The sequence below is a fragment of the Cyprinodon tularosa genome, unplaced genomic scaffold, assembly GCF_016077235.1.
Source record: "Cyprinodon tularosa strain WSP-4 unplaced genomic scaffold, ASM1607723v1 ctg97, whole genome shotgun sequence".
In the NCBI taxonomy this organism is placed as follows: domain Eukaryota; kingdom Metazoa; phylum Chordata; class Actinopteri; order Cyprinodontiformes; family Cyprinodontidae; genus Cyprinodon; species Cyprinodon tularosa.
The window spans coordinates 1,440,526-1,512,614 of NW_024039751.1; the positions used below are offsets into that span (position 1 = coordinate 1,440,526).

The 72,089-nt window shown below is 38.5% G+C and overlaps 2 protein-coding genes and 1 long non-coding RNA gene across 6 annotated transcripts; 1 reads left to right on the forward strand and 2 right to left on the reverse strand.

Annotated features, from left to right (window-relative positions):
* Window positions 1-1,641: 1,641 nt before the first annotated feature.
* On the reverse strand, window positions 1,642-7,109 carry LOC119776934. Of its 3 annotated transcripts, none has more exons than XM_038275590.1 (4): window positions 6,966-7,109; window positions 6,689-6,748; window positions 5,630-5,687; window positions 1,642-4,170 (listed from the first exon to the last, which is right to left on the reverse strand). In XM_038275590.1, the coding sequence occupies exon 4, from the start codon at window positions 3,498-3,500 to the stop codon at window positions 1,905-1,907; it is 1,596 nt and encodes a 531-aa protein (XP_038131518.1). In that variant the 5' UTR covers window positions 3,501-4,170; window positions 5,630-5,687; window positions 6,689-6,748; window positions 6,966-7,109; the 3' UTR covers window positions 1,642-1,904. The 3 variants fall into 3 exon arrangements, with proteins under 3 accessions (XP_038131518.1, XP_038131519.1, XP_038131520.1); XM_038275592.1 differs by having other exon boundaries at window positions 1,649-4,170; XM_038275591.1 differs by lacking the exon at window positions 6,689-6,748.
* Window positions 7,110-16,032: 8,923 nt separating this feature from the next.
* On the forward strand, window positions 16,033-17,340 carry LOC119776959. Of its 2 annotated transcripts, XR_005279853.1 has the most exons (4): window positions 16,033-16,090; window positions 16,259-16,330; window positions 16,428-16,449; window positions 17,205-17,340. It is a non-coding gene; the product is annotated as an uncharacterized LOC119776959 (long non-coding RNA). The 2 variants fall into 2 exon arrangements; XR_005279852.1 differs by lacking the exon at window positions 17,205-17,340 and having other exon boundaries at window positions 16,428-16,718.
* Window positions 17,341-26,567: 9,227 nt separating this feature from the next.
* LOC119776958 lies at window positions 26,568-29,516 on the reverse strand. Its single transcript, XM_038275624.1, has one exon. The coding sequence runs from the start codon at window positions 29,502-29,504 to the stop codon at window positions 26,568-26,570; it is 2,937 nt and encodes a 978-aa protein (XP_038131552.1). The 5' UTR covers window positions 29,505-29,516.
* Window positions 29,517-72,089: the final 42,573 nt, after the last annotated feature.

A 72,089-nucleotide genomic window follows, 5' to 3' on the forward strand; every position in this document is an offset into this window, starting at 1 on the left:
TCTTAAATAATTGTTGTTGATTGCAGATGTGTCTAGTAGTTTCCATTAATTTTCCTTGTAAAGTGGGAAGAATGGCGCTAGGCTTACCGCACCGTGACATCACTGCCGGAAGATGTCAGGAGTAAACAGGAGATGTGTGGGATTGGCAAAAACGGCCACTCCCACAGTGATTGCGATGAAAATTATTCTCTATGTTTTTTACTGATTAACGCTAAATTCATTAAATAACCGCAAACATATTAGTTTTAGGTATAAATAATGATCCATTGAACATTCCTGCGGACCGGACTTCTCCTTTAATTTAATTCATGAAAATTTGGTAATGATCCAGATCATGTGTGAGTTTTATCTATAGATGTAAGACACAATATGAGACAAAATTTGCAGCTTGGTTGAGTCCTTTACTAATTTGGATTTAGTAATAGTATGAAAAGAAAAACCCTAACAAAACCCTATCAAAATTTTAAATGGTAGCAGATAGGAAGTGACCTTGCATGTCCTCAATACAAATTCATTTAAGAAACCTAAACAAGCAGCGTTAATGTTAATATACAATATATATATATTAGTGCTGTCAAAATTATCGCGTTATTAACGCGTTAACGCGAGGCCATTTTAACGGCGATAATTTTTTTAACGTGAGATTAACGCTATGTGGTTTTATGGTACAATTTTCCAAGTACATCCCTCTGCAGCCTGCGGGAAGGCGGGGCTATTTTCCCCCAGTCTATGCATTTCTCATAGGCTTCGAGAACGGAGCTCCTCAAGGAAAAAAGACGTTGATACACTGGGTGACGCTAGTGCCTTTTCTTTAAGCCCCACCACCAACAAACAAGTTGAGTGTCTGGTAACTAGTAGCAACCTGAAATACGCTGAGAAAACAGCCCACATGGAAAGAACCTATATGAGGATATATGCGCATATATGAAACCTATATGCGTCATATATGTGCATATATATTATCATGTATGCACATATATGCTGTATATATGCGCATATATGACGCATATAGGTTTCATATATGCGCATATATACAGCATATATGTGCATACATGATAATATATATGCACATATATGCTGCATATAGGCTAGATTGAGGTGCATATATGTGCATATATTTGCATATATATGTACATATATGCTGCATATAGGCTAGATTGAGGTGCATATATGCAAATATGATTATATATATATGCATATATGCTGCATATAGGCTAACTTGAGGGGCATATATCCACATATATGATAATATATATGCATTTATATGCTGGATATGCAAAATTGAGGTGCATATACAGGCCATAGGTCTCCGGTATTGCCTCTTTATATTCACATATAAGCCCTATACAGTATGTGTATGCAAGATGTTGACAGGATCTGGTCATTTTGTAGCTCATATCTCACTTTGGCAACTGTCATACATGATGACTAGCTAATTTACTATAATCAAGGCAAAAATTATGCAAGGACTTATGTATGTGCGAACACATGAAATTGGTATCTCTTGTAATTGGCATGTTATGGAATTTAACAATTGTGAGAAAAGTGAGAGGAAATGGAAAGCTATGATGTCTACATGTTTTCCTGAAACATTTACTAGGTCAATTCTTCTGTAAAGATAGTGGAAAAGAAGAGAATGTATAGCAAAACGGTTTGTCATTTTTTTATTTTGTAAATCAAGGGCCCGCCCCCCCATTTCAAGTCACTTCCAGATTCACATTACAGCTCACACATATCCACAAATTCACCATTACATCCACCAAATGCAATGCAAAATGAAATGTTTTCTGTATTGTTTTGATGCATTTTATAGATGAATTTTGCAGAAAGGTCATTAGAGTCTAAATGTATGACAAAAAAAGAAAGTACATAGAACATACATTCAAGTAATCATCATCCCACATCTATCTGAGCATTTCACTGTGGTTAATGAATTTGAAGACAATGTCAACATTTCTGTTCACAGTTTTAATGAACAGACACTTTTCTTTTATCTGAGATGCTTGTACAGCAACTAAAGGCCCAATACTTTTTCTTACAGGGATGAAATAACAAGGATTCTTAAATTGACTGCAGATGTCTTGTTTCACTTTTTGGTAGTACTTCCCCACTGCATAACATGTCTCCCCCTGCCCCAGATCACAGACAATAAATGTCTTCACAGAGAAAATACTTTCCTCTCGATCAGAAAGAATGACAGTGTATGAGTTTCTCCGAAAAGTCCGCGAGTAGTTTTGTGAATGAACTATTTCAGCATTAACAACTACTCTGCTAAAATACTTCACAGTGACTCTATTTTCAAGGTTGCTGATGCTATTCAATGCCAGAAAATCATCATTTCTGATCATACAAATCTTAGGCCTACCCAGAGATGTAACACCATGAGAGCGACTTACTTCCCGCACCATTTTTTTCTCAACTGAAAAAGACTCTAAGAGAGCTAAGTAATCATCAGAAGCTGCCACCATGTTTTTTTGGGAAAATGATGGAAATGCAACCTGTAGCCAAACTGTTTTCATTATCTGCAGAGAAACTCCCTGGCTGCTCTTTATCATATCTAAAAGGATCCCATTGTATGACTCAAACACAAATGCAGACTGTGCCCAGAGGGGACCCCAGTTTCTCACAGTATTGGGCAGATGAAGGCACAAATGTACATTGAAAGTGACATTATTGATCCCATAAAGGGTCTCCATTTCCTGAACAAACTCTGTTAGCAACCCCTCAGATTCTGATAAGTGCAGTGTTGATATATTCTCACCAAGTAGAAGAGAAACCCCCTTTACCAACTTAAACCAGTGCTTCAGATATTTTTCAGGCAAGACCTCTTTCAATGTTGGTATGCTGTAATAAAACAACCACATGCTCCACTCGTGTGCCTTCCAGAACTTTTTCTCTTTCACTGAGCGGGGAACACGGGAAACATTACAGGGGGGTTTAATAGAAGTTAAAATGTCATCAATCTGTTCTGTTGAGCGTCCGATATACCATGGTGATTGGTGGTTTTCAGAATTAAACCACAGAGTGGTGATGCTTCTTGCTACACCCAGCAGCACACTGTGCATATAATCTGGAACACAGCCATCAATGATATTAAAATCAGGTAGGCAAGACAAAATGCTAGGCCCTTTCACTCCCTTAGTGGGGTTTCCAGCAATCGCTTCTTCCACCAGATCATCAGTCTGGGAGGGATTCCTCAAATCTGTTTTTTCATAGGGATATGCCCTTACACGTCCCCTGCGTTTTAACACACTTGTTCCTTTCTGCATACAAAAAGAACATCCAAACTCGCCATTAAACTGTTTAAAGTTCTGAATCAGTGGCCGAGCAACTGAATCTGCCACCATGGTAGTAACAACTACTTTACTTGTTACAACTTCCCCACTTTCCCTTTGCCATATAAGACCATCAGAGTACAACTCTATGGATTCATCGACAAATGGCTTCATGTACGTGTTCATATTTGGTTTGTTTTGACCAAACCACAGGCCACAAAGCATAACATGTTTTGCACGTAGTTGTATTGGCAGTTCATTAATAGTACACAAAATTGGCCACAAACTTTTTGTGTTTGATTTGTGCACTGGCACTCCGTCACAGTTGAATGTCAGAGATATGTTGTCTGGGGATGCAAGGTGTGATTGTTTTTTGTATAAATGTCCATCGTATATATCTTTGATGGAAGCATCCTTCTTCTCAAAACGGTGTTCCAGGTGTTTCCCTAATTGGTGGTCCTCAAGCAGTTTTTTTAATTTGGTATTTTAGTGGCAAGTACAAAAAACACTGGTCTTTTTGTGCATGCACTTTTGGTGTGTCCTGGTCACAGACAGGGCACGTGACATTAAAGGGACCTTCCTGCACGCTTACATTGCAAATCTTGCATACATAATGTACTTCTAATATGTCTTTCACTGAATCAAATGCTTTATAGAAAAGGTACTTTGAGCCACTAACCACTTCCCCACCAGGACCAGCACTAAAGTTGATAAGATGCATGATGTCCTCCAAGGCTCTATTTGTCAATCCGTGTTTGAGTTTTAAAGCAAGCAGCAGGAGTTCCACCTGTTCTTTTGTTGGTTCCTGGTCTAAAGTTTGACTTGTGGGGTCTTCTAGATGTTCCTCTACTGGCTCCCCGGGTAAAGAGCTAGGTCCAGGTATGGGTTGGTTCATCTGTGAATTTAAAACATTGGATTAGCAATACCAAATTTGCACGGACTCATAAAAACATACCATTTCATGTGGTTGGTAACCACCTGCATTTGAAGTTTTGTATATGGCCAATTGAGAGTGATAATGCAGAACAAAGACAAAAACATGGGTATCGCTGCAATATGGAAAGGACAAAGTAATATGGTATTTTCAATAGGGATGCACGATATTGGATTTTGGCCGATAGTCGATATGTTCAAACTCTTTTTGGCCGATGTCGATATTTACACCTCTTTTTATTTCATTCAAGAGGAAGCCCAGTCTCTCATTTTCTGCTTGTATACTATTACTCATTTGTTGTAGATACATATTAAACAAGCATTCGATTCTAAAAAAATAAATCAATTATTTCAGAAATGTAAATATAGCCATTCACCTCTGCAAAATAAGTAAATTATTTATCAGTGTTACATTTAATTTTTATGTAAAACATTTACAACTAAGTTCTACTGTATATATATTTTTTGAGCTGCAAACTGTAACAACAGTGAGTTGTATAATGTAGTCCAGACCGCAGTCCTTAGGATGTGCTTAAAGCATAGACAGGCTGAAAAACCCCAGCTGGTTTGTTTTGTTGTATAATGGTAAAGTAGGTGGCGGTAATGCAACATTTTTAATGCAACAAACTCACAAAGAAGAAGAAGAGGAAGAAGAAAAAGAAGTGCCGTGCACGGCCAGCTGCGGTGTGAAAGCCGCTTAGATTTAGCCATGTTACGGGCATTTTCGCGTAAAACGACAAGCACTCGCTCCCATTATTTTCCATCTTCCAAAAAAACTGTGAAACACGGATACAAATGCAGTTGCTGTGTGAGAGCTGTAGCATTCGTGTGAGCGTAGAGCAGCTTTTTTAAGAGGGAGGTCTTGACAGGCAAAACAAGACATGACTAATATGAATCTAATATGACTAGCGTCGGAGAGGAGCTTCTCAATGTGATTGGCAACAACACTGGAGTTCAGAAAAGTAGCGCCGGATAGTTAACATTATATCAATAACATACCGTAGCTATAGATACATCATTAGCCTGTGGAAGCTAACGCCTTCCACCTCGCTAAACGGCTAGTTGCCAATAGCAATTCATTCAATGATTTTGTCATTAAGCTCTTTAATTTGTAATACATTTCGGTCATCATGTGCGTACAGTCAACACGTGACCTTATCGGCCAGACTTATCGGGAGAAATGTTCATATCTGCCGATGCCGATGATGGTCATTTTAAGCTTTTATCGGCCGAAACCGATGTCGTTCCGATACTGTCGTGCATCCCTAATTTTCAATTTGTACTCCACTTTAAGCAAAGTGGAAGTTTGTGTTGTGGAATTATCTTATGATGATTTACAGTAACTAGTGTGCATACACAAAAACAAAAACAAACAAAAAAAATACCTAATTTGAATATTTTTGCTATTTTTTGTAACTTACTATGTCATCAGAAGCTGTAGACACCAGGTCATCCTGACTGTCCTCTTGGGTGAGATTCCTAAAATAAAAATACATAAAAATGAAATATGTAAAGTTATGGCTACATGTGTTAGGGGTTGGGGAAAAAAAAGATTATTAGATGCATCGCAATTCGGACATGCAAGATTCTGAATCGATTAAACATCAAGCATCGATTATATAATTTTCTTTCTAACGTAATGCTGACGGAACGCAAAAGACGGAACTCGTAAGTGCGCGACTGCAGAACACGGACGGTCTGCATGCACACACTCACCACACGAGAGATGGCTCAGCAGGAAGTTCGACCTGCTCCCTCAGGATTAAAAGCAACTGTATGGAAGCACTTTGGATTCTATGAAAACCAAGCGAAGCGTTAGTTGGACAAGAGCTATGCTGTACGCAAGTTGTGTCAAACTACCTCCCGGAAGAAGAAAAAAGCTGCCGGTTGTAACGTTAGCTGCGAACCAGACGACAATGAAGCAAGCGATGTCAAAGCTTCCACCCGGAGGAAGAAAAGGCTAAGAGAATTACACATTCGATTGCAATATTTAGTGCCAGGGATTTGCGTCCTTACTCGGTTGTTGAAAACCAGGGTTTTTATCTGAGCAATTCATATGTTATATATTCTAAAATCAGACGTTGTAGACTCTTATTTATTATTGCATATGTGCAATTTATATTATTTATTTAATTTAAGTGCAATTAATAAGTTATTCAGAATGTCACATGCTTGTATGAAAGCAGTACAAAAGCTTTGTATGATTTTTGGCTCAACAAAATTTTATTTTTTATCTGATTTGACTTGCTAAAATGCTTCTAATTGTTGTATAAATAAATATTATTGGGAGTAAATTAATCGTGAATCATTACAAATATTTTGCTTTAAAAGTACAACGCAGTCGCTGATAAAATTCTGTATTGGAAAAAATGTATTCATCAAGATGCATTGATAATCATCTTATAATCGAATCGCAGTCGTCAGAATCGTAAATGCCCAGAGATTCCCACCCCTAATGTGTGTGCGTGTTTTCTACTTACGGAGTTGTAGAAGAAGAGGCCACAGCTTCTTCATCATCACCAATATCTTCAGAAAAGTGCCTAACAAAAAAGTTGTGTTAATGTTAAAACACTTCATGCATCACTCAATATAATAGGATAAAAATGGCTGATTGATGAAAACTATAAATGTTTTACAATTAATTTGGAAATTATGCCACATACGTTTAAATAGTATAAGAAATGATCTGTAACTTTAGCTGGTAATTAGCTCTTTAACTTAGCAAGCTAGCTTCTAGCACGTTTTGTTAATACTTACTTTCGTTTACGTCTTCTCTCTGTTCTTTCTGGAACAGGTGCTTCGTCGTCAACGAGGTACCTTTTGTAACGTAATGGATCCATATGTACTACTTTTCTTTAAAGGCGTCTTATTTCCTTTACGTTATTTACCGTTATACTTGCAGGCTTTTGTCTCCGCGGTACTTGCTGCTAGAAACCAATAGTCTTCTTCATTATCTGTTGTTTGTAATGGCGGATTGGCAGGCCAACGTAAAAAACGCATTTCCGCCACCTACTGATCCTGTCGTGTGGAGTGCACAATTTTGGAAGACTGCGCAATCACCCAAAAGAAAACAAGAAAAAAAAAGAATCCAATAAACTAAATCCTATTAATTGTTCCTGTATCTTTTAGATATTTGAATAATATTAATTTAACTCTTCGTTGTCTTATCTCGTTTCCTAACAATGCTTTTTATTGAAATTCCATTAATGCCCTATTATCTCAACTCTTAGTTGAACTTCACTTCTCCCTTACATACGCAAACACCTCTAAAATAAAATGTAGTCACTGTTTCTTGGATCACCACATTTATCACAATTACCTGTATTCATGTTTCCCTATTTTAAAAAGACTGTATTTAATGCTGTGTGACCTATTCTTAGCCTGATATATATATCTTTTTTTCCTATTTTCCATATCTTTATCCTCTCCTTTCCAACTTTTGAATCTGATATAAAATATCTTCATTTATGACGGTCATTATTCCATATCGTTTAGCCATACTTTCCGAGTTATCAATTGTTATCAATATTTTAATTTCTGATTTTACTTAAAAATACATTCATTTCTGATTTTGCTGATGATTAATGCTTTCTTTGCAAGCTTTTCCGCTTTCCCTCATTTCCATACTAACACACAACCCACATGTGCTGGCCACCCAGGAAAGTAGAACTCTAGTATTATTTAAACTGCCTCTTCTTTCTAAATAAACTTTTGCAATACATCTCAAGAATATTCAAATCAATGCTAGTTTTCAGATTTCCCACTTAGAAAGCTATTTAGCGTAGCCATTGAGTCCTGTAACATATTATACAGTTTCTTAGTGGTTGAGGGCATCTTTACGATCCACTGTAGGCTAATATGATAGCTAAATACTTTCAGTTGAAAATACGTAGACACATGAGATTAGATATTCTTTTTGCAATTTTAGTATTTTGAATGCCTATTTTGTATAACATCTATCTATTAAGTAAGGTGTTTATATTTCGCATCTAGCTATACAAACTATACTGGATCCTTAAGTCTTGTTTGACCTAATCACTGGCATAATAACATCTCTTCAAAAGACTGACAGCTTGCTGCTACCTTCCTTGTGCTTCTACCTTCATTCTGAAGCTACCTTCTATCTTCTTCTTTCTTCTTTCTTCTTCTTCTTTACGTTTTAAGGGCAGTGATTGCAGCATAGACTTTTTGAAGGTGCCATACCTATAGCCTATGAATCTATCCCTATATTTTTCCCAGGGACTGTTACAAACTGCTGTCTGCGGTATCCTTAAGCCCAGGCTGGTCAAACTCATTTTAAGCTCAGGGGCACGGACTATCTTCGACGACTGGCATGGGAGCTGGTTGGTGTGGGCTTGGGAAAGAGAAGTTTACGGTCCCCTGCTTGGACCAGCTGCCGCGCCCTGCGATTATGGATAAAATGGATGAGACTGATAGGGAATGGAAATACAAAATGGTTAATTGTTTATTAAATTAAAAACATTAAGAACAAATAATGTGATCTCTTACATTTTAACAGGTAAAAAAATACTAATCCAAAACAATATATGATAATATGATTCATTTACATCACCCTAGTTTAGTCATGTTTCACAACCCTGTTCTGCCGCGGTTCATCCCTGGTAATTTGATAGATTTTAAATAATAAATTTTTGTATATAAAAAGACAAATAAAGATCAATGTTTGTTTAGCTGTGTGTTAGAAGTTACGGACCGTTGGAAAAAACCTGAAAGCCCTGAGAATTAAATCCTAATGCATATTTTTAATTCATATTTTTTGAAAATATATGAAAACCAAGATACCTGTGTTCCATGACCAGAATTGGTATTCAAATGGTGTGGTATTTAAAAATACAATTCTACATGCAATAAAAATTTATATCAAACAAGGTACATGTCATTAAAAACCTATCTACATTAAAGTACTTGAAAATCTTTTAAATTCATAACCACTCACGGAAAAACAGGGTCCAAACGTTTGTCTAGTGACGAGGGTCTATGAACTCAAAAAACACAATTGATTCACATAATAAAAACAACATAAAAATACCACGATTAGAAATTCAACTGCCATGAGGCTAAGGCACAAAACATATACTTTCAAAAAAAGGTTTAGACCTAATACCGAAGTATCACATGAAAAAGATCAGAAATAGAACTATTATGATTAAAAGAAAAAAAAGAAAAAAAAAAAAATAGAATGAGGCCAAGGGGCCCAATTCAGAGAATCACTCCCAATGGGCTTCTATGCACAGCTCCACTACTTCCTGAATTTTAAAAAAGGCAGCTCCTTATGTTTCGCCTGTCTTTCAAATACTGGACGAGACTGATTAATCTCCAGGTGTGTCTCGGCCAGAGATTACACATAGGTCACTACACAACCTGGATACAAAAATCAGTCTGCATCAATTCAATGAAATGACGAGGAAACAAAGGAGCTGCTTTAACTTCAGAAGAGTGGAGCAGTATCGACATAGAGCCTATTGGACCGCTCTACGGCCTCTCACGGACACAGCTTTATATCATGACGGTCCATCATCACCTTATCATCGAGAGGTTTTGGCGCGGAAAGAATAGACATGGTTATGGGTGCACAATAAAGGCGATATCAGCTGGGAAGGCGGCATCCGTTATGTTCTTCTACGAATGGGTACTGAGGGTGAGGAGACGGAGGGGCGCGATAGTAATTTTGCCCGATCGACTGTGGTCCTAAATTTTTCATTTATGAGAATTTCTTAAGAGGAAGGAAAAAACTGAGAAGCTGGTGGAATGGTAGAAAAGGCGCCGCCAACCGTGGTGCTACTTCCGAGCCAGAATTATTGAAGTGGCAAGTAAAGTTAAGGCCTAACTTCATCTGATGTTATGAAGTTAACGTTATAGGACTAGACAATATTAAATGGCTTTGCTTGCACTTGAAAAAGTGTAAAATGGATCTTGCTATGCCGGCTGCAAGGCCTCATAAGTGGAGCTAGACATTAACATTTACTTAATTTGCATAAGTTAGCTTACTTTCCATTTGGGAGGAGGGTTTTAAAGTACTTCTTGGATTTCTGAGAGATCATACAAGTAGCTATATAATAGAAATTTTCATATATCAATAATGACCTGAGTAAAAAAAAAAATTAAAACTTTCGAAGACAATTGATTTTTTAGGCTTTTTAGCTCAAGCCTCCTTAAAAAATTTCGCCGCCGGTGTCACGTGAACCGATGACGTAGTTCGATGCCAAGTCGTTGATCCTGTTTACACTGGCAACACTACTTCTTCCTTACTTGCAAAACTAACTCTTTCCCTTAAACAAAAATAGTCCGGGAAAAAACATGGTTAAAATTAGGTGCTGCAACTTACGATAATTTTAAAAACGATGACTCCGGCCGATTATTTTTTCGATTAATCGATGGAATCGGAACACAACAATTCTTTATATTAACCTCTTTATTCCAAAATAGAAACATTTTAGGGACAGAACAAACAGGCACACAAGTACAGTTTGGCTACATCTAACTGTACTGGTGCAAGATATGAAAAATAAAATGTTTGTGTGATAAAACTAACGCAAACTTAACAGTGAGAAATGTAGCTGTAACATCCACTAAAAAAAGGGTACGCTTTGTCTATCATAAAGCGCAAAAAGAGAACAGAGGTCCATTTTGTGTTTTTTAAAGCCCCTAAGGGGTTCAAACAACAGGCCCCCACATTTCAACAGAATGAGTTTTTTTTTTAGACTAGGAAGAGTACATGCCTTTTAAGACAGGAAAGTATAGGCATTACAGTTGCTACTTGAGAAAATACTTAACCAAATAGAATAAAAATAGCCCTGTTGGTTTCAAATTATCAATTGTATTTGGGAATGAAAAATGAGAGAACTAGGTGCTAAAAAAACACATCCACCAAAGACAGGAATATTTACATGGGAATTGTCAGATAATTAATTGACATAGTTCCAGATCTTTCTTTTCTGGATTTGTATTATGCTTTACTTCCATAAAAAGCAGTGATCTTCTTTATCTTTCTATTGCCAAAGATTTAAACTTTAAAAGCCATGCCCTTCATAATTTGCAAGTTTAATTTATGTATAAAAGTGAAAATATAACGACTGCTTACGAGGCTAATTCAAATGAAATTAACAACAAGTAAAATAAATAGTGCCACAAACCTATCACATCACTGTCTGTAACCGACTAACACGGTAAGGAAAAGCATAGCAGATGAGCTACCTGAGAAAACTGTCCTGGCAGAACCACGATTATAAACCCGATTCCAGCCCATTTCGTTTAATCTACTTAAATATGTTTTTTATTATATATATAGTCAATCGTAACAGAGCTATGCGCTGTAATTCATGTTAAATATCATTCTTACTTTGTAATCCACATGTGAACTTGTCCATTGTGTGTCCTCCATTGCACTCTATGTAGCTTAGCTGGGCTAAGTCAACGCACTATGTACATTGAACCAACGACGTGACCCAGATTGTGATTTTCCGCCTACGGGGCGTGTCGCTACACGGTGCACATTTTAGTCCAAAAAAATATCGTTCACAGCACGAAAATTCCCGATCTATAAAGCCAAACCATTTTCTGAAAATAAGGTCACAAAAGCATTTTTTTCCAAGTTCGGTCGATTTTACGAAAAGTAGTTCACGAAGAACTTTTTAATGTTTGATTTGGTAACGTTGAACTGATATAGACAAGACGTATGCATCATGGAAAACGTTTCTAATCTTTGCACCATGAAAGGAATAATGAAAAAACTCTCCAAAATCAAACTGTCGTGAGAATTGATAAGGAGAAAGAATACACACAAGGGCAAACACACGTCCTCAACCTCCCCGAAATACTAAAGTACAGTGACCACAGGGGTCTAACTGAGAAGGCTTCAAAGAAAAAGGGTTTAACATAATCTGACTTCAACCACATTGGTCTGATGCTTAAATTTATCTCCCCCTTCTCACTTGAGTTCCTATAATGTAATGCATGTGTGTGGTTTTGTAAGTATGTCTATTCTATGATGATTCCATGTGCTTTGTTGACAATATGATCAAGGTGCAAGGTCATTAACATAAGTTAACATAAGAGTATGGGATAAAAGTACAGTCCGGTCTCTCTGTCACCAAGGTTTTACCATCAAAAGGGAGGGGCTGTCCAAATCAAAGCCACCAGGAGGGTGAGAAGCAGGAGGTCATGACATACTATCAAGAACAAGTACACAACCACGTCTGCGATCCTGTGTGTTTTTGTTTCCATTACAAAACAGCAGCAGTTATAAGGTATGAAAGCAGTCCACAATAGGGAAAATTTATCCCCTTTGTCCCCGAGATAGTCAGGATAAGGTGGCGGAGAGATGAGGAGGGAAGAGGAGGAGGGTGTGGGAGGAGGCGGATACGCTTGATATACAGCACTTCATAGAGACAAGGTACACATAGCAGTCTCAAAGCAGAGAGAGTTATTACATTAGCAATAACAGTAAAATAAAGTAAGACTTTTATAATAAAGTGCATTAATCAGGTAGCTGATAGCCAGGAATACATTCACCCCAGAAGGCCAACTATGTCCCCCCTCCTCTCTCTTTCTCTTTGCCTACCAGCGGGCCAGCGAAGAGAAAGAGTGAGTATTTGGGATGAAAGAGGACCATAAAACCCACCATCGTAAGAAAAGGTAGCCCTAAATTGATGACATCCATTAGATAGTGTGTAATACATCATAACATTACATGAAATACAAGATTGGAAATTTTCAATATTGTGTTTATAAGTAAGGAATAAGTAAAAGGAGGCCTGGACAACCAATTTATATATACCAGAGGGGAGAGTTTTATGCCCTAGACTCCTAGACATCCTCCCAGCCAATCAGAATAAACAAGTTTGCACCATAATGGGGGAAAAAAATGCATTGCAATATTTTCTCCCCCAACGATACAATATAGGAGCGATATTGTGACATATCAATTCAGGCTAAAGTCAAATAATTACCAATATCCGTGATATAAAAAATTGAATTAATAAAGCAAGCTCATTACAGTGCAAAAGTAAAACACTGTTGGCCATCATCATAATTGCCGTTGTTAAGTTGTTCATGAACAAATTGTCAGCGTTTCCCAAAAACTCCACAAGCAAAGTAACGTTACCTCTTTTTGGTGAACATCCACCTTTTTTTTGTAGCCAGTAAATGGTCCCAAACAGTTGTTCCCTAAGAGCTGCTCACCCTGTGTCAGCTGCTCTGCTGACATTCTCAGAGCACAATGATAAAATGTAGGCACATAAAATGTCTTCACCATCGTACGCATAACTTAATATTTAATATAGACCTAGTCTAATCAAAAGGAAATGTACACTACAAATGTGCTTTACAAGAACCGTTTTCAACGAATGGCAGTGAGTGACAGTGTCCAGGGCCCAATGATGAACGGTCTGTATTATGCTACGACTAATCATAGCATTGATAGTGCTGTATGTGCCCATCCCCGTACGTGCCGAGCAGGTTAGGCTACAGCTAACAACAACACAGCGGAGGTTATCCGCCGTTGATAGATGTTATAATAAACATAAGGTTATAGACAACAACCCACACACAAAGCTTAAAGTTTAAAGATAACGAAGTGTGTGAGTGGTGTGTGTAGTGTGTGTGTGTGTGTGTTGTGGCGACAGCGAGCACCAGTGTTGCTCGCATTGGTCCTGCAGTTTTCTCTGGTGGCTTGTGAATATTGTTCAGCCCCTAGAATCAACCATCCCATTTTAGAAATGAAGTGATATAGAACAATTAAATTTTGTTTCTTTTCTCTGTCTCAGTTTTCCGTAGACACCAGATCTGCTGAAGGTTAGAAACAGCCTGGACGAACAGATTTGGGGAGAAAAGAAAATTCACCCAATGAAAAGACAAATTGCAGGAGTTGAGGAATGAACTCCAAACTCTTAAAAAAGGAAAATGAACGTCTGAAGACAAATATCATCAATCGTAGTGTTTCTTTTCTAATTTTATTTAATAATAGCAGGGTTTTTTCGAGGAAGATAGTGATTTTTTCGTAGGCAGGAGGAATTATAAACTTAGAAATTTTTATATAGGGCTGGCAGCACACATGTTTGTGAAAAATAAATGCTATGTTGTTAAGCTGGTGGAGGTAGTGAGCATAGTCTCACATAGCCACTCATCAAGATTTCAAATTAGAGATTAAAGCTGCAAGCAGCGATGGACGGGCCCTCGCACGGTCAGTGCTGGGTGCTATTTGATTTTGAGGATTGACATATATTCATTGTATAACTTTCATTCTAATATCACCTCAAATTCAAGTGACCTGTCCATTATTGCTCAAAAGGTAATTTCTTCTGATTGTCATTGATTTTTTTACAAAATTGTTTCTTCTCTCAGGCAGAGCTGTTAGAGAATTGTGATGTTGAGACTAATTTAAAGTGTTAATTATTATCATGTATTTGCACTTAATGTATGTGAAGTTACTAAACTTTTATTTTTCTTTTATGGACAAGACTGGAAGGACCTCCTGTGGAAGATCTTGATTCTCCTTGAGACTTTTGTGCAAGAACCGTGGGTAAACCCCCACGATTTTTATTGTATTTATTTAGTGGTACAGGTTACTATAAACAACTGGTATGGATTTTGATTATTTTTCGCTGATTTAACTTTTCTTTCTGCATGTCACTTTAATTTATTGGACATGTTTAGATGTTTCCAAGCCGTAAATATGATCTAGTTGGCTTCCTTTGGATAATAACAAAATGTGTTGTAGAGTTTTATACTACCAGTAATTTTCCCGGACTATAAGTCGCTCCGGGTGTACAAGTTGCACCAGCCATTAAAATGCCGTAATAAAGGAATAAAAAAAAAACATATATAAGTCACACTGGAGTATAAGTCTCATTTTTTTGTTGTTGCAGTTCGGTCTGGCGTGAGCATATAGTGAAATAACAGGCGCTCCGCTCCACTCTTCCTAACCTCCAAACCCCCCTCCTCACGACGCACACGATCGTCCGCACGCAAACCAAGTCTTCTTCCACCCGCTACGTGGGAGTTGTTTGGTTTGAAAATAACAGGTGTAAATGATAACCGGTAAAAATGTTGTAATAATTTCACACAACAAGATCGCTCCAGAGTAATAATGTCGCACCCCCTGCCCAAACAATGTAAAAAAACTGCAACTTATAGTCCTGCAATACAGTATTTTTCCTTTCTTCTCTAAGAATTCGAATCCAGAAAGGAGATAGAGCACAGAGGAAGACCGAGCCCTTTAAAAAGAGTCACATGTGACTGTGAGGCTCGTTGGAGAGGACATCCCAATGTGTGGGTAACCCATTTATACCTCAGGTTTGTTCTGTACTTAATTCACTTAAGGCTCCTACTGAGCTATAAGGATTTTTATGTTGGGTATAGTTATAGTAATATATAATTTTTACTTGCCCCACATGCATAAAGTTGTTGAAGTTTTACAATTGTTGAATTTAACAATGTTTTTCTTCTCAAACAAGACTGCATCAAGAGCTGAGACCTCAGCAAAAACACAGGTGAATAACATATTATGTAGTAATACATATTATGTGCTTTGTAGTAGCCAATTAGTGTTATAAGTTTAGGGCAATGATTATTTTGATTCATATCTTTATCATTAATCTGCATTTATAAAACCTATTTACTATTGGGAAACTAAGCATAAGAATCAATATGAAACATCAAAAGGTTTCTAAAAGTTGCCAATAAATGAATATTGTGATTTGAAATTATTTTTTTTAGATTGAAGTTATAAAGGGCTCTGGAGTGTTTTGTCGGGCAGAAGCATGGAAAGCAGCCCGCCTTGCCACCTCTGCTACTGCCATGGTTTCGGAATCTGCTGCTGGGCACCTTTGACCTGGAGACTTTGCTGAAAAGCAACCTAAATGGTACAAAATAAAATGTTCCTAATCTCTTCTGTCTTGGAAAAAAAGTTAGTCATAGTCTGTGGAATAAATTATGACTGTTATGTTTAGTACCTCAAGAAAACGTGATGTGTATATTAAAAAACAAAAACTCTTACTTTCTCCACCTTCATTTTGAAATATTATTTTAAGGTGGGAAGCCAACCAGAGGGGATGGGGAGCAGCTGGTCGCCCTTGACCAAATTAAAAAGGCAGCCATTATTGGTGAGTAAATGCATAATGCGTTGACAAGGGAAAACAAAACTTTAAAGACTTTATTTCACCACTTTAACCATAGCATACGTGTATCAATGTTTATTAGGCATCAACATAGACTGTATAAGGTAAGGCACCCATTATTTTTACTGTACCTGCTTAGCACCTATAATACTAATTCATCGTTTGCTCACTTCTTGATCCTACCTTTTGTCTTCTTAAGCCACATTTCTGGGGTATTGCACTGTAAGGTGTGTTGTCCTCTATTTTGTAGGACATATAGTGTTGCAAATAACTCCATTGCATGTTGTCGTCTGAAGGGTTAATAAAAAATCATATTCACCCCTCCTTCACCCTTAAACCATTCTGTCCTGTGTTTGTGCCTTAGTTTGTCTTTATCGGTAATGGATTTGCTTGATTTTAATGCGTGCCTTATTTCTCTTTGAGTAAACCTATCATGGCAGCTCGCCAGTGGAGTGGGTCAATGGGAGGCCATTGTAAAGTATTTTGGGTACGGTTGGGTGCAGGAAAAATTCTACAAAAGTGCAGTTTTGACAACGATATATGTTTACATGTGTAAAGTTTCTTACATCAGATTAAAAATTTGAGGGATTAGAAACTCTGAATCACTTTACATGTTAACAAATAATCCAAAGTGCATATGCATCAAGCCTTATTCAGAATAATAGCATGTGATGTTTCCAATCAGAATTCATTTTAGATTTAGAGTCCAATCAGAATCTTTCAATTGACAATTTTACATGACATATTTTTTATCATGGTGAGCCCTTTATCCAAAATATGTGTCCAATTGCAGCAAGCAGTAAGCACTTTGGGTTCCTGATGAAGTGGTATTTTAATAATATATTTTGGTCTTCTCTAGATGCTACATTGAAGAAGTGGCCTGCAGTCAGCCGAGGGCAGCTAGGCACATCTATTAATTCAAAGCTCACAGAGCTGAGAAGATCTACAAGATAATTTCTTGGGGGGTATTTCTGTAAATTTTTTTGTTCTTGTACTTTGATTGTTCTTAAGTAATAAATAATGTTAAATTTCTGCATTTTGGGCTATTATTTATGTTGCCTAGTAGCTATGGATTTTTATAATTTTGCTAATACATAGGTAAACAAGTGCATATATGTGTGGATTGATATAGGTAAACGTATCAGCGGATATAGCTACATGTATGCAGATGATCTTCACATATAGGTACATGTATGCACGGATATAGGTACACACATATATGTACATATATTTACATATAATATAGGAAAACGGCCAATTTTATATATGTACATATATGTGCTATTTCATATATGCACATATATGTACATATATGTGCTATTTCATATATGCACATATATGTACATATAATATAGGAAAACGGCCAATTTTATATATGTCACATATATTTAAAACCTATATCAAAACCTATATTAAAACATATATGTTTATATAGGTTCTTTCCATGTGGGAGATTACTGAGGTGAAATGGAATCTGCTACGGCACTCTTGTCGGTATCGTGTGTGTGTGTGTGTGTGTGGGTGGGTGTGTCTGTGTGTGGGTGAGTGGGTGTGTGTGTGTTCTCATTTTTGTTAAGAGGCTGAAAAGTAACTTTCTAGAGCATAGACTACCTTCATCTAGTGATGTCGGTCTATTGATTTTGATGTATTGATTGAAAATTGTTCATTATTATCTTGGTTAATTAACATCTAATGTTAACTCTACTAAATTTTATAGCAGTAGGGTAAAATGCTTGTCTTTGTTCAAAAGACTGTATTAACTGTAAAGACTGTCTTTTACATCAGCCTGTTTTCAGGGCCTTTTTTTTGGCTACATATTTGTTATTTTTTGCTACATGCCTCCCCATCTTCTTGCCATATGTTTCTATGGCATAAATCAGTATCTGTGACCTGTTTTCATTTTAAAAAAAGAACATTGGCACAAACCTAGCCTGTATGTATTTTTTTGTATGTCATCGAGAGTATTTAAATGATTTTCAATCAGGAAAAAAAATGTGCGATTAAAATGCGATTAATCGCGAGTTAACTCAGGCATTGATGCGATTAATCGCGATTAAAAAATTTAATCGATTGACAGCACTAATATATATATATATATATATATATATATATATATATATATATATATATATATATATTTATAAACTAAACTTATCAACATCATCATAAGAAGAATAAGTTCAATTCTGGTTTTCAGGCACTTTTTTTATTATTGCAGAGATTAAAAAAAGGCAAATTTGTTGTTGGGTAATTAGTGGAATAAGGTCCATCTATATCCATTGGCAGCAGCTGACAGCTGGAAGCTGTTAGGCATGTGAAAATGGATTTCTTCTTACTGTGAGACTAATTATGGACATACTAGCTTAGTGGGAAACCTCTGGTTTGGGTGTAGAACCCACCCCACAGCGTTTGCATAACTAATAGACACATCAGCAACAGGTCATCCCAGATCATGGCTGAGATCCAAGCAGAGCGAGAACTTTAACATTAAACAAGTTTTTTTTTTTTACAAGGTTTGCAGTACCTTGTATAAATATTTCTAAACCTTGAACTTGTTTTCATTACTGTATGTCATGCTACTGAAAAAGATCAAACTTAGGTTTTTATTATGGGGGAATTAAATGCAACAGACCTTAAGTAAATATTTGTATTTTTAAATGTTCTTAAATAAAGAGTTGTAAAATATTATGTTAATATGTATCTTTCCCTTCAGAGTAAATACTTATATATACAGTATATAATTCCACAGCTGTAGGTCTTTTGGGATATATCTTCATGAGCTTTGCACATCTAAAGACTGATATTGTTGACTATCATTCATTCCATAACAGCTCAATATCAGCCAAAATGGATAGAGAGCATCTCTGCACATGAATATTATATTGATTCAAATATTAGTGGTTCAAATTAGATCTGAGCTTTGACTAGACCAGGGGTGTCAAACTGGTTCCAGAAAGGGCCGTAGCACCAGACTCCATTCATCTCATCAAGTCATCATGTTCAGATTGGACTCACTTGATTAGATGAATGGAGTCTGGTGTGCTATTGCTTGGTTGGAAAGAAAACCTGCAGCCACATGGCCCTTTCTGGAACCAGTCTGACACCCCTGGACTAGACCATTTCAAAAATGAGTATGCTTGAATGTGAACCCCTGTAGCTCATAATCAGAATGCCCTTATCATTATTATATGCAGTATCTACGAGTGTGAGGAGAGAGAAAAAAAATCTATGAAAGATATACAATGTAAAATGTTAACATATTGACATTAGTGCAAACAGTACATTCTTGAGAAATAAACATGGTTTATATACAGGCAAAGACTAATGCAAATAGATGTATAATGTATATAAATGTATATTATCCACCAGTGATTGGAATATTATCCTTGATTTTGGGATTGGACAGGGAAACAATCAGTGTACGTAACAGTTTAGAATTGTTACAGCTTTTGGAAAAACAGCTGTTCTTTAGTCTGTTTGCCCTTCCACCAAATGTTCCCATAATGCCTCTTTGGTACGTTTAAGGCCAACCTTCAGCCTACATTTGGGCATTGTTGCATTTTTGTCAATTTGGTCAAATCTTTACTCAAGTATAACTAATTTCTAAACTCTTGCTATGCAAATGTCTTTATCCTCTGGCAGTTGAACCTCTGACCTAGTAACAAGTCCTTTGAAGCCCCCTAAACAGTTTTTTTTTGTTTTTAGCATACCCGTTTATTCAGCTTAGTCTTTCCATCAATACCTACTTAACCTAGCAGATCTAAAGCTAGGTCAGTATCATGCCACCATTACTCTTTCACCAGATCAACTTCTTCCATGCATTTTTCTGTCTCTGTTGCTCCTCCATAGAAAATATAGAACTTGATGGCTTTTCTGATACTGATTTATGTCCTGCTTAATTTAAGGGGAAAACATACACTATTTAAATTCTCTTTTTTAAATTCCTTTATTTAACACTTTCATTTTGAGAGACAGTGGCTGTGTCCAAACATCTGCCATGACCCCTATGTAGATTAGTATAAAGGGGTCTTGCCATTTTATTTGTGTCCTAATGTTTAGTGCAGGGGTCGCCAACACAGTGCCCTTGGGCACCAAGGGGCCATCAAGGTCCGCATGAGGGGCTGTCTGCGTCTTCTGAAAATAGAACAACTCACCAGTGGGATATGTTTGAAATATTATTTTATTGTGTTGATCTTTTTTTACCGTATTTTCACGACTATAAGGCGCACATAAACGTCTTTTTTTTCCCCTCAAAATGTGCGGTGCGCCCTATGGTGCGGTGCGCCCTATGTGTGTTGCAACTGCGACTTTTGAGACCACCTCATTGAGGAGATGATGAAAGAGTGGCTGAATGTAAGGAGACCAGGTGTTTTTTTTTCCACTCATCACCACACCATCGCTGTTAATCTGACTCCATGCGTGCCCATCTCACAGCTGATGTGAAAAACATGGTGAAACAAATTAATGCTGTGCTCGCTGTGAACCGGACGCAGCAGGTGCAGCAGAAGCAGCGAGTTTACATGCAAAGTCAATGGTTGACGAGCGTATAGACGCAGCAAAAGGTCCCCCAGCGCGTTTTGAGCGAGTCGGGAGCGCACCGCCAACGCGCTGCTGCTGCTCGAGATGGAAAAAATTGAAGTTTTGCTGCTGGAAGCGCCGCATCAACGAATCAGAGAAGCTGATCTGGGAGCTGACAGCGAGACAGACACATCGCTCTGATGACATATGATATTAACGCAAATGAAAGGGCTGGATGGATGAGGAGATGATGAAAGCGTGGCTGAGGGAGGTGTAGGCTATGTGAGGAGACCAGGTGTTTTTTTTCCACGCATCACCATCGCTTTTAATATGTGACTCCATGCTTGCCCATCTCACAGCTGATGTGAAAAACATGGTGAAAAAAAATAAACGCTGTGCTCGCCGTTATCTCGGGGGTCTGACAAAGGAACTTCAACCGCTCGACATCGGTGTGAAGCGGCCGTTCAAAGTAAGGCTGCGAGCGGCGTGGGAGTGATGGATGGCAGACAGAGACCGCAGTTTCAGGATAAGTGGAAGGCAGCGCCGGGCAAGTTACGCCACCGTTAGCGGATGGATTGTAGATGCTTGGACTAGTGTCTGCTGGCTCTGTTGTTCAAGCTTTCGCAAAAGCCGGCATTATTTCTGAGGAGCCGCCCGGCACTGAAAGTGACTCTGACAGCAAAGAAGGGGAAATTGGCATGTCTGATTTAGCGCAGCTGTTTAATTCAGAAACAGAGGATGATGACTTTGATGGGTTTGATTAATACTTTGTAATAAATACATTAATAAAGCACAATCATACTCAGTTTTGCTCCCGCTCTATTTTTCTACCTGAAAACTTAATTCAACAGCAGCCTCTGGGCGGGTCTCCTCGGCGTATACCGCGGTGGCTGGCAGGTGTTTTTTCGTCTAAATAATCTAAATCTTGCAGCTATATTTGCTGCGATCAGTGGGAACAAAGTAGTTTTAATATGTTTTTAAGTGAGAAAGTCCACCTGAAAACTTAATAATTGCAGTCAGTTCATCCAGATTATCTATTTCTGTCGGAGGCGCTCAGACCCCCACATACCAGCGGTGCACCGACAGCAGAAATCCCTTCATCAGCAGCCTCTAGGCTGGGCAGCCTCCAGGTTCACCGGCGGCTGGCAGGTGTTTTTCATCTAAATAATTTTAGCTGCAGGCACCAGGATACCGGTAATAAAAGCGAACAAATTCCGTCGGCAGGTTTCAGGATTTTAAGTTAATTTAAGAGTGATCACAGCGCACTGTCATCTGCGATGTGTCTGTCTCACGGCCAGCACCCAGGTTTGATTAATAGTTTGTAATAAATACATGAATAAAGCACAGTCATACTCAGTTTTGCCCCCGCTGTATTTTTAAATACGCAGTAGAGGTATTTAAAGGTAGTAGAGGACATGTACCTGTATATAAAAAACGTGCCCTATAGTCCGGTGCGCCTTATGTGTGTGTTAAATACAGAAATGGGACACATAACTGAGACTGCGCCTTTTAGTACGGTGCGCCTTATGGTCGTGAAAATACGGTATCTTATAGAGCATTTCATCAAATTAAACATAAACATTAAACATATTAAACATTTATACACATTTCTAGATGACTATCCCAAAAAAAAAATTAGAAATTAAAACAGAATAATGGGTTTATTATGTGTGAAGTTTAGGTGAACACAGTTGATAGGTCAGTATTGGTAGCCCTTCCTATGACTCAGGCTGTGTCCGACTGTCCACCCTAAAAACTATATAGGGCCCTATATAGTGGTTACACCATTTGAAATGAGTGTCCGAACGTCTGTTGGATAAAAAAGTAGTGGACTCAAAGTTTCCCACAATGCACCTTGAAAAGTATTGTTCACCCATGGTGACTAGACAAGCAGAAATATCCCAGAATGCCTTGTGAGGTCCACTCTCAAGCATTATGGGATTTGTTGTCACAGCAGTGGGTTGCTGCCATAGGCGACAATGCCAAAGATGGCGCAGGCACTGTTTGGGGGAAGCTGAGTCATGTGACCAACAGGAGTGAAAAGTAGTGATCATCTGTTCGAACGGTCAGTTAACTATAAAGTCTACTATATAGTCCCTGTTCTCTACAGTGATTGATTGATCTATGGGTTAGGGCAGACATTCGGACACAGCCTCAGTATCTATGAAGTACCTTTAAGCTCTGAACAGATGGGTGACCCCTGATCTAGTGGATGAAAAAGTAGCGTACTCAAAATTTCCTCCAATGCAGCTTGAAAAGTAGTGTAAATCAATGGTGACTAGAGGACCAGATTTATCCAAGACTTCTTTGCAGGAGCTCTTCCCCAAAAACATCATGGGAATTGAAAGAGAACAAAGATGGCCCAGGCACCGTATGGAGAGCCAGAGTCACATGACCAACAGGGAATGAAAAGCAGTGATCATATCTCCAAAAGTTTAGTAAACTGAGTTCACTATGAATATATAGTCTATTCTCTTTATAGTGATGGAGGGGGTTAGGGGTTAAGGTTGAGGTTCACACACAGCCTCTGAGTGTATAATTGTGAGAAATTAACACCTCACAGTGTGTGGAATGATATACACCAATGTATGTTATGCAGAGTAAATTATCTAATCATTCTTTATTTAGATGCAGTTATAAGAACAAATGCACACTGTGTTAAAATAGCACCAGATTTTTAGGAGTTTGCCTTGAGTTCTGCTGCTTGTGTCAGGAGAAATCCATCACCATTGGAACATTATTAATGTTTTTTAAAGTCTTTTCAGATGAAAAGGTTGTGTCCTCCTGGCTGTGTCCCCTACAAAATGAAAAGGGTCTCTCCGAAATTGAAGCTACATTGGATGTTGAAAGGCAGCCCACACTTTCAATGTTTTGGTCAGTTTTGATGTTGCACATTTTTCTTTTTATACAGACATTTTGAAATGAATTGTTCATTTAAGCTGCAGATGTATTCAGGTTTGTCCTTCACGGCTTAAGAAAGCTTTCTTTTTTTTTCCAAGGCTGATTTTTGCTGATCACACCTGGGCCTGATTCACCTATTCACCCAAATAAAGATAGCCCCTTTTTTTTCAAACTCAAAAACCTTCCTCTTTCTCAATTTTTTTTTATCATTGATCACATTTTCTGTTGCACTGGCCTTGGGATGAGAAAAGAGAGAAAAATTGAAATTGCAGCCCACTGCTTCTTAATAAAAAAAAAAAAAAAAAAGGACCACACCATCATTATCAACGAATCATTTAAAGGAATGCAGCACTAAAAGAAACAATTTCATGGTGGTTTGAGAATTAACGGTACTTAATAAGAGCAAGTATGATTGCAATTTTTTGTCTGATTAATTCAGTTGTGCTAATTACTATTTTTTAAACATCATTGAAAAACGGTAATTATTTTTAATTTAATGTTGAGTCATTTTTTTTAGCTTGCAGGGAGAAAAACTTGCTAAATCTCAAGCAATGTGACACCAGTAAAGCAGAATGCCGTCCCCACCATTAGACACGTTCACATTGTGCAGCACCAACAGTATCTCTTTAGCTAGAAGTCATCCATAATGCTTTTCATATCTGCAGAACATTTAAATTTATAGGGAAGAAAATACAACAGTGAGAAAAAGAGTATGTCTTAATATATAGTCAGGGAGAAAACATTTGTTTTCCTTTTTTCCAGAGGGGAAAAATGAAAAAAAAAAAAAAACCAGATATTTTCCCAAGACACAAAATAACTATTTTTCTTCATACTGTAAAAAGGCAATTAATTGGCCGCCTCTAAAAATTAAGTGTCAGAGGTGTTCCTGTTCTCTGTTTTTACAAATCAATTTTGTGAACTGTTCTAATCACCTCATGTGGGCTTGAAAGCATAACTCAAAGCTGTCAGCTATAATATGTCCTCATGGGAGCAATCAAGAACAAATATATGCCTCAAATTAAACTCCTTTTACACATGCAGATACTCTTTGGTTGTGATTTGGAGACTGATTGACTGACAATTTAAACCTAGTTAATTTACCAGCATGAATGTAATGAACAGCCTTATTCCCGTTTGCCCCATTTCTTCCTGCAGCTCAACATGGAAAACATTCATTATCAAAAAAAAAAAAACCTTCCTTGGACAAAGGGAAGAAAATTCTGAAAAATTACCATGTTAAAACATGTACAAAGGAAAATTTCAAAACTAATCTTCCACTATTAAATTATGGTTATTTCACTCCTTGACCACCAATTTTTACATTTTTGTTGTATTGTCCCCGTGGTTTGAAATCTGGGACGAAACACTGGTACCATTGCAGGGATGGAGTGGCCATTATATTAAAAGTAAAACTAACCAGATTAAACTAAAAGCTCTTGATCCCAATAGGAACCATTGGGAACATAGCCAAGAATAAACATTCATGTCGAAATAAAATCGGACTGGCAGAGATGTTCCTGACTTTTATACACACTAGAAATCTATTTGGGTTGCACCAGAATTTCTTGGGTAAAAAGAAGTTAGGGTGGCCATTATGTGTAGAAAATTGGGATCAAACTTTAATATCCAAGTTTTTTAATCAGTGAGTTATATAATGAGAGTGTTATTTACACAGACATAGTGTTTTTACTCTAATTTTACTATATGCCTAATTTAGAAAGTTTTTTTCTCAATTAGTCCACCATTCAAGCCCACAAAACAGGCTTGAATGAGAGGCAAACAGACTTTCTCAGTTTTTCTGAAGTAGTTTAACACCTACCCAGGAGTGTTTGTCAATTCTGTCGCCTTGACTAGAGTAATCTGTAGTTGGAGCGCTGATGTTTTTAAACAGCATTCAGATCCATCCTCCTTAGCACATTCCTAGTAAGATGCAAATCAAATACCCACCTGTCGTTTTCCTTGGTTGTTGAAGCTTTTTGTTTTGGGTTTGGGTTATGTGTTTGGCCATCTGAATCCTGATGAGAGCGTTTACGTAATTTGAAATGAGTTCCAGAACCGAATTGTACAGTAGATGTTTGGAAGAAACTGCAAAACTTCCACTCTGTTCACTGGTGGCTTTTTTTCTTTTAACCAATGGGCTTATACCATCAATGCTTTAGTGGCAGATTGATCTATTTCCAACAGAATTGAAAAAGATTGAATAGGTGTTGAAAAAGACCCAGATGATTGAGAGCCTATAGGGGCAAATCCACTAATCAAGATAATTTTTTTATCATCATATTTGGTTATAAAAAACTATACTTCAGTTGCTTGTAGAATATTTTGACCACCTTGTTCTTTGCTACACCCCATTTAAATGTCGATTTATTGCTGTTACCACTACCCTTAAATTTTTACTTCTATAAATAAAATAAATACCTGATTAAATTAAATAATATTTCAAATCCATTTTTTTTACTGTTAACAAATAATGATCCAAATGTAAGCCTATTTGAAAACAAATCTTTTTACCTTTAAGCTTTGAACAGCAATGGTAGCATATCAACATGTTTGCAGTCAGGCTTGTTCTCTTATGGGTGAATTTTCCAAGCATAAATATTAAAGTCATAAACAGTAACAAATTTACCTGTTATCTAGTTTCACATTAATCTCACATATTATCTCAGTGACAAGCAAAAAACTGAAATAAACTGACCTAGATGAATATATTATGAGATTAGATTTTGAAACACCTAGCCGGTGCAGCTTGAACACATCGTCAGTGAAGGACCCAGGGTCATAGGGTGTTTCGGGTCTTTGATCTTCAGACACCCTCGTCTGGGCGACCCAACCAGGGTTGATCAGGCCCCAGTTTGTGTTCAAGCAGCGCGCTACTCCATGCGTCTCCCCTCTTGATCCACAGCCACCTTGAGGCTTTCTCAGCGGCCTCACTGATGTTTCTGGTGGCTCTTCTCTCAAGCAACCCTCTGATGCCAAGGAGCCTGAATGCCCGATGCACAGTCTGACTTAGGAAGCCTCTGCAGCCCACTTCTATTGGCTCACAGCGGGCCCTCCATCCACGGCATCTGCATGCCTCAATCAGCTCAAGATACTTCGCCCTCTTCCTTTCATGAGCCTCCTCCATCCTGTCTTCCCAGGGGACTGTAAGCTCCAGTAACACAACTTGCTTCGTTGAGTCAGATGTTAAGACCAGATCTGGTCTCAGTAACGTCCTTACAATGTGCTCTGGGAACTTTAGCTGCCTTCCAATGTCCACATGCAACTGCCAATCCCGAGCCACGGCTAGCAGTCCAGATGTGCCCCTACCTGCTCTCTCAGGTTTCTCCCCTGCCCTGACAAAGAAGGTATTGTGCCTCAAAGGGGACTGGTGCTTTGACTCCAGGATTCCAGTGCAGATGGTGTCTGCTACTGCCTTCAACACCTGGTTATGGCGCCACGTGTACCTTCCCTCTCCCAGTGCTTTAGGGCAGCACCTCAGGATGTGCTCCAGGGAACCATGAGCCGGGCACAGTGGGCATGTTGGTGCTTCTGCAAGGCCCCAGGTATAAAGGTTAGATGGACTTGGAAGGACATCATACACTGACTGGATCAGGAACTTAAGTCTTGCTGGTTCATACTGCCATAGTTCTGTCCAGGTGATCTTCCGGGCGCAAGCATGGTTCCAATTGGTCCAGGCTCCTTGCTGGCGCATTGCCACCATCCTACTTTGGCGTTCCTCCTCCACCTCTGCACAAATCTCTCCCTGTATCATCTGTCGACGCACTTGTCCTCGGGCTTGGTCATAGCGCAGCTTTGTAAGGCTACCTAGACCGGCTCGTCCCACCGCCACAGAGCCAACTATGACACTATGTCTCAGTCTTGCTTCTGCTTGGTTGACTGCCTGTTGTGCTCGCCATTTCCTCCCAGTTCTGACTGTGATGCTGGCAGAAGAGACTCTGGTGTCAGCAGAGTCTCTGTAAAGCAACACCTCCCTGGCTCTGGTGACTTTAAACTCCTCCGTCACGCCAGTCAAAGGAAGCTGCAGCTTGTTGGAGTGCCCATAGAGGGCAATGGTGCTGAGACTCTTTGGCAGACCCAGCCATCTGCGTAGGTATTGGCTGACATTGCGTTCAAAGCCCTCCACCATGGTTACTGGAACTTCATAAATCAGTAACGGCCACAGGAGTCTTGGCAGGATTCCGTGCTGGTATATCCATGCCTTAAACTTCCCCGGGAGACCAGACTTGTCCACTGCTGCTAGCAATGCCTTTAGCTTTAGCTGGGCTGCCTCCACTGCTGCTTTGTCCTTCAGAGTGCTATCGAAGATCTTCCCCAAGCTCTTCACAGGCTTCTCTGACACTGTCGGAATTGGGACTCCATCCACGCAGAAGCGGTATTTGTCCTCCACTTTCCCCTTCCTCAGGACAAGGGATCTGGACTTGGCTGGCTTAAATATCATCCTTGCCCATGCCATGATCCTTTCCAGACCACGGAGGAGCCACCGGCATCCAGTCACTGATGTTGATGTGACAGTCAGGTCATCCATGTAGGCCCTAATTGGTGGTTGGCGAATGCCAGATCTGGACAAGGGGCCCCTACATTCCACTTCTGCAGCCTTGACCAGCATGTTCATAGATAGGGCAAACAACACCACTGACATGGTGCAACCAGTGATAATGCCCTTCTCTAGGCGGTGCCATGCAGATGTTGTTGTTCCAGTGGTGAATCTCAAACTGAAACCACTGTAGTAGTCCCGTATGAGTTCAGTGATCTTCTCAGGAACGTGGTATGTTGTCAGAGCTTTTGACACAAGCTTGTGTGGAATAGATCCGTAAGCATTTGCCAAGTCAAGCCAAAGGACTGCAAGGTCTCCTCGGTTTTCTCTCGCCTCCCGTATCAGCTGGGTGATCACTCCTGTATGTTCCAGACAGCCCGGCATGCCTTGAACTCCGCCCTTCTGCACAGAGGTGTCAATGTAGGAATTTCTCAGGAGATACTCAGATAACCTGTTAGCAAGAATCTTAAAGAAGATTTTGCCTTCCACACTGAGTAGGGAGATGGTGCGGAACTGTGTGATGTCACTCGCATTCTCCTCCTTTGGTATCCAAACACCCTCTGAGTGACGCCATTGCTGGGCCACCTTCCCCCTCCTCCATACTACCCTAATAAGTCTCCAGAGCCTCTCCAGGAGTCTCGGGCAATGTTTGTAGACTTTGTAGGGCACTCCACTTGGACCTGGGGCTGCACTAGTACGTGCAGCTCGTACGATGTTCCTGACCTCTGCCAGGGTGGGTTCCTTAATGTTAAACTGGACAGATGGTATCGGAGGTGTGGGTAGCTCTCTGCAGGTAGGCAGTTCCTCCTCTCTCCTGCTGTCGCTGTATGTGGCACTAAGGCTCTGGTTGATCTCATTCTCTGAGCATTGTAGGGTCCCACTCCTTGTCTGCCCCAAAAGCCGCTTCGTAAATCCAAATGGATTTGCAACAAAGGCTGTTCGCTTACGAGCCCTCTCTCTGCCTCTCCGCCTGTGCCACTCAGCCCGACGCAGAGATATAAGTCTCTGCCTCAGGATGCCACGGAGTTCTCTCAGGGCTGGTCTTTCCTCCTCACCCGCCTTCTTATACTGGCGATTCAGGGCTTTGAGCTCTTTCCTGAGCTGGGAGATCTTGGTCTCATGCCGGTTTGGCCTAGCAAAGTTCTGAGTCTTTGGTAATTTTATGCCAAATCTCTCTGCACTGATGCTGATGATTAGTGTGCTCATCAACTGGAGTCTCTGATCATTATGAAAATTAATCTGTGCTTAACTTCCACTCTGTGCTAAAAAGACAACCTCTCCACTGCGGTTCAGCTGGAGATGGAAAGCTTCAGTTCTGAAATAGCAGACCACGCACAGCAATACAGAGAAAACACCACAGTAATTTAATGATTAACCTTCATAGCATAATTAGCCTGGCCCACACAAGACTGTTACATTTGGGCCACATACTCATTAGAATCAGTCTTTTTGTGGCCCAGATCTGATTTGCCAGAGGTGGACCAAACATCTGCCAGCATCTGTGGACCAAACATCTGCCAGCTTTGGACCCGCTGATGGACCTGTACTGGGCAAAAACCTTTTTCAGCACTGGAACAAGTTTTTAGCTTGATTCCACCTTGATAAAGAAATAGCTAAATAATTTTACCTTGAATTGTATATAATTAAATAACAGTAGGTTGAAACTTTCTTCTACATGTTATCCTTATGTAGGCGCGTTCAGGAGTGCAGAGATGAAAAGCATTGCAACAAGCATGCTTCTATCAATGCGACAGGAACGATTATGGTGAATGCAACAGAGAAACAGCGACACAAAAATTTTGGGCCATACACCATGATAATATTGTCTTGACAATAAGGTCCTATGTGCTTGTTTCATCTTAACATGTTTACTGTTGTTTCATCTTAACATGTTTACTGCTGTTTCATCTTAACATGTTCACTGGGGTAGAGGTGGTGGTTTGGCTCCACAGTGCTGCTCTCCTTTTAAAGTTTCTGCAACCCTCCCCACTTCACTCTAAAAGACAGAGGTGTGCCTTGGCACCCCAAGGTGTTTTTTAGGACAAAAACACAACACCACACAGGATCTTTCTGTCTTTAATGAAGTTGCCCAGGGGTTCACTTTGGAAAAGGAAGCCATCATGGAAAACCAGGCCCAAGGTCTAGATCTCCAAGATGACCAAAGATAAGACATGATGGTTGACCTATCAGAACCAACTTAGTGCAAAATAGCAGATCTGGACTGGAGCCTGGAGCCTCCTAGAGAAGCTCTTTCCTTGAAGTCTACCTGGCTGGAACAAAGGAACCTCTAAAATGTGTGGCCTACTGCTATGCTGGAATGCTGGAAGAAAACTCAAGCCTTCCTAATGAATTTGCAGGTCTGGCACTATTAGGTACAGATAACGAAGTTGAACGATATGTATTTAATGACTATAGACAAAGCTGATGGACCACATGTTACATTATGTTAATATGTTTGAGCTGTTGCTTATTGAGCTAAAACAAGTTTTATTTCACTAAGGGTTTAAGGGTTCAATTAACAAAAAAAAGGACATTCGTTCCTGATTAAGCAAATGATTTAATAATACATCATTGGCCAAATAATGTTTTGTTCAACTCATGGATTTGAATTGTGAATTTCTTTAAAACATTCCAATTGCTTCAAATTAGTTAAATGCTAATTTGATCATATCCCAAATTCTTTTAGGTAAACCTTGGTTCTCAAACACAACATCCACTGAACTATTATATCATTGCATCATCTCATTGATTAGTGTTTTCAACCATGTTTTTCCTATGTACAAAGAAGAGCTTTTAACTGAAAAATGCTTGACTTGGGGCTGAATAATTTTTTAAAATAAAGTCTTTTATTTTGAATGGAAGCTGTTTCATGATCTTGGCACCTTTAGGCTAGGCTTTTTCCTTGTCGCTCTCCTCGCCATTTCCCTGCCCTTTTCTCAGTAGTTCCCCCTGTTCCTGCTGCTCTTTAAGCCTCTGGTGCCAGATTATTTAAGCTTTTCAGCAAGACTAACTCTAGCGTTCCGTGTATTTAGTTCTGCCAGTTGCTGATCTGTTTTTGCCCTTGGTCTTCTAAGTTTTCAACCGCCCCTGTTTGCTCTGTTTTTCCTGTTCTGTGCTTCTGGACTTCTGGACACATTGAAAATATATGTTAAATTGAACTTCATCTCTGTTGGGGAGCAGCGGGCTGCCATAGTGGGGATCTAGGGAATTCTGTGGGAGTGGGGTTAGACCTCTATTGTGGATTCCAAGCTCCATGGACTAGTAGGCCACCATTCCCTCTCAGCTCGATGACAAAAGCAACTCAACACATGGAACTGATGTGATGCAACTGTTGTTGGACTTGAAAAAAATTTAACTTTTTGTCAAATCATATTCTGAAAGCCAATTAAGAATGGCTGTTGTGAAGTTGGATGAAGGAGCACACTCAAGGTAAAGATTTTTCAATCAAAATGGAATGAAAAAGAAATAATGTTAACTAACAATAATGTAAAGAAACATTTTTAGAGGTTTGTGGTTATCTTTCAAAAAAAAAAATTTTAAATAGCTCCTTGAAGGTCCGTTAAACCATTCAGCATACCTGCTCCTCCCTACCTCCATGGCAGACCCCACTACCTATAGCCTATGCTCCGCTAAGGTGCTGTACAGTATCCCCCCAACGTCTTGCTACGATCTTCTAATGTCCTTTGATCTCCCACAGTTCAACTCCAGAGATGGCCCTGGTCACCCACCATCTCTACGCAGCTGAGGTTCTCCCTCTGCATGGCTTCTTGCTCTCATATCAATTACTAAATCCAGAAAATTCAATCCACTGTGTTCTGGTAAAACCTGCAAACAACAGGTAGAAGCCTCTTTGATTCTTTGATGCAGGGAAGCTACAGGAGAGCAGCTTGTTGAATGCTGTGACAATGCATTCATGACAAGAGATAATTTAAGGCAATATAAATAATGAAACCATAGAGCTAAGCATGTATAGGCTGGTTCGCACAGAGAAAAAATCTAAATTTTTGCAAAAAAGAAAATACTAAATTCTTTAGTTGAACTGTTCAGCCCTTCAATGGAGAAGAGTGAATCATGGATAAATTATGTTTTACACTAAAGTATATAGACTAAATTTGACTCCGAGAACTTATTATGGATGACTTAGTTTAATGCAGGTCAAGTTAGAGTTGGGGAATTGTTGAGAGCTGCTTTTCTGGTGATATTTACTGACCTCCAGAAGGTGTGCTTTTAAAGGGGGGGACATTTATCTTAGCAGTAGTTGAAGATTCCCAGGAGACTAGTAGACAAATCTTGTGTAGATGAGAGAGGTTTCTACGACACTACTGTAGGAAGGATTCCAGAGAGTAGAGACACAAGCTACATAAACACATTTCTATGTGACTTTTTAGCTCAAAAATTAGGAAGCAGTCCATATCAAGCTTAAGCATGGGTGGAGAACAAGTTAACCCCTAAGTAGGTTACTCTAGGACACAAAGAAATAGAAGAGTAACCTTTTCCCATAGGAAGATAAAAAACTTGGAGAGCTTGAGACCTATGCCTATTGAAAGACAACCTGGCAATGTTTGACAGTCAAGTTTGTCTCACAGTCAGGTCAGTCTAGACCAGGGGTCTGCAACCTGCAGCTCCAGAGCCACATGTGTCTCCTTGGACCCTCTCCAGCAGCTCTTAATAGTGGCTAAAATATACTGTATATATTTTTATAAGATGAAAATTAAGAAGATTAAGATTTAATTCATTTGGAAAGAATGTGTTTAAATATAATTTTAAAGTCGTAAGGAAACGGATGTTCCAACTGTTGCATTTCCGAATTCTCCCGAGTGGTGCCCAACTTTACAGAGTGAACAAAGTAAATGTGATTGGTTGATTATCAAACGGGCGGGATTGTTGTGGCAGAAGGTTTGCAAGCAGTTTGGTTGTGGCCGGTGTCTCAGAAATATCTTGCTAACCAGTTAACAACTTAGTGCTAGTAGGTTCTGAATGGAAAATTACATTGGGACCAAGTAGCACTTAGTCACAACACTGTCAAGGAACGCTATGGACAGCGGAAACATGCAAGAGGAGGAGAGCTTTGTGGTGGAGGTCGTGGATGAGTCTCCTCTGTCATACATTTTTTATTTAGAGGAGGAAAGCGGGTATGAAGATGTTGTGGAGGAGGACGCCAGGGCGAAAGAAGCTGGTTTGGTGTAGAAGGCTGACAGTCGTACATGTTTGAGCCCTTGCCTTGCAGCACTACCAGTTCTGTTAGCTCTATGCCTTCCAAAAACACAGACGTCCATCCCCGTGAACATAACTCAATGGTAAAGTAAATGATTCTCATTTCTTATTTTAACTGTTGCATATATTAGCTGCAACATATGAATCAAGATGCTATGACCCAAAAAATTTGATGACGTTGATATATGACTGGCCAAATTTAGGCGTACACGCTGACATATAACTAACTGGCCTGCATAAGATAACGGAAAAAGACAGGGTTTTTTTTAAATAGAAATTTTCTAACTTTTGGGACAATATGGTCTGATAAAGAGTACATTTATATACAAGTTTAAGCCAGAATTATTTGAAATTTAAATATGACTTCCCTATGACTTTAAAGGCTAAAAATACATAAATCGTTGATAGTTTAATATGGCAATAATTTCCTATACGAGATTTTAAAAAAAGGTTGTTTTATTGGAAAAAGTCATGTTATATTTTGCGGCTCTAAACAACTTGTAATGGCTCTTTGGATATGAAAGGTTGCAGACCCCTGGTCTAGACAGTCTAGAAAATAGGTGTTCTTAATAAAACAATATCAAAGCAAGTATTTCAATGAGCATTACTGGCTTCATATTATTAATTTCAATTCAATTCAATTCAGTTTATTAATATAGCGCCAATTCACAACACATGTCATCTCAAGGCACTTTACAGTTCACCAGATCATACAGTCAAACTGATTCAAAGTCTTCTATCTAAGGAAAACCGGTTGATTGCATCGACTCATTGACTCGAAAACAATCCCTCACACTAAGCATGCTTGTAGCAACAGTGGAGAGGAAAAACTCCCTTTTAACAGGAAGTAACCTCCAGCATAACCAGGCTCAGTGTGAGCGGCCATCTGCCGAGGCCGACTGTGGTTCAAGTAGACAGAAGCAGGGATACAAAAGACAACTTTAAAAGGCGGCCCCGTCCAGGAAACACACAGCCAGGCAGACAAGCTCAGAGCCAGCTCCCATGTCAGAGGATGAAGAGAGCACATCCAGCCAGTCACAGTCAGAGAAAAAGGACTACACTGAAAAACAGTCTATAAACAACATCTATAAACAAAGGTGTTGATGGCAGCAGCACAGCTGATATGTCTCTGCTGGATGGTGTCACAGCCAAACAGGAACAGACGAGGCAAAGCTACTATGAGAAAAAGCAGAGACAGCATAACGTAAGAGATTAAACTAACAGATTCTGCAGAGTGGGAGAACAGAGATAAAATAAAGCAGAACGACTAAATAGGGGTCCCTATGTCCTCCAGAAGTCTAACTCTATGGCAGCATAATTATAGATATAGCTCAGGATAACCTGAGCCACTCTTACTGTAAGCTTTATCAAAAATGAAAGTTTTAAGCCTAGCCTTAAAAATAGACAGGGTGTCTGCTGCACAGACTAAAACTGGTAGTTGGTTCCACAGGAGAGAAGCCTGAACTAAAAGATCTGCCTCCCATTCTATTTTTAGAAGTTCTAGGAACCACTAATAAACCTGCAGATTGAGAGCGAAGTGCTCTGTTAGACTGAAAGGAAAAATTGTTATCCTACAATTTTCCAACAGAGGTTTATTTTTTCATTGAAGACAGATATGTAAATATTCAAGTTGAACCCTAAAATTGCCATTTCCCTACCAAGGTTCTTTTTTTTTATTGCTGCTGCATCTGACATTATTACTTTATAAGCTCATTCAGCAGTAACAAATACTTGAATGTCTAACAGAAAAGGTATATAAAGATAGAAACGTGATACAGATTTGACCCTGCCATACAGCAGGAGTGCACTTACTTTATTAGGTTAATGACAGCCAAGCTGCTTATATACAGCCATGAATGTAAGCCCAGTAGTAGTATGATATAAGCCAGATTTCATCTTTCAGTCAATAAAGCAATCAACTCGCAGGAGAGCCTGTGTTGCCTACATCTACTAGCTGCACTTACATGTTTCATTTGACGTGTAAATCTCAATTAAGTTTAAGCCAGAATATTATTACTAAGCTGCCATTTATCCTTTAATGTTTGCTAGTATCACTGGCATTAATAGGCAACAACCACACACTTCACATCCTGATCGTTTTCTACATTTCCTTCACTAAAAGTGTAATACTCCCTTAAAACTAACACACAAGAACAATGTGTCTCCTCCGTGAATGTGTTAATTCCTGAGATCAGAATGAGAAAAGTCAGGTAGAACATCTCCTAAAATAAGTTTTCCCATCATCCTGAACAAAAGAATCAAACACGGTTGCTGCATAACTTAAAGTACCAGCATTGGTGTTGTAATAAAGTGTATTCCCTGTTTTGATTGTTTGTATCTTATTAAACGTGTAGATACATTTAAAAGCACCAGATCCTTTACTGAATATTTTGTTAAGAGCTGGAATATAGCTATGCTGGTTGCCCCTTTTATTTGAATATAAGCACAAGATAAGCATAGTAATAACAGGTGTTGAAGATCAAATGTGAATGACATAAGCACAAGCAACTCCTCCCTGACATCATATCCCTGGCACAGTGGTTACTTAAGCAATGAGCTCCCACTTCACAAACTCTTGCCTGTTGCTCTCAGGCCTGGAAATTAGAGTTATACGCCGGGTTTCATCTGCAGCTATGTCATAGCCACCAAAACCCCACCGGAGAAGAGTCTGTGTTCGCTGGCCGAATCAGGCAGTATTCTGCCAATGCTTCAGAAGCGCTGAACATATATCCCCTTCCCACTGGTCAAAAAAGGCATTTAAACCCAGGAACAATCAACTTTTAGTGGCGCTGGGTACAGCTCACTTACGCATGTATACTTGGATCAAAAACCTCGGCAAGCTTTGGATTTCCTGATTAAAAAGAATAGCAATAGTCCATTCTTGAAGTAACAAATGCATGGACTAGATTCTCAGGATCACCCCTGGACATATTTCTAATTTTTGCAATATTACGGAGATGAAAAAAGAACATTTTAGAAACCTCTTCAAAAGTAGCACCTAAATGTTTTACTTTAGTGTGTGAGATAACTTGAATCCCATCCAATTGAAGTGACTGACTAATCAGCTTCTTTTCCAATGACTCAGGGTATTCTTATACAACAGTAAACTGTTTTTTAGACTAGGTAGCATTCCCATTGCCTGTAGAGCACCATTTCTCTCCAGTTTCTTTGCAGTGTTCTTCGAAGTGTGCAGCTTTGCATTAAACCTGAGAGCCAGCTATTTTTAAAGATTTTCTTTTACAACGGGGCTACATTGTCAAAAGCAGTGCTCAGAGACCTAGCAACCCCATCATCAAAATCATTAACTGCTTATCGACATAGAGGAGAGAGAAAGTGAAACAGATCATATAAAATGTATGGCTGCATTATCTGATAAAGTGAAAGCTTCTTTTGGGGGAGGAGAACATTTTTAGAGTAATCCTAAAGGTTATTAAAAAGTGGTCAGGGAGGACAGGGTTCTGAGGAAATACTGTTATTTCTTCTCATTCAATGCCATATGTCAGGAATGGGTCCAAAGTATGAATGTCATGATGTTACAAAGTTCAGATGCAAATGCAGAAAACCGAACAGAGAGACGGGTTTTATTGAAGAAGTTAAACAGAGGGAGAAGTGTTGCTCTGAACACTGCTCAACCGGAATTGTAAAGTGACGGGAAGACACAGCGGTGGAACAGGGTTTACCCAGAATGCGGTTGATAGTTGGTGAACGGAGTAACTGACTGCCACTCAGATTTCCTGCGGTACTTGAACGGGTCGTAGTAGATAATTATTCCTTTCTCAGTGAGAAAATCAAAAGATCTCTTGGGGAAAGTGGTTCCAAACCTTCTGTTTGAACCCAAGCTCAGTTTGAAACTCAGTTGATCCTTCCAGGGGGTGAAGGTCCGAGAAATCCAGTTTGCAGGATGACTTCCTGCCGAGAGGCAAAGACAAAAACAAAGTTAAACTCAGGTTGATAAAAGCTCAGCTTGGCTAGAGTACCCTAAACTGGCAAACACTCTGGCATCGAAGTAGTGGCAGTCAGCAGCTTAAGAACACTCCGTTTAACGAGGAAACCATCAGCAGGTGTGTGAGGACGTGGACCAGAACTAGGAGCCTCCTGGTGGATGAAGGGAGACAAACACAGAAACACAAACACGAAAACAGGAGTCCTGACAATGAAGGTAAGAATTTGTGGGACTACTCACATTTTGAACGAAGCCAATGAGTCTAAGATAGCATTAAAGGTTGCACCTTTAACATGTTTAAATTTTTAAATTTTTAAATGTTAAAGATGCAAAATGTTTTAAAATTTTAACAATTATGTTGACATTCAAATCAATTCAAATCAGATTATTTATATAGCGCCAATTCACAACACATGTCATCTCAAGGCACTTTACCATACAATCAGATCATACAGTCAAACTGAGTAAAAGTTTTCTATCTGAAGGAAAACAATTGATTGCATTGACTCATTGATTTGAAGTTAATTCCTCACACTAAGCATGCTTTTTTTCGTATATACTCTATGTACTCTACTCTACTTCTTCAATAATATCACATAAATCTTGTACTTTGCAATCTCTTTTTAATATGATTTAGCATACATAGCTAGCAAGGTGGGCAAAAGAAAACATAAAAAGTTAGATTGTGTGAATTACTGAAGCTAATCTAGCTCTATTTGGCTTACTGTCATTTTCATAACCAACGGCGCAAAGGCTATTCAGCATAAACAGCAAATTAGATAGCTCTGGATAAAACAAAGTATTTTGCTATTTGTTTAATCTTTTATCAAACTTGCTTTTTGGTTTTGCAATGTACATGATTAAGTCCCCCTTTATCTCAGTAGAATTGTGCTAATACTTTCCCAGTAGAGGAAGATGATCAGTTTAAAAACAAATACACAATACAGATGGTTTTTTGCATTAGGATTTAATACTTTTCTTAAAAGAAGGATTATTTAGCCCATATTTTCGTTTTATTGCATGGTAGCTAACATAAGTAGCAACTGCAAGGTAAACTGGTTGGATGTAATATGGCAATGCCTTTCTCTTTTCAAATATCTTTAAACATCATTTATGTTGCAAATTACATTGTCTGCATATGCAACTTTGCACTGGTAACTCTGCGGCTAAATTACTATATTTAATTATGATCCTTGACCTGAATAAGGCATTTCAGCTTCCCTCGCATCAAGAATTTAATTTGAGCTGCATTCTGATTCAGTTACTCGATCCATAGAGGCTAATGTAAAAGAAAAAAAATTATACATAATGAATGACAAATTACATTTGCTGCACAAGGCACAGAAACTGAGAGACACCGCACACACTACAGAGGTAAGACTTGGCCTGCCCTATCCAGTAATAAATTGACTGCCACTCCAATCAAAGGAACAACCTAACACACACTACTCAGGATGCCCTGTTGCATCAGGACATTCCATTTAATTAGGCCAGATCCCTTTCAACTGCAGCACGTCACTGTGCAGAAATGTCTTCTGGAACCTGCATGGACTCCAAGTTTTTATTCATTAGCCAAAATTAGGTTGGGCTGTGCCTTTGGGAAAATCAAAGCAAAAAATGGGAATACTGTATGTCACAAGTATACGCCATTGTTTTTTTGTTAAGCTTTATCAAATAAATGCATATTTTATCCACTTAATCAACCCAAACAAAAATCCATAACAAGCAGTCAAGCAGAACAGTAATCTTAGCAGCAAATAGAAGAACAAACTTAATTTGATATAAATGGATGCTGAAAAATACAATAAAAAAGAAAACAAAAAAGATAATTTGCATAAAGCAAATTATATGAGTGTTGTACAGAAGTTCATGAGGTATGGTGAATCTTTCCTTTATGAAAACAAATAATCAACTAATCTCTGAGAAATTTGTAAAAAAAAATATTAGAGTTACAAAATGTGTAATCTTTATGAATATATCTAAGAATAATCCTAAATGTGATTATTAACTTACAACATAAGTCTGTCCTCTTAGTCTATAATGTGTCTAAAACCTTAAGGAATTACATATATTGAACAAACAGATTTGCAAAGGTTGCTGCTATTACTAAATTAAATAATGAGGAATAAGTCTTAATGAGTGTGTCTTAATGCTGCGAGAGTCTTATGCTATAATTGGTCATTTTGCTTTTGCATCTAAAACATATTCTGTAATTTAAGAACTTCATTACATTCTGACCATCTTTTCTGTTTGTTTTAGTTGCCAATCAGATAAATTAAATAAAGGAATATAAAATTAGATCATTTTAATCAAAATACTTCAACCTTCTAAGGTACTATTTTTCCTCAAATCTTCATGTCAGGAGGTGGAAGTGAAGCTTCTCAGGGTCCAGTGTCCAGTTTGTTTCAGGTGTTTTACTGCTAATATGTGACCTACAGTGCCTGACTTGGTTATCAACAGGCCTTTACAACTCTTGATGGCATGCTGAGGAGGTAATGCAATTATTTAAACTGGGGCTGAGAAACACAGAGCGAGGATCTCAACCAAGACACTGAACCGACTGAAGGCAGGACATGATGACTCTCTTAAAGTGTAAATCTACACTCAATGGGGATGACCCAAAGCACTAATAACAGACATGTAGGCCAAAAATTATGAGCGTCTGGACTTATGTGCAAAGAGTGGGTTTGCAAGAAGCTATCTTACAAGTGATTTAGAAAAATAAATCCTCCATTCGCAATTTTCTCCAATTTCTTATCTTATCTTAGGTGCAAACAAATTTGCTTAAGACTCAGTGTAGGAGTCGTACACAATCAGTGAGTTGTTATCACATCAGAATTTTCAGGAAATTACCACATTTGTTGTTACTTAGAAGCATCTATTTTATTAAGCTACATCATTATACACTCCTGATCAAAATCTTAAGACCAGTCAAAAAATTGCAAGAATTTGCATTTTGCACTATTGGATCTTAAGAAGGTTCAAAGTAGAGCTTTACAATGTGAAAGAAAAAAAGTGCAAGTGCAAGAGACAAAAACTTTTAAGCAGGGAATTTTCTGAAAACTGCATTTACACTCATTTTTTTTTAGCCTGGGTGCCAGTCCGAACTTAGTCCCGCCCACAAGGTTTGAGTTCGGGGAAGTTCGGTCTGGCTCTGCTCCATAGTAGCGCGAGTATTAAAGCCCACTGTCAGGCGATCCAATCAAATTGTCAGGGCGGGCTTTATACGATGATGGACAGATGATCAAGAGTAACGTTATCAACCACGTGACCAAAGCGCGCTTGGGTGACAACAATAATGGCTGCCGCTGGAGAGTTTGGGTGAGTAGATTCTGCTATTAGGTCTGTTCTAGAAGATATCGACAGCAAATTAATTTTAAAAGAGTAACAGAGAAACGCGATCAAGTCTCATCTTCTTATTCTAGGCGTGAAACTGCACGCTTTGATTTTTGTGGACAACAACTATGCCTCGCTTAAGATACGTCACGCACTCCGTTGCTCTTATTGGTTGTAGATCTATCCAATTGAGTGCAGAGGCATTTTTTTTCCTGGTTCGTTCAAAACACGCCCCATAATCACAGCTCTATGGAGCAGTATCAGACTCATATTCTGACTAGAATTGAGTCGGACTACGTCAGGCTAATTTTTTTTAGCTGATTATGGAACTTTGCAATTACATTTTTATTCGCTGATAACCAAACTAGTGGTTAATACACAGCTGGCATGTCTTCATGGGACACTGGTTTTAATTGTTGTTATATCATCAACAGTCAGTGAGCTCTATGTGGGATCAAACTACCGTATTTTCACGACTATAAGGCGCACTTAAACGTCTTTTTTTCCCCTCAAAATGTGCGGTGCGCCCTATGGTGCGGTGCGCCCTATGTGTGTTGTCACTGCGACTTTTGAGACCACCTCATTGAGGATATGATGAAAGAGTGGCTGAATGTAAGGAGACCAGCTGTTTTTTTTCCCACTCATCACCATTAATCTGTAACTCCATGCGTGCCCATCTCACAGCTGATGTGAAAAACATGGGGAAACAAATTAACCCTGTGCTCGCTGTTCAACCGCTCAACATCGGTGTGAACCGGACCCAGCAGGTGCAGCAGAAGCAGCGAGTTTACATGCAAAGTCAATGGTTGACGCGCGTATAGGTGCAGCAAAAGGTCCTGCAGCGCGTTTTGAGCCGCAGGTGCAGCACGTCGGGATCGTTTAAGCATCTGATGCAGCGCCAACGCGCTGCTGCAGCTCGAGATGGAAAATTTTAAGTTTTGCTGCTGGACGCGCCGCATCAACCAATCAGAGAAGCTGATCTGGGAGCTGACAGCGAGACAGACACAGCGCTCTGATGAAAGAGGAGATGATGAAAGCGTGGCTGAGGGAGGTGTAGCCTATGTGAGGAGACCAGGTGTTTTTTTCCACGCATCACCATCGCTGCGTGCCCATCTCACAGCCGATGTGAAAAAAAAGGTGAATCAATGAACGCTGTGCTCGCCGTTATCCCGGGGGGTCTGACAAAGGAGCTTCAACCGCCCAACATCGGTGTGAAGCGCCCGTTCAAAGTAAGGCTGCGAGCGGCGTGGGAGCGATGGATGGCCGACGGAGACCACAGTTTCAGGATAAGTGGAAGGCAGCGCCGGGCAAGTTACGCCACCGTTTGCGGATGGATTGTAGATGCTTGGAATAACGTGTCTGCTGGCTCTGTTGTTCAAGCTTTTGCAAAAGCCGGCATTATTTCTGAGGAGCTGCGCTGCACGGAAAGTGACTGACAGCGAAGAAAGGGAAACTGGCATGTCTGATTTAGCGCAGCTGTTTTATTCAGAAACAGAGGATGATGACTTTGATGGGTTTGATTAATACTTTGTAATAAATACATTAATAAAGCACAATCATACTCAGTTTTGCTCCCGCTCTATTTTTCTACCTGAAAACTTAATTCAACAGCAGCCTCTGGGCGCGTCTCCTCCTCTTCAGCGCGGTGGCTGGCAGGTGTTTTTTCATCTAAATAATCTAAATCTTGCAGCTATATTTGCTGTGATCAGTGGGAATAAAGTAGTTTTAATATGTTTTTAAGTGAGAAAGTCAACCTGAAAACTTAATAATTGCAGTCAGTTCATCCAGATTATTTCTGTCGGAGGCGCTCAGACCCCCACATACCAGCGGTGCACCGACAGCAGAAATCCTTTCGTTCACCGCGGCTGCTGGCAGGTGTTTTTCATCTAAATAATTTAAACTGCAGGCACCAGGATACCGGTAATAAAAGCGAACATATTCTGTCGGCAGGTTTCAGGATTTTAAGTTAATTTAGGAGTGACCACAGCGCTGTGTCATCAGCGATGTGTCTGTCTCACGGCCAGCTGCCTGGTTTGATTAATACTTTGTAATAAATACATGAATAAAGCACAGTCATACTCAGTTTTGCCCCCGCTGTATTTTAAAATACGCAGTAGAGGTATTTAAAGGTAGTAGAGGACATGTACCTGTATATAAAAAACGTGCCCTATAGTCCGGTGCGCCTTATGTGTGTGTTAAATACAGAAATGGGACACATAACTGAGAGTGCGCCTTTTAGTACGGTGCGCCTTATGGTCGTGAAAATACGGTATTATTGAAATAACACCTGAAAGGAGTTTCAGCAACATATTGCTGCTTGAAATTCTTCTAACAGTTAAACATCTATTCAGTTCAGTTCATGGCAGCTCCTTGGCTTTGTTATTAACAAGCAATTTGTTATTAACCAAAATATGAAATATTTGGGTTACTCATACATCAATGTAACCATTGACAGTTTATGTATGAGAGAAATTGAGAGTGTAATGAAGGGATGACAGACTCGGTCTGGAAATGTATAGTACAGATATGCAAATGTATTAAAAGGAGATTTTGTTGAATGTTGTATCATGTTTGTTGATGGTGAACTTTTATTAAGTAATTAGATGATATGTTGCACCTGCTGCCTCCACCAGTTTTCATTAACCCATCTTGCTTTTGCTATAATTATTTTAACACATTGTCGAATCAAATTATTTCTCATATTATTATTTTTTTCTTATTTTCTTTTTCTTCTGTAATAGTTTAACCTCGTCATGTCCAGCTCTTGTGATTTTTTTCACCAGTTCTTGGCTTTTACTAGTCCTTTGATTCTGCTGCTCAGCTCAACTCTCAGTCAGCAACCTCAATCTCGAAGCTGCTAAAATATCTCCTCTTTGTCTTCAATGCCATTTATGTGAATGAACACCTGACAAGTACTGGAGACATAGCCTTTTATGGGGTATTCAACATCTATATAAACAGAAACCCAAGAACATAAAAATATTCTTTCAAAACCCTAAACCTGGGAAATCTCAAAATCAGACAGAAGCATTTGTCCATGTAAGTAATTGATAAATTATTGCTGCTGGTGGTGTGGGCATGCTTTCAACATAAGATAGGGACCCAAAGTAAAACAAAACCATATAAGAATCAAGTGGTGTCTTGATCTTGACTCTGATGACTGGATTAATAGTTAATTTCTTCCACCTGCCTAGCTCTGCCCAGTTTTCATTTTCACTCATCAGATCCACCTGTTCCATTTCCTATTTAAACAGCTTGGTCCCAGCCACCAGTGCAAAATTATTCGAGCCATGTATGATAGGTCTCTAGCATACCAAGAGTGTTCTTGATTACCTGATCTTGAACAGTTTCTGTCTCTGGACATCTGAGTTTTGCTTGACCCTGTTCTGATCTGTTTTGCCTGACGTGTCTTCGGATCTGTCTCTGGATCTGTCTACTGACCCTGGCTTGTATTTTCCTTCGGTACCTCTTTGGATATCTGATTTTCAGGCCATGAAGTCTGTTTCTGCATCGACACCTACTTAGGACTTTCCCTGCAGATACTTCTGCTCTCCTTCATCAACACTGACACTAGATTTTCCCTTCGGATACTTCTGCTCTTCTGCGTCCACTGGCTTCTGCTCGTCAGTCTGCTCTAGTTCACTCCTGGAACTCTCTGGGCGGTTCCTGCAGTGGAGAAATAATCCGGCTGGATTCTTCTCCTTCTTTAGGGCTCGAAATGAACTCCAAAATCAGGTTAGTGACTCACATACTTGCTATCCTATCAGAGTTTCCTGGCTACTAACCTGACTTTCCACCTCTACTGAGATTCCAGTTATCCTGTCCCAGCTGACAAGCCACAGGTTTTTGAGCAGTAAATAAATGCTTTGTTTGAAATCACTCTGATCTTTCTGCCTGAATTCTGGGTCCAAAATTCCAAGCTCTGACAAGTGGATGCCATTAGATACTGAACTAGGGTGGTGTGAGTATTTATTTCAGCCTACTTTGTAAGGTATATTCAATCCATAATAGCAATGGTTCAGCAGCACCTTATAGCTACCCCAGGGAAACAGGAAATGTCTAGTTTTATTTTAGGCTTATTCACCACAAATTAAACTCTTCTTGTGACTCTCTGTCTGACTGACAGGGTTAAAAAAATGTTTGTGTGCTTCAATTAAAAACTTGGACTCATTATCTTAATTGCAATCTTAGTCTTTAATTAGCAACACATACACACACATAGTTATTCAGGTGTGATCAATGCCCTCCCTAATCTCCCACTATAAAAATGAGAAGAAAATAATATCAGTGTTTTACCATCTTTAATTAGAATGTAATGTCAAAATTAATAACAATCAAGTCAATTAGCATTCAGAGTTGGCTGATGCGCACTGATTCTGGTCTTTCATATTACTGCAATTCCTGGTTAATTGTCGTCATTACAGGAGCATTCAACGGAGGTTCCAAGAAAACTAATGGAGTGAGCTGATCTGACGGAAAAAGGGGTGGAAAATTGAAGAGCTGAGACAAAAAAAGATGGAGCAGAAAAACAGCCGTCTCACCTCAGCAGGATAGCTGATTTGACTGTCTAAATTAGATCTTTCTCCCAGAAACAGAAAACACACCCTGTCAATGAAAGCCCTCTCCTATCATGAGGCAGAAGTATTTTTATTGTCTTTCAGACCCCCTGCATATGATCTTTCATGTTCACTCTAATCTCTTTAATCTAACCTCTAATGTAAAGAGAACACACAGCAAAACCTCTAGGGTAGAAAACACTACCTTTTATTAAACAGAAATTAAGCCAAAAAGGAGTTCTACGATATCAAACATCATAACTTCTCTTCAGTTATGTCTATCTGACTTTATCAGTCTCTCCCATTCAGTGAGATACTCTTTCCAGCTTCACTTCGGTTTATACAGGTTTGTACAGTTCTCTTAAGGTCCCATTCAATTAGAGCAAGGTCCAGACTTTTACTGAGTCATTCCAACACTTGATTCTTTTCTTTTTTAGCCACTCCGTTGTAGATTTGCTGCTGTGTTTGGACTATTGTCCTGCTGATGACCCAGTTTAGTCCAATGTTTAGCTGTTGGGTAGCTGGCCTTCACAATTCACCATAGACTTTTTTGGTACACCAAGGGGTTTATTGTGGATGGAATGAATCAAGAGAAAAGCCAGTCCTCAGCCTGTAAATGAGCTCCAAATGATCAAGACGTGCCATGATCCACTGTTATGATATGCTTCTTTAAATAAAGTGCTATTGCTCATGTTGAAACATCTTGATTTTGTTTTAATATGTTCAGCACTATCATTCATATTTTGATGTTCATTCAAAGGCCACTCTGCTAACCAAAGTTGTGAATCTGGGCTGTTTTTTAAATTTATAAATTAATTTGATATCCCTCTGTGACATTCAGTATTTATTTATTTTTTTTTCAGAAACTTGCAGAATGTTTTTAGTAAAAATAATATGGCATTTTATTTTGCTTTTATGCAAATGACTGTCAGATATGTATCCCTCTAAAAAAAACATGGCCCAAGCTCTGTGCAGCCAATACTCCAACGTCTTAAAAACATTAAAACTCGAATGAAAGTTAAATTAAACACAAAAAACCAATAAGTTCATTTTTGACAATCTTACTGAGACTCCAGATGTGTTTATATATTCCATTGGCCCCATACAATAGTCTGGTGGAAACAGGACTGCTGTAATGCATTACATATAGAGGTCATTGCTATGTTCATTACTTAGCTCCAGAGGATCTAAAATGATGTATCGTTGTACTTCTTAAATCCTTTAATATTCCTCAGAAGACCTCTTTTGTCAGTTGTAGTAAGGCGAGACACCAGAAGCACCAAAATGTAAAGCTTTTGATGGAGGTCTTAGATATAATCAGCTGAAATAAGCTTATTTTGCTGTGTGACTGTTCACTCACTTACAAACAGGGCAAGAGACTCAGCCATCAAAGAGAGGGGTTGATCTGCTTCCCATCCAGAATGACAGGAGTCAACTGATGTTGCTTGAACATCTTTTAAGATGCCACCTTGATGCCTTCCTGGAGAGAAGGAGAAGGAGGCTCGGGCTGGGTCCAGAGCAGGGGTCACCACTGTGTTGCCCACGGTCACCAAGGTGCCCTCAAGGACCACATGGGTTGCCCTCATAGTGTTCTAAACATAGAACAACTCGCCAATGGGCTAAGTTTGAAATTTTTTTAATCATTTATAGAGCATTTCAAAATAGCAATGTCTAAAATAAAATTAGAAATTAAAGGAACAATAAAATATTTTTATAATGTACAAAGTTTAGATGAACACGGACCCTTGCAGTTCATGGGTCAGTATTGGTGGACCTCCTAAAGACTCAGTACTCGTGAAGTGGCCCTCAGCCTTAAAAAGGTTGGTGACCTCTGGTCTAGAGTGGCTGTTTCTCTTGCCTGGCTCTGGACTGTCTTGAGGTGAACCTATACTAAGACTCAGTATCCCCCTATACTGAGAATGGTGCCCCCACAACGGCGCAAGAGATGATAGGGACAAATTTGAGTATGAGTCTGGGGAAGCATTAGACATCATTTGAATTTGAACCATTGGGATTCCATTTCCAGTTTCTACATTCAACAAAAATATGAGCGCAACTCTTTTGGTTTTGCTTCCATTTTTTTTTAATATGAACTCAAAGATCTAAAACTTTTTCCGCATACACAATATAACCATTTCCCTCAAATATTGTTCACAAACCAGTCTATATCTGTGATACTGAGCACTTCTCCTTTGCTTTACAACCTCACAGGTGTGCCATATCAAGATGCTAATTAGAAACCATGATTAGTGCACAATTGTGCACTAGACTGTCCACAATAAAAGGCCACTCTGAAATGTACGGTTTTGTCAAACCCCTCTATGATTATCTCTGTATAAAGGACCTTGTAATCTATTTAGATTTAACAAAAAACCTAAGCTGTGGTTATTATTTTTGAAAGAATGTTTCCTTTTTTGTTTTGTCAAGGAAACCTGATCAAGAAAGCTAGCCATATTTCTCCAGACTTGTAATGACAGACCTGTCATGAACTTAAGCTAAATCCACTACCCTCAAGCTCAATTTTTATACCACACAAAAAAGACAATACTTTGCGGCTTCAAACATAACATGAAGATGTTAATAAAAGGTAAAAGTTGAAAAGACACTCAAATAAGGGTGTCTTCTTCCTGCCTATTGATGGAAAGTTAAATGGAAGGAAAAAAATGTCAAAAAAGTGAAAGTTTAAAAGAACTCTATAAGATACATTAGTGGTATTTGAATGTTAGATCATAAGATCTTTTAACATTTAGAAGTTGTCTAGCACTAGAGCTAATTTAATAGGATGATTACACCTGGACAGATTGCATGCTGTCTTATTTGATTTTTACTTTTATATAAACCTGTTATCTAGAGAATGATGGAGTGACACAAGGTAGCTTAGAAATGTTCTTAGAACCCCTTACAGATTGATATGGAGCAATGATTTCTTCTTTAAGGGTCATGTCCTACTGCATTAGCATTGTGCTAACCAACATCTGTTTGCTGCGGTACAACAAACTGTAAAAGCCTCTACATTTATTGACTTTTCCAGAGATTTTATCACAAACAATAGAACTGTGGAATTTGTTTAGTATTTTGTGTACTTGAGGAAATTCTTTAGTTGCCTTGATATGTAAATCCCTTGAATTGAGAGGACATGTACTTTGTTTTATCATTATTGTATGTTCAGCTTTAAGAAATGAATTATCTACAATCAGGTCATTTCCAGAAGGGAGGCAGCACCTTTCAGTCCCCAATAAGGGAGAAAAAAGACCCAATGCAGTGTAGGATGTTTGAGGCTAAAACTGTAGGTTTGAATCTGCTCTTTCTTCTTCCAGCTCAGAAAAATGCATTAAGGAAGACTGAAAACGCAGGATCATCAATTAATGATTTCCCAAGCTGCGTTTTTCCAGCCCTGAGCCTGGTTCTGTAATCAGTGAGCGAATAACTTGTATAGGACGGCTGCTAATGAGGTCCAATAAAGATGTTGGCCACAGGCTGCAGAGGATGAACTTGGATCCTAGTTAAAAATTTCCCTTTTGGGATGAGATGACCCGCAGGAGACCGCCAGGCCGTTGAGGTGTTTACCTTGAGCTTTTTGACTAAATATTAGATCTTAATTATCTTTGCAGCCATTTGGGATGTCAGTAGATCCGGCAGCAGGTTCTCTACTCTGTAATCCAAGGTGTTTAACATTCCATCTCCCAGCAGTTTGGAAAACTTTCAGATCACTCGAAGTGGCCAGAGGTATTATATCTGAGAGCACAGCTATATCGTTAAACCGCATTATGCTTGACCCGAGGAGGGAAGGTAGGATTATCTCAATGCTATTGTTTTACATTTGGAGAACAGCCGAGGGTTTAATCAAATCACCGAGCAATCAATGCTGCGGCTCAAACGGACACTTCCCCCTGCCCTTGGAACCCAAGGAGTATTCAGAGACGACACCAACGGCTAAAAGAGTCGCTTCGGATACATCATCACAGAGAATGAGATTAACCTCCCATCCCCCGCCCACTGGGATATCTAATGTCACTGAGCTTATCTTCTAAGCGCTCAATCAAACTCCAAGAACAGACTCTGGAAAACACCTTGCGGCCTTTTGTTTCTCTTTTAAACACCCACAACATACTGGCAACTTGCAAGTAGCATTTTTTTCTGTTTTTTCAAGGAAAAAATCCAGTAAACCAACCTGCTTTATTGCTGGGGGTGTTTCTGTGGAAAGAGAGGGAATAAAAGTAAGTATACGATGCAGTTTGTGGATGAAATATTGGGACATAAACTCCTGTGGCAGTGACTGGACTCTGTCCCAGATAAGTTCATTTATTATTAAGATGTTTTCCTTTTTTCCTCTTCAGTTCATTTGTTCAGATCGACATCATTTAAAGAGATGGATCTAATCTCCTGCAGCAGTTAAAGTGTTGGGAAAAAAAAGGAAAGATATATACTATGTAATCTGAAGTGCAATTGAACACATTTTGGAATTGTTTAAAACCTTGCATTATATTTCTATTTTCATTAACATCAGCAAACTTCAATGTCTATTAGTTCTATATAATATGACGGACAAAGGCAAAGATACAAGGTGAAAGCAGAATATATATAAATCAGAGAATTTCAGCAAACATTTTTATTTTACCCCTTTACTGTTATGCTATTCATTTCTGAAATTAAGTAGGTAGCACGTAGAACAATTCAGTTCTAATGTGTGCTTTTTTTGCAGAAATCCACTGTTCAGGTGGGAGAATCTATTAGCATTTCTCAGACAGACACGCACTAACAGCTAACAACAGTTTGCAGTTTTCCACAAGCCATTTAAAGCAAAACATCACGTGTAGCTGAAAACTAACACTCCACATCACTCTGAAGACACCATCCCCAGTGTGAAACACGGTGGTGGCAGGGTCATACTGTACAGAGCAAATATTTTTCCTCTGCAGGAACGGGGCACCAGGTTTGAGTTGGTTGGAAATTCAATGGAGCTAAATATAGGATAAACCCTGAAGAAAACCTGTCAGAGAATTGAGAGAAATTGAGACTTAGTAAGAAGTTTCCCTTTAAGCAGGACAATAAATGTCCTGACCTGAATTAGAACTACCTAATAATAAGAAAACAAGCAACTGGTGAATATCACAAGAGTAACATGACCTCCAACGTATAAATAAAATGATCTTTCTGTTTGTGCAAACAAAGACCTCAGATAACAAGAAACCTAATTTACTGAGAACGTTTTTCTGGTTGATGAATGCTATTTATGTATTTAACCAATGTAGGAACAATTAATCTGAAAGATTTGACCACTTGCCCTCCTTTTAATCTTCTTCAATTTGTCATGCTGCATATAAAAACCAGTATCACCTGATGTCATAAAGACACAGAGAGCCAGAATACAAGCTGTTTAAAAATTAGCTGACGCTCATCGCAATCCAGGCAGTCATTGGTAATATTAAGATTCCATACATTTATGCAGTCTAATGATCATGATATATTTAAGATATATATTGTGCAACCCCAAAACCAATTACTTAAAACTGAACAATCTTAGCCTTTAGATTTTAAAAGGATGAAATTAACATGTGTAGAAGGTCCTGGAGGCTAGCACAAACTTGTTTTATTTATTTTTTTTTTTTTATGAAATAGAAACTTTAACTACTGGTTTCTTGTAACAGTCTCAGAATGAGTGTAAAAATATTTTAATACAAATAGATTAATTGCACAAAAAGTTCTGCATTGTTCTGCCAGTGATTTTCTTTGTGTGTGTATGTGTGGGTGTGTGTGTAAAATTGAGCCCCAGAGCTGCAAGTGGACTCTGACTTCTTTTGCTGAAAACCAAATTGGATGAAATCCTTAGCTGGATGCAGAAAATACATTTACATTAATGTGACCTCGTTTTTCATCCCGACCAAGACTGGTTTTACAAAGAAAATTACGGCCAGCCCATCATCTGAAGTAAATTATATATGTGAATGCATATTTTAAATATATTAATCTGAAAGCAATTTTCAGATTGGCTCCCTGTCAGGTTGGCAGTCATCATCTTTTTTTGCCCCTTCCACCTCAGGCATTGTTTCTTTAATCTAAAAGATGAGTATTAAGGTTGTTTTACCAGTGCAGCCTTCTATGTAAGACTTTCCACACGCTGTGAAGGTCCACTACAGACAAGTTTATTCTGTTTACTCCTACTATCCTTAGGCAACAGCAACCTGAATAGCTTCTTTATAAGAATATTTGTATAGAACAAACTTCTAAAGAAAGAATATTATTAATAATATAACCTTTTCAAATACAATTTATACACCATACCATTTTCTTTTGGTTTTACATTTAAACCAAGTAAACATGGCTACAAACAGGGCTAAAGAAAAGTACCCACCCCTTTGGGCTACTGTTTTACACTGACCATCAGTAACATATCCTGTATAGGTAAGCATTGCGCTATATTGGATTAATGAATATTCTAGGAGCATATTGTGCAATATCTACTCTAATCTACTGATCTGCTAAATGATATAAATGATATAAATTAAATAATTTAAAAAAATGAAAAATAGACCTATACCAAAAACCAATCAAATGTATACTAAGTTATCACACCAGTAAATTTATATGAATGCCAACAACAAATAACATTATAAAAAAATACTTTAATGTACAGGGTTACTTTTTGTACATAAATCTTTCCTCGCCTTGTAAAGATAAATCCATGTTTTGTATGGTCCAATATTGTCACAAACCTCAAAAAAAAAAAGTAATGTACCAGTTTAATAATGGGGAAGCTATTAGTGAGCTCTTTATTTTTTTAATATATAAAAATATTTATCTGAGAATGTGATTATTAAAGAGCAACTATGCAAATTAACAAACATCTAGAAAAAGTGCATTACATCATATTATTTTCCATGTGAATCCCAGATTGTTCATTCTTCTTTGCCTTTTCTTTTTTGCCTATCTGTCTTTATCCATGCTAGGTCAGATCCTGACCTTTGAAAAAGGAGGAAGGGAAAGCAGAATAAAGTGTTAGCCTCGCTACATGCAGTTAGCCAAGTCTTCTTGTTAAACCAGGTCCTGGAAAAATATGTTTCTTGCACAACTGCTCCCTCTCTCTCTCTCTCTCTCTCTCTCTCTCTCTCTCTCTCTCTCTCTCTCCAGTGTGTCTCCAACTCCCGCAACTCGACCTGTCAATTACCGGCAAAACACACTGTGGCAGGAAGTGGTGAGAAAAAACACTTCCTGCCGGGGCGCAGGAGAGCTGCTCTCCTATACCTTTGTAATGCAGAGGAGCTACTGCGCATTTACAACTTTAACGAGAGTCAATGGGCAAGGGTTTTGGGCCCTACAGCGGAAAATCTAGCGAAAAATGGAATTACCCTTTACTAGTCATTAAAGATTATATATTTATCTTGCACATCTAAGAAATAAATATTGATATATTTCCAAATAATTTAATGTTAATTTCAACATAAGTTATAAAATATATATTTCATGTCTTAATCAGGGCCATTGGGTGGGAGGGGCGGCACCCTAGCACCCTCTATTGGCCGCCACTGGTCTCCCTCTGTATTGGAATCTGATAGCAGAGCCCTATGGATCAGCAGACTGAAGAACTAATGCAGAATTAATTGTAAAGACAAGGCCACATTCACCCTTCTTGATTAAGCCCTTCATCACAGAACAAAAAATGTATCTGATTAGTTAAAGTTCATACCTGTTTTGTTGCCTAACAACCACTTTTAGCTTAGTTAGCTTTTCTGTTTGAGGGAAGCTCAGACTGCTATAAAGTAGCTCTCTGGGTCACATGACTCATTCAGTGACAGATCTGACTCAAGTTACATAAGGAATTTTTGAGAAAGGGAAGCCTGTATGGAGCATCAATATACACCAAGAGCTGTACATTATCTCAAATTAAACTAATACTTGGGTAAAAAGTAAGGCAGCATTTTATTGCTTTAACTTTATTGCCAATATTTTTCCACAAGAAATGGATGAGAAAGGTTAAAGCGCAATCCCCGACAGCTTTTTCTTTTAACTTTAGAAACTTTTAGAAGATCAGTGACATGAGATCAGAGACAACGGGAGGCTTGATGCATCTCTTTGGGGAGTGATGGCCTAGTGGTTAGAGCAGTCCGCTTGTCAGCTTACAAGTACCAGGTTCGATCCCCACAGCCTGCACTCTGGGTTCCCTGAGAAAGACTCTTAACTACACACTGCTCCCTAGGCGCCGCACAGTAAAGCCCACTGCTCCCCAAGGGGATGGGTTTAATGCAGAGGTGAAATTCTCCTGTGTGAGATTAATAAAGTTCAATTTTAATTATTAAAGTAACTTAAACTTCCTGAACACTTTAGTAAAGAAACAGGCCAAGCTCTTTGGTGAAATGTTTAACCTTTCTAAAATTCATATAGAATTATTAAAATAATTTTTTTTTTGGTAATTTACTTAATCAGATGCCACAAGCTATTGAAAACTGTGTGTATTGTGACTTTTTTTGGTTTTACATAAGTTACATTTACCACTTGTTCTCCCTTCCCTGTCACTGATAGCTGAATAGATCTTCGACTGCTTGTTTAAAAACATTAAGGACGTTTCTTTTACCTTTTTAATACATTTTTCGCTCTTGTTTTTGTATTGCTTTGGTGTATAATATAGTGTACTGTGATGAATAGCTACAACTAGATTTTTGTATTTTTGTGATTAACTAAATTTAGAAAAGATTGTTATTGTTAAGATTGAAGGAAAAATTATTCCTGGACTGTCTTAAATTCTAATATTTCCCTAATATACAGCTTATAAGCAATTAAGTTCATGCTAATAAGACATTTATAAAACATGGTAAAATCAACTTAGAGGTTAAGTTTGGTTAGAACTTAATCATAAATAAATCAAGTGAAGCCTAATGACTCCAGATCGATCTGTTTTTGTCTTGAATCTGTTGTTTTCTGCAACCCGAGTAGCTTCTTGTTGTGAGAGGTCATTAATTTATCACAAAAATGAAGAAAAAAAACCTAAGAATAAGTTTAATCAGTACAAATGTTGTTTGCTGTGTGGTTGCAGAAATCTATCACTGCCAGAGTCTAATGTAGGCCATATCAGTTTGAAAGGAGCTGAATAGATGCTCTCACTTACACACAATTGCCTTATTAATTCATTATGTGGTAGCTGCTTTCTTTGATAAATAATAAAAAGACATCCAGGCTTGGAGATGTCAGTCATACTTGTTTTCTATGCTTAATTGTGTTTGAAATGTAAAGTCTGACAAATTCACCTTGAGTAATATCTTAAAGCATAAATGGGTGTGCATGTCTTTTTTCATCTCTCTGTGAATAAGCCTATTCTTCTTTTGTTTTATAAGAGTCCTGAGGGAATTCCTTCGTCCTGACCCAACACAGAGCCCTGCTTTGAAGATAATGAGGGGAATCTTGAAATCGGCTTTGTTTAATTGATAGTCAGTGTAAAAACAAATCCTAACAATCTATGGCTAAGTCCAACAGAAGCAGCTCTTCCATTTGAATTTCGTTGGTGAGAACAAAGCAGTTTTATTATAACACCATGCCAAGTATTTGGATGTTTGAGAAAATATTCTCTTTGTCAGAAGATAAGTTGAAGTATTTGCTTTTTTTATTTTGTGCAATTATTCAGACTTTCAATGTGCGACAAGTTAAAAAGTTAGATATGGGTTGAGATTCTTCGGAAAAGCAGAGCAGCAACATTTTTATAACCAATGCATAAAATGCACATCAGAAGTCGCTCATGAAATCAAAACCAAATTCTTTTTAAGTCATGAAATCCACTTAGGTTTAGGCTTCTCACATACTAATGTTAGGGTTGCCTTCAGGTGAGGGAATAACCCAAAGGTATTAACTTAGCTTTAGATATAAAGTCCAATAACTATAGGTTTAGAACTCTGGCAAAACGTTTGGTTCAAACCTTTTTGTTTTCTGTGTGACAGAACATTATTGGTAAAAACATTTAAGAACGTTCAAACAAATCTAAAAACAGTAGTCAGGAGTAATTTCTGAAAGCTTGAAATTAGAGTCTAAATTAAAACTTGGAATTGAATTGAATGAAAATTAGAACAATAAAAACATTCAGCCAAATTAATCAACTTCCGGTCTTGACATCTGGTGTCACGATTGTGTTGGAGGTTTTTGTGAGGACTCAATGCAGAGGCAGGGAGGCTGATGTGAGCAGTAATCACAGGTAGCAAAAACAGGTATCCAAAAATCCAACATAAAAATTAAACAAAAACCAGAACCATGGAGACATCAGGGGAAAAGAATCACAAGGAGCCAGGGTAAGATAAAGTAAGACGAGGAACCAACAGTGAGGGACTGCAGAGAGAGTGTATTTATGGTTGACTGAACAAAACACAGGACTAACGAGCTGATAAGGAGCAGGTGTGAGTAGAGCTGACGAAGAAGCCTAGGGAAAAGAAAACACAAAGGGGGCAACGGAGGACAGGCAAAGAAAAACCTAAGAAACTTAAATGAATCCAGAACACACCAATAAAGCTAGAAAATGAAGAAAAACATGGATAAACATGAAACTGAAAACTTGGAGTAAACCAACAGAACCAAGATCGTTACATCTGGTATGTATTTGAAAAGGACATTATATTATATGAGTATGTAATTAAGGCATAAGCAGTTTTTTGCTAGGTAGTTCAGTACGAGTTATATAGGTTTCAGGACACCTGTGCAAGTGTTTTTAAGATAACACCTTTAACAACCATTCCTTTTGTGACATTATGGAAAAATTTAAAGAATTGTGGCCTGATAGTTAAAAGGTGAAATGTCAACCTCCAAAATTATGGTTCATACTGGAGTATTATTTCCTGATGTTTGACAGGACCATTTCGTATGTATTTGAATAATTATAAACAACAAAGGGAATCTCTTGCCTGTCTTCTTCCAAGAAATGAAATGGGTTCTTTGCTGTCTAACAGAGATTAAATCTTTTTGGTAAAAAGTATGTGAATAAAGTAGGGGCTAAAAAGGAAAAAACCTCATAATGATACTGGCTGAAGAGAGTAAATGTACAGATGAAGAGACAGTTCAACATTTGATTCTATATGTGTGGATAAAAATGCTTCAAGTAATCAATAATGGGTTTTTTCCCCGTTCAGTTTGATATAAAATAAATTTAAAAACTAAGCTGTACAAAATAACTTAGAGATTTAATCTTATTTTACACAGCTTATATGGGAAGGGTGTAATTTCACTGTGTGGGTTGTAATTTTAATAATTTTATATTGTCTTACTATATCATAAATTATTTAGCTGTATTATACTTACAATCTTATGTTTCTCTCTTCTGTAAACGGTTGCACTACAAGAAAAGAATTTCGCACAAGGCATTATTAAAGAAATAGAGAAACATGAAAAATTTGTGAGATTTCATATGATACATTTTAGTAAAATGACTATTCTAACAAAGCTAAAGATATTGGACAAAGGAATTGGTGGGTTGGGGTTTTGGACTCACATTTTTCCTTGGAAAGTCTCTTTTTCTGCATTGCTGCTCCCTCTTCCCACACAGCAGCACAGATAACCTCCTTTGAGGTGTGGAAAATCACCAACAGAAGGAGAAGAAGCCGACTGAGAAAGGCTTGACACACAAAGGGATGAATTACAACACTATCCTGTGATGCAGTGAACAACCGATTGATTGATGGCTCTCAGCTTTGTGTTAGCGACCAAAGGAGTATTTCAGGTCCAAACAGACCAATATTATTCTATCTTTAGCTGTGCTGTGGTAGCACAGTCCTGATTTTAAGATTTAGTGATAAAATGCAGATTTTAGAGGTCCCTCCAAGGTTGTGTCTCATATGTTTGGTCCTAAATTCCCACTTTGAGCAAATGTTTAGCTATTTTGGATATTATGTGGAAAACCATATATTTCCATTTTGTTTTATTTGATCTGAATAAATGAGGTGTGCTATCTCTTTTTTCCCCATCTGCAAGTTTTGAGCAGAGGCAGCAAAGATTAACAGTGTTGCTTCATGGACAGTTAACCTGAAAAGTCCCATTCCAGCACCATCACAAGTCACTATCCACAGCCTGTGCACACATATGTTAGTGTATCAGACAACTTTAGCTTTTTTTATCCAACAGCATTGGTATAAATCTCGCTTCTGATCTGTTTTATTTTGTTCTTTTTAAAGATCAGTGGGTATCCAATATATTTTTTTTAATGTTTATTCATCAGGCATTTCAGTTTTGAAATATCTTTTGATCAGAAACATTATATGATAAACTAAATCAGACATAAAGGCTTACAAGAGATGAGATTCAAAAGGAGACTGTTAAAATGCTTTAAAATGACTCTCTGGAACTAAAACTTTAATTTCAAGGCTCTATAATAGGAAATCTATAAGAGGTCGCTATGGGGAATTTTTTTTCAACTGCCTACCTCTGCCCATTTTCCAATTACAGTTTATTTAATCCACCTGCTCCTGCTTCTTTATATACAGCTCAGTCCCAGCTATCGGGCCAGATTATTGATGTTGAGTTTGTGATTACTGATGTTGTTGCTCATGCTTTACTTCATGTTCTGAGGCCAGTGGTGAGCGGTTTTTAGTGTTTCATACAGTTCCTGTTTCCTGATCATGTCCTTGTCAGGATTCCAGTTTTTGTGTTCGTCTGTTTGTTTTGTCTTTTGTGTTTCTCCCTTCCACCACCAGGAGGCGCCTGGCTCTGGTTCGCCTCCTCACACACCTGCAAGCTGTTGCCTCATCACCGGACTGCTCTTAAGCTGCTGGTTGCCACTACTTTGACGCCAGAGTGTTTGCCAGTTTGGGGTACTCTAGCCAAGCCTTGTTTATGCTGAGTCTAATCTGAGTTTTTGCATTTTGAGTTTTTGTCCTCTAGCCATGCTGAGATCACATTGAGTTTTTACTGAGCGCTAGTTTCTTCTTGAGACTAAATTTTGTTTTTGCCTTTCGCCAGGAAGCCTTCCTGCCAACTGGACCTTTTCGGACCACCGTCTCCCAAGTGGGATCAACTGAGTCTTACACTGAGCGACGGATTCCAAACAGGAGGTTTGGATCCAGCCACCTTTGAGCACACTGAGATCACTCACTGAGTAAAGAAGTCATCTTCACCACAAACCGTTCAAGTACCACAGGTTAACTGAGTTGCAACCAGTGGCTGCATCATTCCACTCCGCCTGAGTTCTGGGTAAACCCTGTTCTGCCCTCCACCAAATCAAACTAACTCTGGAAGACCAACACACAGACTGGAGTCTACGTGTCTCTTCTCCTCTGGAAACGTGGGTGGCAACAATACCTCACCTTCAAGATTAACAACTCCAATTTCCCACTGAGCTTGAATCTAACAGTCTGTCTTCCCCTCGTCTTCCAGTTTCCAGCTGAGCAGAGTTCGGAGGAACTCTGCACTGAACTCAAAATTAGCTTCAATAAAACCTGTTGAACTTTATTCTGTGTCTCTCTGTTTGGCTTCACTGCATGTGGGTCCGAGCCTTAGAAAAATCATGACAGAACACTCTGGACAAACAGCTGACCCCGCAGAAGCCATTTAGAGAGCCCTTCGCCTTCAACAGTCATCCAGAAACACCAGTTTCTTCCTCGATCTGAGTAATCAACAGTCTGAATTAAACCGCCGAGTTACAGAGCTAACTGGGGCTGTACATTTTTCTCTCCAGGCTTCGGGCCCTGCCAGAGAGCTTGCCCCGCAGCAAGCTAACCAGGTTGTTTGTCCTCCTCCTCATACAGAGTGTCAACTGGCTAATTCCCCCAGGTTCGATGGGGATCCTAAGAAGTTTCGTGGATTTCTAATGCAACGTATCATCCAATTCAATCACGCTCCAAGTAAATTCCTCCAGGATTCATCTAAAATATCATATATTATTTCTCATCTCACAGACCCAGCCTTGGATTGGGCTGAGGTAAGATTTTCCTCCTCATCCAATTATGGGTGCACTTTTGATCAGTTTCTCAAAGAATGACAAAACACAAATTTCTTGAGAAGTTTTGAAGCTTAAACAAGGACAGAAAACAGTTGCTGAATTTGCCATAGATTTCCGAATTATGGCAGCCGCTTCAGGATGGAATGAAGCAGCCCTTAAAGGGTTTTTTTCTCAGGCACTTCGTGAATCTATCAAGGATGAATTAGCCATCTTAGACGAGCGTGCCCTGTTCCTGTCTTGTGTCCCCTCAGTGGAGGGAGTGAGTTTTTAGCACACCATAGTATTCTATGGTGTGCTTCTGCCTTAACTCTCTGTTGGTCTCCTGGAACCCCTTCGGTTCCTCTTTGGTACCTCTGATCTTCTGACCTGGACTCCTGTGACCCTCTTCAACACCGGTTCTGATTTTTTTCTTCGGAAAGTCCTGCCGTCCATCGTCTGCTTAGATTTGCTCATCAACAACATCCAATGAATTACAGATTCAAAATTTACTAATAAACACTTTTGAGAGGTCTACTTGTCTGTTGGCTTTGAATTCTGGGTCCTCTGTTCTGTGCCTTGACACGTGACGCATTGTTTACAGTTCACTACCGCAGTATTTTAAATTGTTGTAAGTTACTGTAATTAACGGTTACTTTGGCTCTGATCCTTCTTTCTTTTTAAATTTTAGTGACGCTATCTTTTTTTATTTTATTCTGGCGCTTAGAATGACTAGAACCGCAGGAACAACAAACAGTTTGCCGAGTAAGGATTGTAGATTTTGGACGTTTGGTCAACACCACCGGAGAGGATTTCCCCTGTAGCGAACTGATAAACACGGTGTTGTCCAAAGTTTTTTTTATTTCTTCATTGAGAAAACCCATCAAGCAAGCTTTTCAGGTAAGCATTTTAAGCTTTGTCCCGACAATTTTTGTTTTTTTTCTTTTGGTTTAGCATTGTGCTACTGTACTTATGTGTAACCTAGCATACCTGCTAATCGACATCCAACAGTTAACTTTCGTGAGATAAGGCTTTAAGATGTGTAACCACTGCACTGGCAGTCCTAAAACATTTTTGTTAATTTTTTTGCTTGTTTTTATTTTGCCATTAATTTTCATCTTGCTTGAAGGTTCTTCTTGAGAATAAATCCAGAAGATGGAACTAAATGCATCGCACGGACTGGAGTGAGTCGGAAGACTGGAGTGTTGGTGAAGCGGAAGACAGCCACTATAAACAACAGAGTGCTGTCCTTTCTTCGCCAGCTAACAGACTTTGAGTGGAAGAACTTGGATTAGGTAAGATTCCTTCTATTAAGATATTTTCAAAATGGATAATTGTACTGTAGTCTTGGATACTTATACTCATGTTCATTTTCCTTATCCTTTATAGGTTCTGTGCAGCTGCAGCTGAACACAGCTACTATCACATGAAATGGGGCTACACCCTGTCCAGGTTCACCATCCATTACACACACAAAGAACCACATGTACATTCATTCTTACCTGGACTGTCATTTAGAATGTAAGCCTGCACCTAACAGTCAATATAAGGTTCATTTGATCAATTTATATTGATGTAAGGTTCTTCTTTTTTTCTTTTTGAGTGCAATCAAATTCTATCAAAAGAGGTTGAACGGTTATATTGTTGAATGCTGTTTGTATTGTTTGTTACAACTGTTGTTCTTTGAACTAATGATTTTAATAATATGAATTTGAAGGAATTTCACAAATTAAATGAATGTTTGAACTTCAAGATTGAAGTGAATTTGTAACTACTTTTGTGCTTTGAGACAATGAGATTTTTTTTCTATAATATAAAGTGAATTTGAATGAATAACACAACTTAAATGAGTGTTTGAACTGGACGATCTTTAGGAAGTGATTTTGTTACATCTTTTAAGCTCTGAGCAAATGAAAAGTACTGTCTATAATAATATGAATTAAATAGAGAATTCTAACTAAAAGTAACACATTAGCTTGTAGTTCTTTTACCATTTGTTAATGTTTTAAATAAAGACCAAAATGTTTTGGAATATATATGTCTGTTTTGGATTTATTATAACTGTTAATAACAAACCATTGAAGTACAATTAGCAGGCTTATTGAAAAAACTGCTCAACCATTAAAATCAAAGCTATGTTAATTCAGTTGTTAAGAATATTACATTTAGTCGGTGCATGAAAAATACTATATATATATATATATATAAATATGCATACATATATATGCATATATATATATATATATATATATTAGGGCTGGGCGATAATTCAATAACGATATATATCGATCGATAGACGTGTGGCGCAATAGAAAAAAAGAGGGTCGATAAAAGTTCGATAAAAAAGAAACGCAGTTTTCCTTCCTTCTCATTGTAGCCTAGCATGTAGGTTTATGCTAGTCACTACTTCCTCCCAACCAATCACAATCGCGGACCCAGGCATGCCGTCACCAAGCGCCGCCCTCTCAAACCACAACACAGAGCACATGAAGATGCAGCAAGGAGAGCCTTTTTCAACAAAGGGTTTTTGTAGTTCGGCAGTCTGGCAGTATTTCGGTCATGGCAAGTCGGACCAAAAACAAACCACAGTCATCTGGAAAATGTGTCGGGAACCAGTGAAAACCAGTCTGATAACGAAACCAACTTTTTTTTATCATCTCAGCCGCTCACAGCCGCAGGAGTACGAGCTGTGTAGGCCCCGGCGCGCCTCTCCTCCGAGGAATCTTCGGAAAATATATATATATTTTCAGTTCTGGGCAGTTTCCCACGTAGTTCTAACAATTGAGATAAAAATGCTGAGGGGCCAGAAACTTCAAAGTAATAACTCAGGTTAAAGCAGGAAACGGGGGCGGCGGCGGCGGTGGGGGGGCATTTATTTATTTGTTATATTTATTTTGGTCACTTTAGTTTATTCTTTGTCAGTATTTAATAACATAACTCAGGTCTCTTAAGTTATTTTTCTTTAAAACAATTCTGTTATGGTTAAAAAAGTTGGTTAAATAAAGATTTAATTCGAAGTCTGTGTTTGTGTTTTTTATTAAAATTAAATCATTTAGCAATATTATAAAAGTCAAGGCAGAGCTGCACATAAAATATGGTTTCAAATCTTTTCAATAATTATCGATATCGATCAATATGCATTTTTTTTATCGATAAGCTTTTTTTCTATATCGCCCAGCCCTAATATATATATATATATATATATATATATATATATATATATATATATAGAGAGAGAGAGAGAGAGAAAGAAATACAATATTGTACTGTAAAGTAAGCATTTCTACAGTAGTAATTCTGTATTTTAAATTTACAGTCACAACATTAGTTACTGTAAACTTGACATACAGTACCACTACTACTACTACTGTAAATAAAGATTACAGTAACTTACTGGCAACCGTGTTACTATAATAAACCCATTAAAATGTCTAACAGTGTAGGTAACCTTTATTTCAAGGCAAAATGGAAAGTCTCTAAAACAAAATCACGAAAAGTAACCTCTTAGGCTACGTTCACAATTCCGATTTTTTTGTGAAATCAGATTTTTTTGCGTGTCCGTTCACACTTCCAAGTATATGCGACTTGTATGTGATCTACTGTGTGAACTGAAAGCGTTCAACCGAAGTGTCCCGCATGCGCACTCGAGGACGCGATGACGTCACATGTAGCAAGCGTCCTCAGTGTTTGCGGAAGTAAACATGACTCGTAATACCGCAGCGTATATTGCGTTCTTTAAGTTCTTCTCCAACAGGAACAGGCACATTACGAACGAAATCTTTTTAAGAAGATCATAAAGAAAGAGAGCCAGGTTCCGGTAAGACCCTTCGAGTTTGATCTGAATCGAGCTATCTTTCCAAATATGAATTAAGTCAGCAACCTCACTTTCTCTCCATTGACTGCTCTCTGTGTTATCTTCCGCAATGGTTGTTAGTTTTTCCCGCCTCCGCTTAGTAGGACGCAGATTAGTAACGTTTAGTAACATTTGTCAAGTATCAATGACGTGTAGGTCGGATGAATGCGACCTGGCCGTACAGACACAGGTCGCATTTGAAAAGATCAGATACGTATCAGATTCAGGACCACATATCCAAGTGGCCTGGGTCGGATTTGAAAAAATCCGATCTGTGTCGTTCAGACTGTCATAAAAAGATCTGATATAGGTCACATATGGGCAAAAAAATCGGAATTGGGTCACTTCAGGCTGCAGTGTGAACGTAGCCTAAGTTAGTTCCAGAATAGTCTGATAAGCAACCTGCAAGTTTGAAACATGTAACTGGCGATATCTGGCAAGGTATCATTGAAATATACACTACCGTTCAAAAGTTTGGGGTCACATTCAAATGTCCTTATTTTTTAAGGAAAAGCACTGTACTGTTCAAAGAAGATAACTGTAAACTAGTCTTAACTTTAAAGAAATACACTCTATACTTTGCTAATGTGCTAAATGACTATTCTAGCTGCAAATGTCTGGGTTTTGGTGCAATATCTACATAGGTGTATAGAGGCCCATTTCCAGCAACTATCACTCCAGTGTTCTAATGGTACAATGTGTTTGCTCATTGGCTCAGAAGGCTAATTGATGATAAGAAAACCCTTTTCTAATCATGTTCAACATCTGAAAACAGTTTAGCTCCTTACGGAAGCTACAAACCTGACCTTCCTTTGAGCAGATTGAGTTTCTGGAGCATCACATTTGTGGGGTGAATTAAATGCTCAAAATGGCCAGAAAAAGAGAACTTTCAACTGAAACTCGACAGTCTATTCTTGATCTTAGAAATAAAGGCTATTCCATGCGAGAAATTGCTAAGAAATTGAAGATTTCCTACAACAGTGTGTAGAAGAACGTTTGTGAGACGCAGAACAAATGAAAAGAAGCTGGAAGAATGCCTGATGACATCTGTTAAGCATGGTGGAGGTAATGTGATGGTCTGGGGTTGCTTTAGTGCTGGTAAGGTGGGAGAATAGTACAGGGTAAAAGGGATTCTGAAGAAGGAAAGCTATCACTCCATTTTGCAACGCCATGCCATACCAGTGGACAGCGCTTGAATGGAGCCAATTTCATCCTACAACAGGACAATGACCCTAAACACACCTCCATATTGTGCAATAACTATTTAGAGCAGAAGCAGCCAGCTGGTATTCTATCGGTAATGGAGTGGCCAGCACAGTCACCAGATCTGAACCCATTGAGCTGGTGTGGGAGCAGCTTGACCGTATGGTACGCAAGAAGTGCCCATCCAACCAATCCAGCTTGAGGGAGCTGCTTCAGGAAGCGTGAGGTGCAATTTCTCCAGATTACCTCAACAAATTAACAGCTAGAATGCCAAATTTCTGCAATGCTGTAATTGATGCAAATGGATGATTTTTTGACGAAAGCAAAGTTTAATGTAAAAAAAAAAAAAACAACGTATTTCAAATACACATCATTATTTCTAACCTTGTCAATGTCTTGATGTTCTATTCATTTCACAATGTATGGTGGTGCATAAGTGTGACTTTTCAGGAAAACACAAAATTGTTTGGGTGACCCCAAACTTTTGAAAGGTAGTGTATATATAGATTAAGAAGAATAAACTGAATTTGAAGAAATTATTCTGCACTTTTCAGTGAGTAATCATTAATTTTCTTAAAAGACTGGAAAGTCTTCCAAAAGATGAAGGAAAGGTTTGAGGAGAGTTATATAGTTTTCCAAAAAGACTGAAAAGTAAGTGAGAAAAGAAAGGCTTAGAAAGTTTTAGTAATGTCTTTTTAAAGTCCAAAAAGATTGGCATTGGGTCAATTCCTGCAAAATAACCTATAACATTAAGGCAAATTAAGCCTTGGAAACATATAGTGCATGTTTATGAAGAGAGACTGGTACATTTCTTGGAAGCATTCTGTAAGTTTGAGGAAAGTATCTTATAACTTTCACACACATATATTTTTTTATGTTTAGGTAAAGTATCGTAAATTTGAGAAAGCCTGAGCAGTATGTTGTAGGTCATAGGAAAGCAAGTTTAAGGAAAAATCTTGTAATGTTTAGAAGTTAATCCTGTTATTTGCAGACATGACCCTGTAATGAAGGTAAGTACTCTGTGAGCACTGAAAGTATAAAACAAAATCCAAGAAAATAAACAATAAATCATTTTTCCCTAATGCCATGCAACAGAATCTAAATCATGCCAGACTCGAAGGAACAGTGTTGGGGACCTCTGAAGTTAACTTTGCAAAACAAACAACATGGTGTGTACTAGTACCAGAAAATGTTAATGAGCACAATTATTCATCTTTAAAGTGTTTTAGACATGGATGTAAAAATGAGTCTTAATTTAGTTTAAACATTTTGAACCAATTATAACTGTCCCTGTTTGTCCCGTGTAATGCAGGCACCCTTTCAGCCTGATGGATGATGGGAAATTTCGCCTGAACCCGAATGTGTTTTCCTTACTGATTAAAACAAATGTCGCTCAGTATAGGGTTTGACCTAGCACAGACTCTCCAGCTGAATCCTGACATTACTGCAATGATAAAATGTCCTACGAGAAGAAAATCAGACGCAGTGGGACCTCAGCACATGGAAATGATCAAAGCCGATGAGGTTAAATGTGGTTGACCTTTTACGCTAGGGGTCAGTGGTGGAGAATGTGTTAATAATGTGACGGATAATTTGCATCCTGCTTTGTTTAGCCCATGAACTTGTAACATTTGCAATTAAAGGTGTCATCCAGTGGGATAGGTAATACCTGCACTTGGATTTGATTAATGGGGTAAAATATTAAAGTTTTATTTTTGCTTGTGCCTCAGATACCATATTTTCTAGCTAAAGTGTGCACTCTTTGAGATAGGAAAAAAATGGTAGCTTAAAGAAGTGAAAAAGAACATGCTCATTTTTTATTTGCCAAAGTGCCTTATGCAAATGGTATAGTAAAACCCTCCATGTGTGGATGTATTACTCTTTGAATAGTCTGGTAAAAATGGTTGGGTTTATCATGCCAAAGTTGGTAACCACTTTTGTATTATAGTGAGAGAAGCTAATTCATTTCAAGATTGAAATGAATTGGGGTTATTCTAATTATGTCCACTAATACTTTAGAAAGCCTGAAACCATAAAGAGCTAATTGGGAAAGCATATAAAAGGCTAGAAATTAAAATAAGAAAATATTCTGTTTTGAATTTCAAACCCATGTAAATATGAATAATAAATCCTAGTTCAAAATATTTGAAACTGATTCTCTGATTACTCTTTTTGTTATTGCTGATGATGAGATCTTTGTTGGGATCTGGAGAAGTTCCACCTTTCTCCAGCAGAGTTTGCCGTGGATCCTCCTGAGCTGAGCCTTCGACACACCTGAGGCGCATCTCATCATCAGGAGGATCCTCCAGTATATAACCGGCCTTCAGACCTTGCCTCAACGCCGCAGTGTTTATCCAGTTTGGTTAGCACCTGAGCCTAGCATCGCCTGAGTACCTTCGTTGCTTCTGTTCCCTGGTTGGATTCTAATCCCTCTTTGTCTCTGCTTACAGGAATCCAGTTTCCCTTGTAAGCTCTGGATGAGCTTAACCTGCCGAGCCTGCCCTCTGAGCCAAACCTGAAGACTCCTCTCTGGATTCTCATGCTGCTCTGGACTAAGAGCTGGAAACCCAAAGTCAAGGTCTGCCCTCACGCTAGAAGCAAGACGCTGAAGCGGTTACAGAACTCTGCTGAACTAAACAATCTCTGGACCCAACAGTTCCTCTCTCAAAGCCAAACCCGGACTCCTCAAGGTATAAATCAGAAACTCTCAAACTCAAACTCATCTGCTCACAAGCTAACAGAACTGTCATCCTCACAGACTCCAGTGAACCTGCCCCCAGGCCTGAACCAGTTCCTGTGTTTAATCCATGTGATTGTGCTTAATAAAACTTGTTAAACTTTTCATCTGTTTCCGTGGTGTTCTGCATACTGGGCTTTTCTGAAACCCATCATGACAATCTTGTAATATCCTGGAACTTCAAGTAGGAGAGACAGTTAACTCATTAAACAGAAAAGTATAGTAGTAGTTTTTACTGCCCCGTAATGAAAAATCAGTCGTTTACTGATGGTAAGATAATATTTACAAACATTGTATTTGCAGGTGAATTATAGATACGCATTTGGACGTACTTCACAGTTAAACATGGTGTTGATAACATTAGGCTATCAGAAATGCTTTTATTCAGCAGGCATATGTAAGCTTTAAATCATATGAAGATTTAGCATGTGGTTAAATACAGCAGAGCCTGCAGACTCGTCCCCGCAGCTCCTGGGGTCTCCGGTATTGCGGTGGCTGGGCCTCTGGTCCGTCTCTCCTCTTCCCTTCATGGGGGGTTGGATTTCCTGGCTTGGCCTCTCCTGGGCGCTTTTCTTCTTGGGATCTGTTTGGACATCTGGGGCTTTAGGTCGCCCGGCGCTCGCCTCGTTGCTCTGGAGGGGCGCGTCTTTGGGTCTTCACAATCACTGCTGAGCATTTTTCCTATGAATAAACTTTACATGTACGAGGGCACTCTCACAAACAACACAACGTATTCTCATTATGAGTGCGTATGAAATCGTACGAAAAGTTATGCACAGTAATTTCGTACGTTTTGGACGTTTTTTTCGTCGTATGCGCATGCGCATCTGACGCACCATTCACGAATATAGAATATAAATTACAATTAGCCCTAACCCTGACCCTGTACCTAACCCTAAGATATAAAACAGCAAGCAACGTAGTTAGAGACATGAATAAGTGATGATTACACTGTTTTTCCCATTTTTACGTCCGTCCGTGGATCTGCTTTTTTTTCCAGTCTGCCAGCGCATGCCCACTGATGTGGTTTTTTGAGGAAAAATGTCCAAAACGTACGAAATAGTGTGCATAACTTTTTGTACGATTTCATACGCACTGATAATGAGAATATGTTGAACAACTACAGCTGCTTGGCTCCAGGCTTGGCTTCACTTCCATACAGAAAGCCCATATTATTGTCTTCAGCTACTACAGTATGTTAGATTAAATAATACCACTTATACTTCAGCAATACTATCAAGGTGTTGCTTTAATGTATCTCTTATACTTTATCCGTATGTTGTCCAGTTCTTTTTACATCTCTTTGCAGTTAATGAAGCATACTGAAGATGTTTTATCATTATCTCCCTTTTATCTCCTCCTTCTTTCATCTTTTCTCTTTTTTCTGTTTTTCCTTTCCTGTTCTACTTACATTGCAGTGTCCATAACACCTGTAATACTCCCCTGCATGATTTATAATATAGCTATTTATATGCATAAATCAAGCAGAACATTATGGTGATAGTCGTACTGCTCTACTTGCGAAAGTAATATCTGTTTGGGTCTCTTTTTGTGATCAAGACAATTATTCTTATTGCCACATTGCCAGACAGGACACTGTTATAAAAAAAAAAAAGAAATTTCAGAAACATTTGAAGGTTTCTTAGCATAAACAAAAATCACCACAAAGTAATCAACACTTCATCTTAATCAGCTTTATGTTCGGACAGTTACTACAGCACCCAAAATGTTTTTTTTTGCTGGTGTTTTAGGATCAGTGGACTAATAAACTGTGTTCAGGAAAAAGGTGCTCACCATATCTTTAATTTCCATTTACTATTTTTCAATCTAATGCTCTAGTATCTCAAAGTCTAAAAATTGTCTCATAAATCGATTTCCAGAATGTCTTATATCTGATATTTGTAGTTTGATGTATTATAGGGTAAAATTGGATAATTTAATCTATTTCATGTTGTCAGATGGGTCCAGTTGAAGTAATTCCTGAACATGAATTAGATAGAAAACAGGTCAGTCACAATGAAGAGACATTTTAAAACATACTTTTTGATATTTTATTTATTTATTTATTTATTTATTTATTTATTTATTTATTTATTTATTTATTTATTTATTTATTTATTTATTTATTTATTTACTGCAGTCTTGCACATACTGGAAAAAAATCCAATTTAAAATTTTTGTGTTCAGATAAATTCTGCATTAAGCTTGTAACACAGTTCACATCTTACATAAACAGATATGAGATACAATTCATGAGTAAAACATTGTTTTGACTTATTGTGAGTTCACTCTAATCTTACCAGTAACCGATTCTCGGTTTATTCTCTCTTGTTTTGTACAGAGGGGTCATCAGAGACGGTGCTGCCTCTCTCCTCGCATCAGATCTCTGTCATAACATGTCTCTGGCATTCGACACTGCAGCAGAACTCACAGATGAAACACTTCTTTGATCAGAGAGCCCTTTGAGTGTGCTCTTTAAACATCCACTGCCACATTCAGGAGGCATTAGCAGCAATGCCACAACACCGCCATTGTGCCTCAGCCTCTTGCACAACAAAACTCACAGAAAGCAGGCAGAAAACTCAGAGCCAGGCCATCAAACTGCATCAGTGGTGCGCCAAGATTAAATGGTTTTACATTATATGAAATATGTGAATAATACTGCCGTGTCAAATGTCAGGCTGTAGTTCAGTAATGCTTCTCTGACCCATTCCTGCCACTTGCATTTTTATCCTCAGTTCCGCTAATGAATATGCAGTTGCTTTTAATCACTATTAGCATCCTTTTAAGGAGAAAATGTTGATGTGACAGCTCAGCTTGCTATAGGAAAAACACCAGCAGGAAAACGGCAGTGTTAAATATTCATAAATTTCAGTTGCCTGCACAAGTGAATGTAAAGTTTTATAGTGTTTTTTTTTCATCAAGGCAACAACAAGAGTTTTGTCTTATTTTATATATCATTCGAACCCTGTAAAAAAATTATGTTTGGAGATCATGCTGATTAGTTGTATCTTTTATATCAGATCTGGTTGGGCTCACTTTAATCAGTATTTGGACTATATGATCTTGGTTATTTTGTGGGTAGAGGTGATTGTATTTCACAAATAAGTTTGCAAGAGAAATATTACCATTCTTGGTTCATTAAAACAAACCAGAATAAATATGGCACCAATCTGATGTCTTAGGTACCACTAAAGCCTCTTTCCCACAGAAAAGAGCGAGTTATGTGGGTTTTTCAAACCCGGGTTGACCTGCTAATCAATGAGCATTCGGCAACTTTCCCATATTGCAAAAAGCTAGGTCTGATTTCCGCTAACAAGCTGTATGGCATCGGTGCCTTACTGCTGCATGTCTGGTGGTTAGAGTTGATGATATCAACAGTGCTTTAGAAATCAGGAAAGTAAACAATGGCAAGCAACCGAGAAGGGAGCCAGGGTGTAGGTAATGTGCTTTGTTATTTTGCTCTTTTGTCCGTCCAAATCCCTTGCAAGACATCTAGGTCAGGATTTGGTATATATGCAATTAAAGCAAGTATCCATATTGTCTGAGAAGCTCAGAGAGGTAGTTGGATTGTTGCCTTGGGGATAATTTATCATTATTTGAGGATTATCTCATAATCAAAGAACCTGACAGTTTACCTTGGCAATGACATTAATGCTTAATGCTTACTATGGTTAACCCCAATTTAGATACATGTATTCAAAATTGTGAATAATAATAAGCTGTTAATATGTACTATCAAATGCATACTATATTCAAAGGTGTTAGCTAGGGCTAGATTTCCTTTGTGTGTCGCTTTGCAGGTTGATGTCAGTATAAATTCATAAGAAAGCAGGGGTAGGACAAACTTACACTGAAAATACACTCTGAATCATGTAAAACAATAAAAAAACGATGGGGCAGCAGCAGAACCTATTGTGCATGTTCAATACATCAAGATGACTTCAGTCTCCTTCCAATGAACATATTAATCTCCATAACAAAACTTATGGGCTCTGAACCACACTTTGTCACTTAAAATAAGCTAATGCTGTTTTTTACAGTTGAACAACACTCTTGCCACAAAGAACTAGTTATTTCTGAGGTTCCACAGGGTCCTGATAAGGTGCACCTAACATTTATGATGGATGGTATGTCTATTTTTACTAAAAAGCAATATAAGTTGTTATACTTTGAATATGTAAGTTTAAATTATGCTTTTTCTTCTCACGTACCTCTAGAAAATAGAATAGAATATTAAGATAAAATGTATCTTAATATACATTTAAGATACTCAATATCCTGGCCGACTCCAGGGGACATGTACAGCACAAACTGCAAGCTTACAAAACCACACTACATAAGGAAGAAAAAAACAAAGATCTTTTTTACTTTTTCAAAGGATCTTTACATCATCCTAAAGTGGTAATTTTATGGTGCATCACATTGTATTAATTGGGCTGTACGGCAGAGCAGTGGATAGTTCTAGGTTTGATTCCCGGCCCGGTGTCTTTCTGCATGGAGTTGGCATGTTTTTCTCGTGCATGCGTTGGTTCTCTCATGGTACTCAGGCTTCCTCCAAAAATCCAAAAAACATGACTGTTAGGTTACTTGGCTTCTCTAAAGAATTTACCTTAGGTGTGAGTGTGTGCGTGTGCCTGGTTGTGTGTCTGTGCTGCCCTGCAAACTACTGGCCAACTGTCCAGGGTGTAACCCGGCCCAACAGCCCCATCACAACCATGAAAAGAACTTAGTTGGAGAAAATGGATGGATGGATTGTATTAATTCATACTCAACTAACTGAAGTTCATAAAATTTTGAATTCAAAAGAAACATGTCTTGTGTAATGTGATGCATCCATGCTGCTGCAAGTGATGTCCTGATGTCAGTTTGGGAAAGTGATATCATGAAAAAACATCACACCACATAAAGAGTGGATACAAGGAAATTCTTCCGATCATCATCACCTAAGACTGAAACTGTAAAAGTGACAGCTGAGCTGAGGAGCCAAATCCTCATACTGGAAAATTAAAGAGCTGGAGGAGACACAGTTAGCAGCCGCAGCTACGAAGCGGTAGCAGCACAGAGTCTCAA

Coding starts and splice junctions, on each gene's coding strand:
- LOC119776934 (XM_038275591.1), bottom strand. CDS start 3,500: ATGCTTTGTGGCCTGTGGTTTGGTCAAAACAAACCAAATATGAACACG.
- LOC119776958 (XM_038275624.1), bottom strand. CDS start 29,504: ATGAGCACACTAATCATCAGCATCAGTGCAGAGAGATTTGGCATAAAA.